The 72,089-nt window shown below is 33.3% G+C and overlaps 1 protein-coding gene and 1 non-coding gene across 2 annotated transcripts; one reads left to right on the top strand and one right to left on the bottom strand.

The window, feature by feature from the left end:
- Positions 1-24,731: 24,731 nt before the first annotated feature.
- Positions 24,732-25,271, bottom strand: LOC139841820 (uncharacterized). Its single transcript, XM_071832016.1, has one exon. The coding sequence runs from the start codon at positions 25,269-25,271 to the stop codon at positions 24,732-24,734; it is 540 nt and encodes a 179-aa protein (XP_071688117.1).
- A 1,211-nt stretch (positions 25,272-26,482) lies between these two features.
- Positions 26,483-26,589, top strand: LOC139845657 (small nucleolar RNA R71). Its single transcript, XR_011758422.1, has one exon. It is a non-coding gene; the product is annotated as a small nucleolar RNA R71 (small nucleolar RNA).
- The last annotated feature ends 45,500 nt before the right edge of the window (positions 26,590-72,089 follow it).

Here is a 72,089-nt window from a genome sequence, read left to right as displayed (position 1 = left end):
CCACACTTAGTTAGCTGTGGTGTCGAAATTGTGATTAACTTCGTTGTCGACTTCCATCGGACCATGTATGTAATGTTTAACTCTGTGACCATTAACTTTAAATTCAATCCCATTTGAATTTATCAATTCTATCGTTCCGTATGGGAAAACTCTTTTGACTATGAATGGTCCAGACCATCTTGATTTCAATTTTACAGGAAATAGCTTGAATCGTGAATTGAAAAGAAGAACTCTGTCTCCTTCTTTAAATTCTTTTGAACTTCTGATTCTTTTATCATGCCATTTCTTCGTTCTTTCTTTATAGATTAACGAATTTTCGTATGCTTCATGTCTTAATTCTTCTAATTCATTTAGTTGACTTAATCGTAGACGTCCGGCTTCATGTAAATCAAGATTACATGTCTTCAAAGCCCAAAATGCTTTGTGTTCAATTTCTACTGGAAGATGACATGCTTTTCCATAAACAAGTCTAAAAGGTGTGGTTCCAATTGGAGTTTTGTAGGCTGTTCTAAAAGCCCAGAGTGCATCCTCCAATTTAATGGACCATTCCTTTGGATTTGATCCTACAGTTTTCTCTAGAATACGTTTTAAAGCTCGGTTGGTATTTTCAACTTGTCCACTTGTTTGTGGATGATATGCGGTGGAGATTTTATGAGTTACTCCATATCTTTTAAGAACGTTCTCAAGTTGATTATTACAGAAATGAGTACCCTGATCACTTATTAAAGCTTTCGGTGTTCCAAACCTTGCAAAAAGATGTTTTAAAAAGTTGACTACAACTCGTGCATCGTTAGTTGGGAGAGCTTGTGCTTCCGCCCATTTAGATACATAATCAATGGCTACGAGTATATATAGATTATTATGAGATTTTGGAAATGGACCCATAAAGTCAATACCCCAAATGTCAAATACTTCACATACTTGGATGACATTTTGTGGCATTTCATCACGTTGACTTATTTTTCCGGCCCTTTGACATGCATCACAGGATTTGCAAAGAAGGTGTGCGTCTTTGTAAATTGTAGGCCAATAGAATCCAGCTTCATAAACTTTTCTTGCTGTTAGTTGAGGCCCATAATGCCCTCCTGTTGGTCCTGTGTGACAATGGTTTAAAATTTTACTAGCTTCATCTCCAAATACACATCGGCGTATTATTCCATCAGGACAACTTTTAAACAGATGTGGATCTTCCCAGAAATAGTGTTTTATATCACTGAAGAATTTCTTTCGTCTTTGGTACGATAATCCTTTTTCAAGGAATCCACAAACTAAGTAGTTTGCATAGTCTGCAAACCATGGGATTTCATTATAATCTATCTTCAATAGATATTCATCAGGAAAGTTGTCTTGTATGGCCGATTCATTTAGAACTTCTAATTCGGGATTTTCAAGACGAGAAAGATGATCAGCGGCGAGATTTTCTGCTCCTCGTTTATCTCGGATTTCAATATCAAACTCTTGTAAGAGTAAGATCCAACGGATTAATCTTGGTTTAGCATCTTGTTTTGAAAATAGGTATCTAAGAGCAGAATGGTCGGTATAGACCACCGTTTTTGCTAGAACGAGATATGATCAAAATTTGTCAAAAGCAAAGACAATAACAAGGAGTTCTTTTTCAGTAGTTGTATAGTTCGTTTGTGCTCCTTGTAACGTCTTACTAGCATAATATATAGGTTGAAATCGTTTTTTAATCCTTTGTCCTAAAACGGCTCCCATTGCAAAATCACTTGCATCGCACATTAGTTCAAATGGTAGATTCCAATTTGGTGTTATCATGATCGGTGCATTAGTGAGTTTTTCTTTAAGAATATTAAAAGATTTGATACATTCATCTGAAAAGATGAATGGCGCATCCTTTTCTAGGAGTTTATTCATAGGAGTGGCAATTTTAGAAAAATCTTTTATGAAACGTCGGTAAAAACCGGCATGCCCTAGAAAACTCCTAACTCCTCTAACATTGGTGGGATGTGGAAGTTTATCAATTACATCTACTTTAGCTCTATCCACTTCAATTCCTTCTTTTGAAATTTTATGTCCAAGAACGATGCCTTCTTTAACCATGAAATGGCATTTCTCCCAATTAAGTACTAGATTTGATTTTTCGCATCTAATTAGCATTCGTTCCAGATTAACTAGACATGATTTAAATGTATCACCGAAGACTGAAAAGTCATCCATGAAAACTTCCATGCATTCTTCTATCATGTCGTGAAAAATCGCCATCATACACCTTTGAAAGGTTGCAGGGGCGTTGCAAAGTCCAAATGGCATGCGTTTGTAAGCAAAAGTACCATAAGGGCACGTGAATGTGGTTTTATCTTGGTCCTCGGGTGCTATTGGAGTTTGAAAATATCCGGAAAATCCATCTAGAAAACAATAGTAACTATTTCCGGCTAATCTTCCCAACATTTGATCTATGAAAGGTAAGGGAAAGTGATCTTTTCTGGTGGCGTCATTTAATTTTCTATAATCAATACATACACGCCATCCTGTTACAGTCCTAGTAGGAATAAGCTCATTTTTCTCATTTGTAATGACAGTCTTGCCACCCTTCTTAGGTACGCATTGAACTGGGCTTACCCATGGACTATCAGAAATTGGATATATCAAACCTGCATCTAGCAGTTTAATAATCTCTTTCTTAACTACATCTTGCATATTAGGATTTAGTCTTCGTTGGCATTGCACATACGTTTTATGACCTTCTTCCATAAGGATTTTATGTGTGCAATACGAAGGACTTATTCCTTTAATATCATGAATCTTCCATGCAATGGCTGGTTTATGAGCTTTCAACACAGAAATGAGTTGTGATTTCTCATTTTCAGTAAGAGAAGACGATATTATTACAGGTAATTCAGATTCACCATGTAAATAAGCGTATTCCAAATGGTTTGGAAGTGGCTTTAACTCTAATTTCGGAGGTTCTTCTATCGATGATTTATATCGATATCTGTCTTCTTCTTTTAGCATTTGAATTTCTTCTGTTGTTAGTTCATATCCATTAGCTATAAGTGTAGCTAACATTTCAGCTTCATCAATTGGTTCATTACCTTCTCCTAAAGAACATTCTCCTGTTCCTTGTAATTCTGGAAATTCTTCTAATAATTCTGCATGTGCATCTATAGTTTGAATATAATAACATGTATCATCTGCAGATTGTGGTTGTTGCATTGCTCTATCAACTGAAAAGGTAACACTCTCATCCTCTATACTTAGGGTCAGTTTTTTACCGAACACGTCTATCATTGCTTTAGCCGTGTTTAAGAATGGTCTTCCTAATATGAGAGGAACTTGAGAATCTTCTTCCATGTCCAAAACAACAAAATCTACTGGAAATACTAAAGTACCAACTTTAACTAGCATGTTCTCCATTATCCCTCTAGGATATTTTATTGATCTATCGGCTAGTTGTATGCTTATTCTGGTTGGTTTCAATTCTCCAAGGTCTAGTTTAGCGTATAGTGAATACGGCATTAGATTTATACTAGCACCTAAGTCTGCCAATGCTTCTATTGAACTAAGACTACCCAGAAAACATGGAATTGTGAAACTTCCTGGATCAGATAGTTTTTCTGGTATCTTATTCAACAGCACTGCTGAACAATTAGCATTCATAGTAACAGCCGAGAGTTCTTCCATTTTCTTTCTATTTAAGATTAGATCTTTCAAGAATTTAGCATATCTTGGCATTCCTGAAATCACATCAATGAAAGAAAGATTTACATTTATCTGTTTAAACATATCCAAGAATTTGGATTGCTCGGCTTCAAGTTTTTCTTTCTTCATTTTACTCGGGTAAGGAAGTGGTGGTTGGTATGGTTTAACATAAGGTTTATCCTTAACTTTGTTATCTTCATTAACCTTCTCAACTACCGGTTCTTTTTTCTTATCATGATCAGGTTGTGGTTCTTGTGGAGTAGGAATAGTTTCATCAGAAGTTACAGGTATTTCAGGTGGTTTAAGTGTTGTACCACTTCTTGTGGTAATAGCTTTAGCTGTTTCATTCCTGGGGTTAGCATTTGTATCACTAGGTAGACTTCCCGGTTTTCTTTCACCTATTAACCTTGCTAGGTTACTTACTTCTTGTTCCAGATTTTGAATAGAAGCTTGTTGATTTCTAAATGCTTGAGCATTTTGTTCATTTGTTTGTTTTTGAGATGTGAAAAACTGTGTTTGAGTTTCAACTAGCTTCGTCATCATATCTTCTAAATTTGGTTTTTTATCATCGGTTTGTTGTGGTGGTTTGTTTTGAAAATTAGGTCTTTGCTGATTGTAAGTATTATTGGATACTTGTTGATTGCTAGGACCTTGTTGGTTGTTGTATGGAATATTTCGGTTATAATTCTGGTTTTGATTGTAAATCGGTCTTGGCGGTTGATAATTTTTCTGATAATTATTTCCAGGCCTTTGGTTTATGTATGAAATATTCTCTCTTTGTTCCATTGTTAATTCAATACTGAGACAATCTTTTGTCAAATGTGGTCCTCCACACTGCTCACAACTAATTCGTATTGAGTGAATATCCTTAGTCATCTTTTCCATTCGTCTCTCCACAGCATCTATCTTTGCGGAAATGGAATCTAAGTCATGGCTAGAATCGGCTCTAGCTGCTTTAGATGATCTAACGATATCTTTTTCTTGGTGCCACTCATGTGAGTGGGAAGCAGTATTATCAATAATTTTGTAAGCATCAGTTTCGGTTTTCTTCATAATAGAACCACCAGCTGCTATATCTATGTCTTTTCTTGTAGTGATGTCGCATCCTTGGTAGAATATTTGTACTATTTGACAGGTGTCTAAACCATGTTGTGGACATCCTCTTAACAACTTTCCATATCTAGTCCACGCCTCATATAGAGTTTCATTTGGTTTCTGTGTAAACGTAACAATTTCTGCTTGAAGTCTTACGGCTTTAGATGCAGGAAAGAATTGTTTAAGAAATTTGTCAACTAAAACATCCCATGTATCAATCGCCCCTTCAGGTAACGATTCCAACCAATCTTTGGCTTCTCCCTTTAAAGTCCAGGGAAATAACATGAGATATATCTGTTCATCCTCCACTTCTCGTATTTTAAATAGTGTGCAGATCCTATTAAAGGTACGTAGATGTTCATTTGGATCTTCCTTCGGCACACCACTAAATTGGCATTGATTAGTCACCATGTGTAAAATTTGTCCACCAATCATTCATAATCTGGCGCATTAATGTCTGGATGAGTAATTGCGTGACCTTGGCTAGTGCGTTTAGCTCTCATTCGGTCTTCCATACTTAAAGGTTCCAGATTCTCCATAATTGAATTTGTTGAATCGGTATCACTAGATGATTCTGATTTAATGGTTCGTTCCTCAACAATCTCTGTTTGAATGATTGGTGGCTCCGGAGGAAAGTTTAATGGTTCAGGATCTACGAACCGTTCCTGAATATTTTCCGGATTCTCAATTGTGAGGTCGGGTTCAAAAAATGGATTATCGGAAATTTGAACTGAAGTACTTGGTCGACTGGATGACGATTCTAAAGAAAAATCAACGGCGGTTATATTTGCTAAATGTCTTGATCTAGTTACAGGTGGTGAACGTACAAAAGGTGATGAACGTCTTGCTCGGTGCATTCACTGAATATCCTATTAGTTTTAAAAAGGGAAAAAAAATTATAATAAGTTATCCAATTAATAGACTTTTCTGATTTTGCCCACGTTTCGAATAGCCAAAAGATGCAGCAGAGGGGCAGGATTCATTTGGTCTGAATATAATTGAGGACTGTTTGGCTCCAATAACCCGGTCCACGTACAAATCCAACTATTACTACGAACTAGAAAATTTTGATGTCTATCAATTTAACCACTCAAAATAAATTTTCGTAATTTTAAGAAATTTAGATAAGAAGTAGAATAAAAATCTATGTCCTAAAACTAGAATAGCGAGAAATAAGAAAGAAAAAGAGTTCGTCGAAAAAGGTCGAAAAAGAAAAAAATGGTTGAAAAATAAAAGGTGACGGAAAAATAAAAGAAACTTATAAAAACTTAAAAATACTTGACTAACCTAACCTTATTACTACAACCAACTTAAAATTATAATCGCAAATTGAAATTACTAATTGGAATGATAATTGATACATAGTAAAAGGTCTAAAAATATTAAAGCTTACAAGGAAAAACTAAATCACAAATGGAAATAACTTAAAAAGAAACTAAAACTTAAAAAGGGGTCGCAAAATTCTAAAGCACCTAAATCTTAGTCTAAAGAAAACGCACTTAAGGAATTCTACGGCAAAGCCTAAAAATCTAGGAGTAAAAATAACTATAGCAAAAACTAAGTTTAAAATTAAATATGAGCTAAAAATACAAAAGTTATGCTACAACGATTAAAAAGGGACAAAATATAAAAATATACAAAAAGTTGTAAAAATTACAATTTTTATAAAAATATTATTTTTATATTATTTTTTTTTTTATAAAACTACTAATTTTACAATTTAATAAAACTAATTTAAACAAAATAAAACAAATTAAATAAAAAGTAAATCTTAAAATAAAACTAATAATAATAATAATAATAATTAGGGTAAAATAATAATAATAATTAATTAATACCCGTAATTAATGCTGAATTAGGGCTTCCTGTTCGCGTGTCAGAGAAGCTCCGCGACTTACGGTATTTAATGCTTCAAACCCCGCGAGTCGCGGGGTTCAAAAATTCAGATGACAGCTTTAAATTCGACGCGTTTTTTCTTTATTTTTTTTTATTTTCTGTTTTCTGTTTTTAAATAAATAAAAGATATTAAAATAAAACTTATATTTTTATAAACTAAAATAAAAATAAAGAAACTTATAAAACTTAAATATTTAACAAAATCTTAAAAATACTTATATTTTTGTTTTTCTTTTTATATTTTCGAATATTTAAAACGTATTTTTACAAAAATGACTTTTAATAAAAGTAAACAAAAAAAATCTTTTTTTTATATTAGCGTTGCGCTTCCGGCGTTTAAGAGCGATCCCCGGCAGCGGCGCCAAAAATACTTGATGTTATGCGAGGTGTATATAAAATAGTTATTAATTTTAGCAGAAAACACTATTAAATACGATACAATTTTACACAAGATATTTATTTATTTATAAAATGGATATACTTAAACCTTGCTACAACACTTATAGGCAGTGTACCTAATCGTACAGTAGTGTAGTTTTTAGTAAGTCCGGTTCGTTCCACAGGGAAATCTTTAAACAAAGCTCAACGCTATATTAGTTTACTTTTATAAAAATACAAATATATATATAAGTAATGTTATTATTATAAAGGGGGGTTTTTACCGTTTAATGACCGGTTTGTCGATTTTAAGACTTTAGTCGCAGTTAAAACCTATTGTAAAATATAAAATAAATACAAGACTTAAATTAAAGCGTAAAGTAAATAACGATAATGAAATTGCGAATAATAAAAGTGCGATAAAATAAAATTGCGATAATTAAAAAGTACGATAATTAAAAGTGCGATTAAATAACAATAAATAAAAGTGCGATAATTAGAGGTGCAATTAAATATAAAATAAAGGAAATTAAATATGAAATAAAAAAATTATGCTTATTTAAACTTCCGTAATCATGATGTTTGACGTGTTGATTTTAGTTTTATGCCCATGGGTTAATTGTCCTTTGTCCTGGATTATTTAATATGTCCGTCTGGTTTTTGTCCATAACAGTCCATCAGTCATAAATATAAAGTGCGAGTGTCCTCGTCAAATTATTATTATACCCGAAGTTAAATATTCCAACTAATTGGGGATTCGAATTGTAACAAGGTTTTAATACTTTGTTTAATGAATACACCAGGTTATCGACTGCGTGTAAACCAAGGTTTTACTACTTTGTTAACAATTACACCAATTACCCTTGAATGTAATTTCACCCCTGTTTTAATTATTCTAGTGGCTATTAATCCATTCCCATGTCCGGTTAAATGAACGATTATTCGTACATATAAATACCCCGCCCATCGTGTCCGATCGAGTGTATATGGTAATTTATAGGGACGCCCAATTGTAAATCTTTATATTAACATTAACAAACTATCATTTAGTTAAATAAATATAAAGCCCATTAATAGCCCATAGTCTAATTTTCACAAGTGTCGTTCTTTTGTCCAAACCCCAATTATGGTACAAAGCCCAATTACCCAATTTTAGTAATTAGCCCAACATCATGATTACTTCGTTTTAAATAAGCATAATAATAACTTAGCTACGAGACATTAATGTAAAAAGGTTGAACATAACTTACAATGATCAAAAATAGCGTAGCGTTACACTGACAGAATTTTGACTTACACCCTTACAAGATTCGCTAACATACCCTTATTATTAGAATTATAATTATAATTAAAATTAAAATATAAATTATATATATATATATATATATATATATATATATATATATATATATATATATATATATATATATATATATATCGTTTACATATGAGAGAAGAGAGAAAAAGATTATAAATTGTGATCAGAATTCGGTTGGCTTTATAGGGATTTTCGATTTTTGGGGCTCCGCGACTCGCGGCAAAATCCTCTTCAAACTCCGCGAGTCGCGGAGAATGAATTTACAGCTCAGTCCTTGGAGTCTTTCTCTGCCGACGGTTTTTATTTATAAATATAATATATATATAATTAATATAATTAATATAATTAATTATATATTATATTATATTTATATGCATAGTTAACTTGTAATTTTTAGTCCGTTGCGTCGAGCGTTAAGAGTTGACTCTGGTCCCGGTTCCGGATTTTCGAACGTCCTTGCGTACAATTTAATATCTTGTACTTTGCGTTTTGAATCTTGTACTCTTGTAATTTCGAGACGTTTCTTATCAATAATTGGAACCTTTTTGATTGTCTTTTGTACTTTTGAGCTTTTTGGTCGTTTGCGTCTTCAATTCGTCGAATCTGTCTTTTGTCTTCACCTTTTATTATTTAAACTAATATCACTTGTAAATAGAACAATTGCAACTAAAAGCTTGTCTTTCTTGAGGAATAATGCTATGAAATATATGTTCGTTTTCTATACGGCGGTATGAACAATGGTAGTAACGTTGTGGTTTACAGTCCCACATGACTATAAAAATTTAGATCCTTTAGGAAATTGGATCTTTATGAAAACATTTGATCTTTTAAAAAAAAAAAAAATTAAATCTAGCTTTTACCCTAGATAAGTTTTCCGGAATAACCCTTCACCGGTGTTTGCGAAATTGTTGTTGTGGGTTTGGTGGGTTTCAGATTTGAAAATTTTAGCTCAAAACTTGCGGTTTTGTGCACCCACTTGCTAACCTTGTATTGGGAAAGCAACACGTCCAGTATACTTGCTCCGTATATTACCTTTCGATAAACTACCGTCCGGTTGTAATGGAAAGCGTTGAACAAGCAACTGTTAAGGCAATGTCCCCTGACATGCTTTTAATTATGGTCTATAACGTGTCGGATGCAATTACTATCCTTGGTAGGAGCAATAGTAAAGCTCACCCTATAGTTTTTCGATCTGGTACAAGGTCCTGTCTTCTACCATGCTATGCAACCACCGTTCTTACGGTTGACACCCGATTTGGTTCAGGTGACCTAATGAATTCCAGGTGAATTCCTAGGATTTTACGTTCAATGGTAATGAACGCATTAAAAATGGATTTTTCAGAAAACAAATCGGTTTGTAATTTTGATCAACATATTTTCTCGTTCAAGCTCGAGTTTAGATATCATCGAATTCCATGAGTTTGTAATTCTCAATCTTTAAAGTCAATCTCAAAGATTGAGTAATATCAGGCTTAAAAGCTGATTTTTAATCTTTAAGGAGATTATCCTTTTCTGGGGGTCTAATTCATTAGTCTTATCAAGCTAATTTGCACGGCGTCCTCCTCATTTTACGAGACAGATCCTCTCATGGTTAGGATAAGTCTGACCACTTGGCGACCCTGTTTGATGCTGAGGTCCGTGGATTTCCTGCTGATTTTCGTGATGACTTTTCTAGATTTTTTTTATGTCAACCTACAGCTGGTCTGGATGACAACTTCCTGACCTAAATCAAGAAGCGCGTATCTTTTTCGGAAGACTTTACTTCCTTTTAATGATGGAATTGATTCATCGTGTAGATCCATCTTTCTTTCAAATATATTACAATTTACCGGGTAAAACGGTTAATTTTGTCCAAAACAAAAGTATCTTCAATTATTTGTACAAAAATATGTGATATATGTTTTTAAATAACTTGGTAAATTTTTCCCACACTTGACTTTATTTTCCTTTCTTTGCCTTTTTATTGTCCTCTATTCTATTTTAAATGAATTCTAACATTTTGGTTTGTTTCTCAATTTATGTCCTTTCCGAGGTAACAATAATTTCGGTGTTAACACCTAGTTTTATCGTTCATAAATATGTATAAACATGATTTTGAATTTATTTATTTGAAAATTTTGAAAAATTTTACTAGAATTGGGTAGTCAGTATATAAGACTAGGGCTGTTCTTTATTATCAGAGAGCACTAGATTCTAATACAACTACTGCGTTACTAGTATTTTTTTAATGGTAACCAAGTGTTTAAATTAAAAATTTTAAAAATCCGAAAGAATTTAACCTCTTCCCACACTTAAGATCTTGCAATGCCCTCATTTGCAAGAAATCAGTAACAATTTAAATTATTGAGGGTGATTAGTGTAGAAAAATGATTAAAAATACCGAGTTTGCAAACATACTGTTTTATATCACATTTGATATTTTACGTCTTATTGTTAAAATTAGTAGCTTTTGATGAACTTAATGTCAGTCTTTGAAAGTGCGCTGTTTTACCCTGTTTTGTACATAAGATAAACTACAAACATATATATACATATTTTTTTTATTTATAAAAACCTTAACTTAATAAAACAAATAATTGAGTAATTTAAAATTTTTTTTCCTTTTTATTTAGGAGGAGGTTGTTTCGGTACGTTTACCTAGTCCGTCCCTCGATAAAATTTTAAAATTTGTCATTTTAAAGCGATTGTTTTAAAAGCAAAGATTTTGGGTTTTTTTTTTTATGTTTTTGGTATACTTTAATTCAATAAGATTAAAAATAATGATAATAAAATTTCTCGTCCCTCCCTTGGGTAGAGCAATTTCGGTTCAACGACCTAATTTTCAACTCACGACGAATTTTAAAAATCAAATTTTAACTTAGTGAAATAAAGTAAATTTTTGTTTTTTAAATTCACACCAAACTTAAATTTAAAATGCATAAAATTAAAAATTCATATTTAATTTTAAAAATTCACACCAAACTAATATTATATTTTTGTTTTTATACATACAAACTTATATTAAAAATATTAATTTTTTAAATATTTACAAACTTAAATATATTGATTTTAAAAAGTTTATAATGATGATTTAATATTAATTTTAAAAACAAGTAAAAATAAAATTAAAAATCTTTTTGGTCTTTTATCCCACTTTAATCAATCAAATATTATCAAAAATATACGCCCCTCTTTTTCGGTAAAGTAATTTCGGCTATATTACCTAGTTTTACTCTTGACGAATTTTTGAAATATTTTGGGTTGATTGATTAAAGATATTTATACCTTAAGAATAAACGATAAATTTCGCAGTGATGTAATAAATTTTTGTATGATATCAATAATTTCGGTTGCAAAACCTAATTTTATTGAGTATCAATTTAATAATTTATAGCGAACAATCTAGCATTTATTATCAAAAGGTTAAAAGCAATAAAAATAAAAATAAAAACTGTACAAACTTACCTGTGAGATAGAATTCCCAGTGACCTGCTTTAGCCCACTCATAAGATAGTCGGATTAATTGGTTTTCCATAGCTACATAGGCATAACCTCGAGCATTCAACGATTTTTCTTCGAAACATATGAACGGTTCTTCTCTGCATAAAGTAACGAACTCGGTATTGGAATATGTTTGATTCGTCGAGCATTTTCCTTCGTGTGACCATTTTCCGCATTTGTGACATCTTTCAAGGTGTCGTGCTCTTCTTTTCGCTGCGGATTTTGATTTTTCTTTACCAAAATGTAACTTATTATGATCGTTCCTGAGTTCTTTTCTTACTCCATCCAATTTGGCTCTTATTACTGACACCAGGTCACTCGGGAGTGTGTCATTATTACGTTTAGTGATCAAAGCGTGTAGCATTAGACCATGGTTTAGTTCACAGGAATTCTTCATCTCGTAAAACCTAAAAAAAATAAAAATTCAGAATGGGGGGAGAAGACTAGTTCTTTAGGGTCTGCTAGGGAAAGACCATTCGGATTCCATTTTCGAGAACTACACGAAAATAGAATATCTAACTCTAACAGAAATACATAATACTCTTAAAAAGATTCAAATCTCCCCACACTGAGTTAGCTGTGGTGTTGAAATTATAATTAACTTCGTTGTCAACTTCCATCGGATCATGTACGTAATGTTTAACTCTGTTACCATTAACTTTAAATTCAATCCCATTTGAATTTATCAACTCTACTGTTCCATATGGAAAAACTCTTTTTACTAAGAATGGTCCAGACCATGTTGATTTCAATTTTCTAGGAAATAGCTTGAATTGTGAATTGAAAAGAAGAACTTTATCTCCTTCCTTAAATTCTTTTAAACTTCGAATTCTTTTATCATGCCATTTCTTTGTCTTTTCTTTATAGATTAACGAATTTTCATATGCTTCATGTCTTAACTCTTCTAATTCATTTAGCCAACTTAATCGTAGACGTCCGGCTTCATGTAAATCAAGATTACATCTCTTCAAAGCCCAAAATGCTTTGTGTTCAATTTCTACTGGAAGATGACATGCTTTTTCTTAAACGAGTTTAAAAGGTGAGGTTCCAATTGGAGTTTTGTAGGCTGTTCTAAAAGCCCAGAGTGCATCCTCTAATTTCATGGACCATTCCTTTTGATTTGATCCTACGGTTTTCTCTAGAATACGTTTTAATGCTCGGTTGGTATTTTCAACTTGTCCACTTGTTTGTGGATGATAAGCGGTAGAGATTTTATGAGTTACTCCATATCTTTTGAGAACTTTCTCAAGTTGATTATTACAAAAATGAGTACCCCGATCACTTATTAAAGCTTTCGGTGTTCCAAACCTAGCAAAAAGACGTTTTAAGAAGTTGACTACAACTCGTGCATCATTAGTCGGGAGAGCTTGTGCTTCCGCCCATTTAGATACATAATCAATGGCAACGAGAATGTAGAGATTATTATGTGATTTTGGAAATGGACCCATAAAGTCAATACCCCAAATGTCAAATACTTCACATACTTGAATGACATTTTGTGGCATTTCATCACGTTGACTTATTTTTCCGGTCCTTTGACAAACATCACATGATTTGCAAAGAAGGTGTGCGTCTTTGAAAATTGTAGGCCAATAGAATCCAGCATCGTAAACTTTTCTTGCTGTGAGCTGAGGCCCATAATGCCCTCCTGTTGGTCCTGTGTGACAATGGTTTAAGATTTGACTAGCTTCATCTCCGAATACATATCGGCGTATTATTCCATCGGGACAACTTTTAAACAAATGTGGATCTTCCCAGAAATAGTGTTTTAAATCACTAAAGAATTTCTTTCATTTTTGGTACGATAATCCTTTTTCAAGGAATCCACATACTAAGTAATTTGCATAGTATGCAAACCATGGAATTTCATTATAATCTATCTTCAATAGATATTCATCAGGAAAGTTGTCTTGTATGGCTGATTCATTTAGAACTTCTAATTCAGGATTTTCAAGACGAGAAAGATGATCAGCGGCGAGATTTTCTGCTCCCTTTTTATCTCGGATTTCAATATCGAACTCTTGTAAGAGTAAGATCCAACGGATTAATCGTGGTTTAGCATCTTGTTTCGAAAATAGGTATCTAAGAGCAGAATGGTCGGTATAGACCACCGTTTTAGCTAAAACGAGATATGAACGAAATTTGTCAAAAGCAAAGACAATAGCAAGGAGTTCTTTTTCAGTAGTCGTGTAATTCGTTTGTGCTCCTTGTAACGTCTTACTAGCATAATATATAGGTTGAAATCGTTTTTCAATCCTTTGTCCTAAAACGGCTCCCATTGCAAAATCACTTGCATCTCTATAAGTTCTAACGGTAGATTCCAATTTGGAGTTATCATGATCGGCGCATTAGTGAGTTTTTCTTTAAGAATATTAAAAGATTTGATACATTCATCTGAAAAGATGAATGGAGCATCCTTTTCTAGGAGTTTATTCATAGGAGTGGCAATTTTAGAAAAATCTTTTATGAAACGTCGGTAAAAACCGGCATGCCCTAGAAAACTCCTAACTCCTCTAACATTGGTGGGATGTGGAAATTTAGCAATTACATCTACTTTAGCTCTATCCACTTCAATTCCTTCCTTTGAAATTTTATGACCAAGAACGATGCCTTCTTTAACCATGAAATGGCATTTCTCCCAATTAAGTACTAGGTTTGATTGTTCACATCTAATAAGCATTCGTTCAAGATTAACTAGACATGATTCAAATGTATCACCGAAGACTGAAAAGTCATCCATGAAAACTTCCATGCATTCTTCTATCATGTCGTGAAAAATCGCCATCATGCACCTTTGAAAGGTTGCAGGGGCGTTGCAAAGTCCAAATGGCATGCGTTTGTAAGCAAAAGTACCATAAGGGCACGTGAATGTGGTTTTCTCTTGGTCCTCGGGTGCTATTGGAATTTGAAAATATCCGGCAAAACCGTCAAGAAAACAATAGTAACTATTTTCGGCTAATCTTTCCAACATTTGATCAATGAAAGGTAAGAGAAAGTGATCTTTTCTGGTGGCGTCATTTAATTTTCTATAATCAATACAAACACGCCATCCTGTTACAGTCCTAGTAGGAATAAGCTCATTTTTCTCATTTGTGATGACAGTCATGCCACCCTTCTTAGGTACGCATTGAACTGGGCTTACCCATGGACTATCAGAGATTGGATAAATTAAACCTGCATCTAGCAGTTTAATAATTTCTTTCTTAACAACATCTTGCATATTAGGATTTAGTCTTCGTTGGCGTTGCACATACATTTTATGACCTTCTTCCATAAGGATTTTATGTGTGCAATACGAAGGACTTATTCCTTTAATATCATGAATCTTCCATGCAATAGCTGGTTTATGAGCTTTTAGCACAGAAATGAGTTGAGATTTTTCATTTTCAGTAAGAGAAGACGATATTATTACAGGTAATTCAGATTCACCATGTAAATAAGCGTATTCCAAATGATTTGGAAGTGGCTTTAACTCTAATGTCGGTGGTTCTTCTATCGATGATTTATATCGATATCTGTCTTCCTCTTTTAGCATTTGAATTTCTTCTGTTGTTGGTTCATATCCATTAGCCATAAGTGTAGCTAACATTTCAGTTTCATCAATTGGTTCAGTTCCTTCTCCAAAAGAACATTCTCCTGTTCCTTGTAATTCTGTAAATTCTTCTAACAATTCTGCATGTGAATCTATAGTTTGAATATAATAACATGTATCATCTGTAGATTGCGGTTGTTGCATGGCTCTATCCACTGAAAAGGTAACACTCTCGTCCTCTATACTTAGAGTTAGTTTCTTACCAAACACGTCTATTATTGCTTTAACCGTGTTTAAGAATGGTCTTCCTAATATGAGAGGAACTCGAGAATCTTCTTCCATGTCCAAAATAACAAAATCTACTGGAAATACTAAAGTACCAATTTTAACTAGCATGTTCTCCATTATCCCTCTAGGATATTTTACTGATCGATCTGCTAGTTGTATGCTTATTCGTGTTGGTTTCAATTCTCCAAGGTCTAGTTTAGCGTATAGTGAATATGGCATTAAATTTATACTAGCACCTAAGTCTGCCAATGCTTCTATTGAACTAAGACTACCCAGAAAACATGGAATTATGAAAATTCCTGGATCTGAAAATTTTTCTGGTATCTTATTCAAAAGCACTGCAGAACAATTAGCATTCATAGTAACAGCCGAGAGTTCTTCCATTTTCTTTCTATTTGTGATTAGATCTTTCAGAAATTTAGCATATCTTGGCATTCCTGAAATCACATCAATGAAAGGAAGATTGACATTTATTTGTTTAAACATATCCAAGAATTTGGATTGCTCGGCTTCAAGTCTCTCTTTTCTCATTTTACTAGGGTAAGGAAGTGGTGGTTGGTATGGTTTAACATAAGGTTTAGCCTTAACTGTGTTATCTTCATTAACCTTTTCAACTACCGGTTCTTTTTCCTTATCTTGTTCAGGTTGTGGTTCTTGTGGAGTAGGAATAGCTTCATCAGAAATTACAGGTATTTCAGGTGGTTTAAGTGTAATACCACTTCTTGTGGTAATGGCTTTAGCTGTTTCATTCCGGGGGTTAGCATTTGTATCACTAGGTAAACTTTTCGGTTTTCTTTCACCTATTAACCTTGCTAGGTTGCTTACTTCTTGCTCCAGATTTTGAATAGAAGCTTGTTGATTTCTAAATGCTTGAGCATTTTGTTCATTGGTTTGTTTCTGAGATGTGAAAAACTGTGTTTGAGAATCAACTAGCTTTGACATCATATCTTCTAAATTTGGCTGTTTATCATCGGTTTGTGGTGGTTTATTTTGAAAAATAGGTCTTTGCTGATTGTAAGTATTGTTGGATACTTGTTGATTGCTTGGACCTTGTTGGTTGTTGTATGGAACATTTCGGTTATAGTTCTGGTTTTGATTGTAGATTGGTCTTGGCGGTTGATAATTATTCTGATAATTATTTCCAGGCCTTTGGTTCAGATATGAAACATTCTCTCTTTGTTCCATTGTTAGTTCAATACTGAGACAATCTTTTGTCAAATGTGGTCCTCCACACTGCTCACAACTAATTCGTATTGAGTGTATATCCTTAGTCATCTTTTCCATTCGTCTCTCGACAGCATCTATCTTTACAGAAATGGAATCGAAGTCATGGCTAGAATCGGCTCTAGCTGCTTTAGATGATCTAACGATATCTTTTTCTTGGTGCCACTCATGTGAGTGCGAAACAGTGTTATCAATAATTTTGTAAGCGTCAGTTGCGATTTTCTTCATAATGGAACCACCAGCTGCTATATCGATGTCTTTTCTTGTAGTGATGTGGCATCCTTGGTAGAATATTTATACTATTTGACAAGTGTCTAAACCATGTTGCGGACATCCTCTCAATAACTTTCCAAATCTTGTCCACGCTTCATATAAAGTTTCATTTGGCTTTTGCGTGAACGCAACAATTTCTCCTTGAAGTCTCACGGCTTTAGATGCCGGAAAGAATTGTTTAAGAAATTTTTCAACTAAAACGTCCCATGTATCAATCGCCCCTTCAGGTAACGATTCTAACCAATCTTTGGCTTCTCCCTTTAAAGTCCAGGGAAATAACATGAGATATATCTATTCATCCTCAACTTCTCGAATTTTAAATAGAGTACAGATCCTATTAAAGGTACGAAGATGTTCATTTGGATCTTCCTTCGGCGCACCACTAAATTGGCATTGATTAGTTACCATGTGTAGAATTTGTCCTTTAATTTCATAATCTGGCGCATTAATGTCTGGTTAAGTAATTGCGTGACCTTGGCCAGTGCGTTTAGCTCGCATTCGGTCTTCCATACTTAGAGGTTCCAGATTCTCCATAATTGAATTTGTTGAATCTGAATCACTAGAGGATTCTGATTTAATGGTTGGTTCCTCTACAATCTCTGTTTGAATGATTGGTGGTTCCGGAGGAAATATTAATGGTTCAGGATCTCTGAATTGTCCCTGAATATCCTCCGGATTCTCAAATGTGAGGTCAGGTTCAAAAAATGGATTATCGGAAATTTAAATTGGAGTACTTGCTCGACTGGATGGCGTTTCTAAAGAAAAATCAACGGCGACAATATTGGCTAGATGTCTTGATCGAGTTACAGGTGGTGAACGTACAAAAGGTGGTGAACGTTTTGCTCGGTGCATTCACTGAATATCCTATTAGTTATAAAAATAAAAATTATATAAGTTATCAAATTAATAGACTTTTCTACTTTTGCCCACGTTTCGAATAGCCAATAGATGCAGCAGGGAGCCAGAACCCTTTAAATCGGAAGCTCACAACTCAGCCACTAACAAATCCAACTATTACTACGAAACAGAAAATTTGGATGTCTATCAATTTAACTGCTTAAAATAATTTTTCGTTGAAATTTAAAGAAATTTTAGAGAAGAAATAGAAAATTCTATGTCCTAAAAACTAGAGCGGCGAAAAATAAGAAAGAAAAAAAAAAGCGCGTCGGAAAAACGTCAAAAACTAAAAGGTCGAAAAATAATAAAAAAACGTAACGCGTCGAAACTTAAAAGGAACTAAAAATTAAGAATTAAAAGTTGCGTCTAAAGATATTAAAGCTTAAAAGAAAAACTATATCCCAAATGGAAATAACTTAAAAAGGTACTAAAAACTTAAAACGGCGTCGCAAAATTCTAAATCACTTAAATCTTAGTCTAAAGAAAAATCACTTAAGGAATTTTACGGCAAAGCCTAAAAATCTAGAAATAAAAATAACTATGGCAAAAACTATGACTTAAAACTAATTACGAGCAAAAAATACAAAAATTACGCTAAAACAAATAAAAAGATACAAAATATAAAAATATACTTAAAGTTGTAAAAAGTACAATTTTTATAAAAATATTATTTTTATATTATTTATTTTATAAAAGTATTAATTTTATAATTTATAAAAACTAATTAAACTAAAAATACAAATTAAATAAAACTAAAACAAATTATTATTAAATATAACCCTAATTAGGGTTTTAAATATATAATAATAATAATAATAATAATTACGTAATTATTGTAGCAGGAAGTCAAATGTGGCGTGTCAGAAACGTTCATGCGGTCGCATGGATTTTTGCCGTCGGGTTCATGCGATCGCATGGGCTAGGGTTTTGGGCCAAAGTTGGGCTGCTATAGTACCGGGCCTCATGTTTTTACTTTTTTTTCTGTTTTCTGTTTTAGATTAAATAAAATATAAATAACTTAAATAAAAATTTAATTTTAAAAACTAAAATAAAAATACTTTTATAAATTTTTAACAACTCTTAACAACAAATATATAGATTTTTTTTATATATATAGCGTCGCGCTTTCGGCGTATTAGGCTCCCCGGCAGCAGCGCCAAAAATACTTGATGTGTGTGCGGCGTACTAGGAAATAGTTATATTTTTGCTACAAAATACTATTAAATACGATACAATTTTACACAAGATATTTATTTATTTATAGAATGGATATACCTAAACCTTGCTACAACACTTATAGGCAGTGTACCTAATCGTACAGTAGTGTAGTTTTTAGTAAGTCCGGTTCGTTCCACAGGGAACTTAGCCAAGTTTAACGCTATATTTTTAACTTATAATTGTAAAAATACAAAAATATATATAAGTAGTATTATTATTATAAAAGGGGGTTTTTACCGTTTAATGACTGGTTTGTCGATTTTAAAACTTTAGTCGCAGTTAAAACCTAATGTAAAATATTAAAAATAAATATAACTTAAATTAAAGCGTAAATTAAATAACGATAATGAAATTGCGATAAATAAAAGTGCGATAAATAAAAGTGCAATAATAAAAAAATACGATAATTAAAAGTGCAATTAAATACAATGACAATAAATAAAAGTGCGATAATTAAAAGTGTAATTAAATATGAAATAAAGGAATTATGCTTATTTAAACTTCTGTAATCATGATGTTCGACGCGTTGTTTTTAGTTTATTCTCATGGGTTAATTTTCCTTTGTCCTGGATTATTTGATATGTCCATACGGATTTATCCATAATAGTCCATCAGTCATAATCATAAAGTGCTGATTATTCTTATTCCCGAAGTCAAATATTCCAACTAATTGGGGATTCGAATTGTAACAAGGTCTTAATACTTTGTTTAATGAATACACCAGGTTATCGACTGCGTGTAAACCAAGGTTTTAATACTTTGTTAATAATTACACCAATTACCCTTGAATGTAATCCACCCCTATTTCAACAAGTCTATTAACTATTAATCCAGTTCCGTGTCCGGTAAAATGAACAATTATTGGTATTTATAGATATCCCGCCCACCGTTCCCAGTCAAGCGTATGTGGTTATATATAAATACGTCAAATTATAAGTCTATATATTAAATTAACGAGGTATCATTTAGTTAATATAAAGCCCATTAATAGCCCATAGTCTAATTTCCACAAGTGTCGTTCTTTTATCCAAACCCCAATTATGGTCCAAAGCCCAATTACCCAATTTTAATATTTTTAGCCCAACATCACGATTACTTCAATTTAAATAAGCATAATAATAATTTAGCTACGAGACATTAATTTAACAATAAAATTAAACATAACTTACAGTGGATATTAATAACGTAGTGGTACACGGACAGAGTTTCAACTTGCAAAACCTTAAGACATTCGACTAACCTAATCTTATTATTATCACTAACTTAAAATTAAAATTACAAATTGAGATTAATATTTGGAGTGATATTTGATACATAGGATAAGAGAAAAGAAAAAGATATATATATATATATATATATATATATATATATATATATATATATATATATATATATATATAACTCTGGCCGAATTCGTTGTAATTTATAGATGTGGCCAGTATTCTGGGCTCATGCGATCACATGAGAATCGTGCTTCCAGGCCATGCGATCGCATGGCCATCTGGGACAGCTCACATTGCTTTGTTTTCTTGCTTGTCGACGTTATTTTTAAATATATATAATATATAAATAATTTATATAATTATTTAAATATTATATTATATTCTTGTGCATAGTTGACTCATAATTTTTAGTCCGTTGCGTCGAGCGTTGAGAGTTGACTTTGGTCCCGGTTCCGAATTTTCGAACGTCCTTGCGTATAATTTAATATCTTGTACTTTGCGTTTTGCGTCTTGTACTCTTGTAATTTCGAGACGTTTCTCATCAATAATTTGAACCACTTTAATTGTACTTTGTACTTTTTAGCTTTTTGGTCGTTTGCATCTTCAATTCGTCGAATCTGTCTTTTGTCTTCACCTTTTATTATTTAAACGAATATCACTTGTAAATAGAACAATTGCAACTAAAAGCTTGTCTTTCTTGAGGGATAATGCTATGAAATATATGTTCGTTTTTAGCATTATCACCCATTAGTACTGAACCCATCCCTAGCAGTCAAGATAGAGCGTTTCCTGAACTGCCTGATATGTATATTGACAATTTTGGTAAAATAAGTAATGACCTTAGATCTTTTGCTAGTCAAATTAGTGGACTACAAAACGAGAACCATAGGTTAAAAGCTAAATTGAAAATCAAAGTGTCAAACAATGCATATCTGAACCTTCGGAAGGATCTAGCTGAAAAAGTAGCACAACTAAAGGAGCTAGAATCTAGTGTGAAACCTCTCCGCATAGAAAGAACGGACTTTAAGTTAAGAAATGAGGTTCTTGGTGAGAAAATTGACAACGCAGAGAAAGAAATTAATAAACTCACTGACTCTAAGAAAACTCTTCTTGATACCTTAGAGCAAAAGATAAGAGAACCCCTACATGACCTTGCTAAAAAAACCTCTGAATGTTCTAAACTAGCTGCAAATAACCTAGAACTTCAACCACGTCTAGGTAAATTTGAAGAAAAATTGTATAGAACCGAACAGTCTAAGATTGTATTAGCTGGTTACATCTCCAATCAAACCCTATTCATGAATCGACCAAATGACACCTTCTATGAGAACAAAGGATTAGGTTTGAAAATCCTCTCACCCTGACCAATATGGCTAAAGCTGAGCAATGTCCGTATGATAGTAGATACTTAAAGATTGGCCTACCCGCACGACTCACATTTGCATCTAATAGTGAGATTGAGGAGGCATTGGCTAAAAGATCAACCAAAATGAAACGAGAAATTACTCTAATCTATGATAAAATCAATGCTCTTTGTTTGAAAAAGAAAAATTCATTTTCACATGAGAGCATACTTGATATGTTCCATGAGAGTGAATATTCAGAAGGTCAAAAGCGTATTGTCTATTTACCAACATTGGTTTTATAAAAATACATCATTAGTTTAGAAAAGGAACTTGATGAAAACAAAATGAAATCTTTTGACAATGAACTTAAAATTTCAATTGATCATAAAAACCTTGCAACACTAAATCTCACTCAATGAGTCCACCAATGACCGTCTTGTATGCAATGCACATCAACTTGAAAAATAGATTGCAAATCAAGCGACTACTTTCTGTGAAATGATCTCAAAGGCCACAATCACACGAGAACCACAACCCTGTAAACTGAATGACTCCTTCCCTGAAAGGTCATCAAATGCCCTCATTGATTCACTAAGGGAAGAAATCGTTGAATTAAAACTTGAACTAAAAGGCTCTAGAAAACTTGTTAAACTAATTGAAAAGGACAACATTGATTTACAAGTGAAAGTTTTAATGAAACGTGACAATGAAATTGCTGAGAAAATGTTTGGTCCATCTGTCACACTTGGCTCTAAACAAAATTCTGTACTCCAAAAGGAAATTGCACCAATGAAAGAGAAATTTGTAGCATGGGTACCAACCTATTCTCAACGAGTTCTTCCCCCACATCACCAAGGTTCTCCTTACACTACTGTAGTGAACTCAAGGAAACCTATCATCCCGGCTGTCACCATACTAAAGAACCCTATCGCTGGCTCCCGTATAGAGATGATTGTTACAAAAAGGGGTGCTGATCCCAAACCACCACATTCCGCAACCTTATTGGGAAAGCTAAACAACCCTGTTCGAAGAATAATCCAAGAACAGAGTGGACATGATCACTCAGTAAGAAAATTTCAAAACCACCCTGCACCATCTATTCCAGGCAGGAAGGGTGGTTCAATGAGCACTTTTGTCTACAGAAACTCCAACCACTCTAACTCTACTCAGTGCAAAAGTGGTAGGCCATTAAAACACAACCCTAATATCATCAGAAACCCGCAAAGGATATCAGGTGGTTTAACTAAGACTCAAAAGCGAAATCGTCGCAAGCGAGCACAAAAGGCTAGACAATCATTACTTCACAACATGAATCGTTTTCAAACTGAGTCTAAATTTGGTGTTTTAAATTCCACAGGACCTAAACCAAAACAAAGCATTTTGAAAGCATGGAAACCCAAGACTAATATAGTCCAAGCATCGTCAAGTCTTGCATCTCAGTCAGGGTCATTAAAATGTATTAGATGTAATAGACGTCTGTATTTTGGTCACCAAAACCATGATTCGTGTGTTGTAATGAATGTTCAGACTATGTTGAATGAACCTTCTGATGAACTCAATGGTTTAGATGCTCTGAAACTCCTTGTAAATAACAAACCCGAGATAACTAGGGTACCTTAAACCTGTGCTTAACTCTGTTTTGCAGATTATCCGAGCATGTGTTTGGTATTTGGACTCTGGTTGCTCCAGACACATGACTGGCGATAAGTCCATGTTGACAAACTATGTCGACAAGTTCTTAGGTACCGTTCGTTTTGGAAATGATGAAATTGCTACAATCAAAGGATATGGAGATTATGTAATGAAAGGTGTAACCATCAAGCGTGTGTCATATGTGAGAGGTCTTGGATGCTGTCTTTTTAGCGTTAGTCAATTCTGCGACAGTGATCTCTGCATGATATTTGAAAGATCCATGTGCTATTTTCAAACCATAGAGGGCGACGATCTTTTTGTAGGAAAGCGTGCATCCACCCTTTATACTCTGGCCATGAAAAACATGTCATCAAATCCACAACCCCTTTGTCTGGTTCCAAAAGCTTCTTCCAAAACCTCATGGTTGTGGCATCTTCGGATGTCACACCTACATTCACAGAACCTCAACAAATTAGTCTCCAATAATCTTGTTGACGGTGTTCCTATTATCTCATTCGACATCACCCACGTCTATCCTGCCTGTGCCATGGGAAAGATTCACAAATCCTCTCACAAATCAAAATCCAAACATAACACCATCTGTCCATTGCATATGCTGCATATGGATCTCTGTCGACCAATGCATGTCTCCAGTCTTAGTGGCTGGAAGTACATTCTGGTAATTGTTTTTGATTACTCTCGTTACACTTGGGTCAAATTCTTGAAAAGTAAATCTAAAACTCCCAAAGTAATCATTGATTTATTGAAAAGAACCCAACTATCCACCAATAAGATTGTACGAATTCTCAGAACTGATAACGGCACAAAATTTCATAACTCAACGCTTAAGTCGTTCCTTGATCATGCCAGTATTACTCATCAAACCTCTGCCGCTCGTACTCCACAACAAAACGGCGTTACTGAAAGATGAAATCATACCCTGGTTAAAGCAGCAAGGACAATGCTTTTTTACTCCAAGCTACCTCCATCCCTTTGGGCTGAAGCTATCAACACCACGTGCTTCACTCAAAACCACTCCATCATCAATCGTCATTTTGACAAAACTCCATATGAACTTCTCTTTGATCTTCGACCCAATGTGAAGTACTTTCGCATTTTTAGATGTGCTCGCTATGTTCTAAATGATGAGGACAACCTTGGAAAGTTTGATGTTCGTAGTGATGAAGCCATCTTCATTGGCTATTCACAGGATCGTGTGGCGTACCGTGTCTATAACTGTCAAACTCGCATCATTAAAGAGAGCACAAATGTTAAGTGGTTTCAACACTAGCAACAACATTCAAAGAACCTATGGGTGTGGGTGGGAGGTTTGTGGTATGCCTAGTTTGAAAGCTCATATGCTTACCACATTCCTTAAAAGTCAATTTTCCAGCCTTAACATCAATCATAGCACTTGCAGTTGCAAGGAATGGTATAACTAAAGCATGTGGTATCACCTTATACTCTTCTAAATCAAAAACCACAAAATCTGCTAGAAATACCAACTCTCCTACCTTAAAAACTAAATTTTCAACACTTCCTACCAGTCGAAAAACAGACCTATCAATCAATCTAATACCAATAGTGGCTGGCTTAAGTTCACCTAAATTCAACAGTGAGTGTAAAGTATAGGGCATCAAATTAATACACGCACCTGAGTCAGATAAAGACCTCGTCATATCCAACTTGGGTGGCATCTCTCTCTTCTTCATAATTGCATCACATTCCGCTTTAAGGAACGTGGTAGATGCATGCTCGTGCTCGCCCTTCCTTGCTATGAGATCCTTCAAAAAATTCCCATAATTGGGCATACCTACAATAACATCTACCAAAGGAACATTGACACAAATATTATTATTATCAATTAAAAGACTTACAAACTGATTCCTCTAGTTTCTCAGATTGAACATGATGTAGGTGCAGAATAGGTGGCTTATACACCTTCAACTTAAGTGAGGGTTTCACCTCAACCTCCACCTTCTTCCCATCATTCTTCAACTTATCTCACAAAGCTTCCTTAGTTCTACCATCGGGAGACTCAGTAGTCTCCACCTTTACTTTCGCAAGAGAGTAAGGAATATAATCCGACATATCGGACAAATCTGAAAACACAAACTCGTCTTCATCTTCCTAACACCTGAGAGTATAAACAAGACGAAACTTCGGTGTACAGAAACTTATTTCATCCCCCTTGGAACTAGAAATGGCATTCACATACGAATAGTTGGAAAACTGGGGAATATTGTCCTTGGGTGCACTCTGAGTAGTACTAGCATTCACACTCTGGTTTCGGGACTTACCGTTGTTAGGATTAACTTAGGTACTAGATGGGAGAGTACCCGGTGCTCTCTCCGATAAAAGTTGGGACATTCTACCAAATCCCTCTATAAATTTTGAATTGAGACCAGTTGATTCCGTATTTGTTGCCTCAATAAATCCTCGTTCTTTAACAATTAACTATGCAACCTCTCACTAACTCCTCTAAGCTTGATTTATTTTTAGGTTGGATTGGTTGCGAGTATTGGTTTTGGTTAAAGGGTTGCTGGTAGTTTTGTTGCGGTTGATTTTGATTGTAGAACCCTAGTGGTCCATTTCTCTGATAACTCGAACTACCCCCTTTGATATTGATTTTGCGAGTAATTTACCTGCACAACCGAGCTCATAGGCCTATCATTTATATCACAATCCTTCATTAGATGTGGCCCTTCACACTTCTCACAACCCAATTGCATTGCTACCACTGTCTTATTTAGCTTTTCAAACTCTCTACCGAACTTTTTCATTTGATTTGACAAGGAAGCCAACGTCACACTACTAACATCATCCTCATCATCAATGCTAACCACGGTTTTTCTAAACGAAGCATCCCTTGATAGTGTCCATTCGAACGTGTGAATAGCCATATCCTTCAAAAGTTGATAAGCTTGATTTTGAGTCTTATGCATTAACACTCCTCCTGCTGAGGAGTCTAGAATATTCATCGATGCCCTGATAGAAAATCTAAACAATCGACCCTTTATCCAACCCGTGTTGTGGACAATTGCGCAACATTCTCTTCAATTTTTCCCATGCCTCGTATAGTGATTCATCATGCTTTTGCGCAAAGGAATTAATCTCAGCTTTAAGTCTCTTAACTTTAGCAGGCGGGAGGAATTTCGTGATAAATTTATCCCGAAGCTGATTAAGGGTTATGAAAGAATCGGGTTGAAGAGATTTCAACCAAGCCCTTGCATCCCCTGTCGGTGAATATGTTAAAGTTCTCATCTTGAAGATATCCGAACTAACACTCTGATTCTTGTATAGATCACACAACTCTTCAAACTGTTTAAAATGCTCATTCAGGTTGCTGTTAGTCTTTCCATCGAACATATTCTCTTTAAGCATATGAATAAATTGGGGCTTAACCTCACATGATGGATCTTCAATGGTTCTCTTAAGATGGGTGGCTGTAGAGCAGGTGGTGCTGTCTGTTGCGTGCTCCACATTGGTTGATCATTCGGATTGGCCATGTTTTCTTTCTCAACAACAAACTCAGAATTAAAAATATAAAAGGGTAATGCCTAAAAACCCTCAATGATTAACTGCTCCTCCTTAACCTTTCCGGGTCTATGACAAGCCCTCTCAGTTTCAGAAAATGGATTCACTAATTCTGAATTGTCAGAATGTAGTTTCATGCACTTCCACCTAACCTGCAATCACAACACAACAAACAAACGCATCTACGTAAACAAACAAAAATAAAATAAAAGCAAGTAACTTTTGTAAGAATGAAATTCCCACAAAAGGATCGATTAACTAAAAGTAGTTAAAATCCTTAACCACACCACTCTCCGGCAGCGGCGCCAAAAAATTGATATGGAAAAACCACACCTATTTTAATAGGACTAAACTAAGGCTTAATTCCACACAAATGAGCAAATGGTCTCAATCGTATGTAATTAGTAAGCTAGTCCAAATTCGTCCACATGGAGAAGTATGTTCAGAATTTAAATAACGATTAATTATTCTAAGAAAAAGGTTTGTAAAGTTGGATTTTGAAATTAAACTACGATACGATAAACAAAATAAATGATAACCAGATAGAAAAAGAAGTGTTCACTGAGATGATTCATAATTAACGTGGATTGTCTTTTACGATTAAAATCGATTAACTGTCTGATAGATGTATACTTCAGTCAATCAAATTTGATTAACTCACATTAACTATGTTTTGATTAAACAATTGAGATTCAATCTAGATTAAACTCACGTAAAATCTTAATTACAACGATCACTCGATGCAATAACATGACTGTGATGTTAAATTACCATTCAATTACCACATAGACACTTAATTCAGTCACTTGAAATCAAACACCTAAATGCCTAGATCACTTTACGTGTTGAAGCATGAACTAATTGTCACTAATTAACTCACATTAACTAGTTAGTAACTCATGTAATAAAATTAAAGCAACAAACAATCACAATAATGGTTCTTTTGATCAAACTCAACTAAAATTAATCATTCAGACAATATAATCCAAAAGATAAGATAATCCAACAATTAAAAGCTTCACATATGAGTAAACATAAAGGGTTCTGGCCAACCATGTTCATGAAAGAATCAAAAAGACAAATGGAACCAAAAGAATTCATAATAATATCACTAAAAAAAATGAAAACTAAGAGTACCAATAATTATCTATGATCCAATCTTCACTTTGATGTTTAGATCTCTTGAAATTGATGAAAATGGGTTTTGGAACCCTAAAATCACCGAAGAACACGTCTGGTACAAGATAAAACAAGATATGGACTAATAACTCTCGAAATTAGGTTTTAGAAAAATTCAGTTCTGCACGTCCCCTCCTCGCGTTCACGAGGGCTTTTGTGCCTACAAGCTTGCGTTCACGAGCTACCTGATCTGGGTGGTTCACATTCGTTTTTAATTTAGCTCGCGACTGGAGAGATTTGATCGATGTTAACCTCACAAACAGGATGTATATCTCGCCTTAGCTAGGCCCTAGAAACTCGTTTTTACCTTGTAAATATCTTGAATGTACATTATGATCCCCGACTCGAACAGGACCCAACCTTACTGACATTTAAATTTCAAAACACATATAAATCACGAAAAACACCTCAACTAACCTCTCAACACTAAGCTATCAATATTCAACAAATATAAACGAATTAGTCTTTAATAATGCAAGAAGAATGAAAACATGTATGATTGAGCAATATCAGTACACGTAAAACGCAAGTAAAAAAAGTAAAATGTAATCCATAAACATAAAACTTTAATGTAAAGCGTAAACTGTAAAACGTAAAATGTAAAATGTAAATGTAAAGCGTAAATCGTAAACATAAAACTTAAAACGGAAAATAAAATGTAAACGGAAAATATAACCGTAAAACGTAAAGGTAAACGTAGCACATAAACATAACGCGTAAACGTAAAACATAAACATAAACCGTGAAACATAAATGTAAAACCTAAAACATGAATCATATAATGTAACCGTAAAATGTAAAAGTAAAACGTAAATGTATAACATAGACCGTGAAATGTAAACATAAAACATAAATCGTAAAACGTAAACCTTAAAATATAAACCATAAAACGTAATCCGTAAAACGTAAACGACAATTGTAAATCGTATACGCAAATGTAAATGTAAACGTGAAGGATGAGAAAGATTTGATTATAAATTCCATACTCATATGTAGGGATGGCAATGGATCGGGTGATCCCATATCCATATCCATATCCATTTAATTTTGTAAATCTATATCCATATCCATTTAAATATAACTCATCCATCCATATCCATATCTATTGGATTAAGCGGTTAAGGAATATCCGTTTGATGTTTAGTTTTTTAAAATAATGCTATTATGAAATGAAATCATCAAAATATTTTCAAAAAAATATAAGATATATGAATTTAATTTTATACAATCTATAAAGATATGTAAATGTATATGCATATATATAAGAATTTAATTTGTACTTATATAACATAAGTACAAATAAATACAAACAAAAATTTATATTTTTAAGATGACTATATCAATTTTAGTGTTTTGGAACTCTAAACTCTAAACCCTAATTTATAAACCCTAGTTTCTAAATCCTAGTTTCTAAACCTTAATTTCTAACCCTTAAAAAACAAACTTTAATTAAAACATTAAATATGATGCATGCTATCATTTATTTCTTCGAACGTTTTTTTGCCAAAATAATAACATTTATCACAGAGTGTCTTTTTTGAATGTTCATATTTTCACGTGATCTTAGTGTTTAAAAAAAAAATCAAAAAAATGAAAACAAAATTACCCCCCCCCCACTTTCCTCAAAAAAGTGATTCCCTCTTTATTAAAACACTATATATATATATATATATATATATATATACATATATATATATATATATAGTAACAACCTCACATTGGGCCTAGTGGTAATTGTCCTAATTGCCCTTGTGTGTTATTATATGTTATTTTAATAACTATATGTATATAATTATTTAATTATATAGTTGAGACCAGTTTGTGACAAGGGTCACAGAACAGGTTTGTTTATTTAATTTGGACCTCGTTTAGACCACTTAATGTGGTGTTTCGTATTTCAGATAACTGGTAAATACCCGTGTGTATCACGGAAGAGATTTCCTCCCTATGAAGGAGACCCCTTTAGTTAAAACATCTGCTTCCTCACTTATTTCCATTTTTGGAAATTATTAACACACACATACGCTCCCAAATCCTCTCAAACCCTAATCCAAATTCATTTTTAGTTGTCCAAATAAATCATATTTTCAGAATCCTTGTGATTTCACGAATCTAACAAGGTAAACTAATCAGATTTTCATAGCCAAATCAGTTTGCAAAATGGGTTTTTGTTTAGGTTTTGGTAAAAGTGGGTTTTGAATCAAAAAGTGATTTTAATGTGTTGTTTATGTCAAATTGATGTTAGAAAATGTTTGTATATGAGTTATATATGTTTCCTAAGTGATTTGTAGTGTAAAAATAGTGCAAAAACGAGATTTGGGGTTAAAATGACGAAAACAGCGACCTGGTACTGATGAACAGCTCCCGTACGGTTGCAGGATGCATCCGTACGGTTACGGGGTGTATCCGGGACATTTTGGGTGCATCCGTGCGATTTCAGGGTGCATGCGTACGGTTACAGGTGTATCCGTACAGTTGCAGGGTGCAACCGCGCGGTTGCAGTCTGGCAGATTTTTGGAAAACTTGTTTTGGCCGTAACTTTCAAACTGTAACTCTGTTTTTGATGAATAAACTACCGTTGGAAACGTAATGAGGTGTAGTTTCTAATGGTGAAGTTTTGAAAGACTAAATCAAACTTTAATTTGGGTCAAAATGATGGGATAACGCGTATGCCTCGTTCTACACGCGTGGGATAGTTGCAATTGGATGGGAAACCATGTAAACTTGTCATATATGGTTATATTAGGCTATATGATGTTGTTTATAGTATGAATTGATGATATTATTGGTTAGATATGTACTAACTTGAGATATGGTATTCTCAGGTAATAAGGGAACGGAGAAGGCTCAGTAATATAAGACTTCTGAGTTCTTGCTGTTTATCAGGTGAGTGGGACTATCTTAACTGTTATATGTATGTAGTAGCGGGTTATGCTACTATTGTCCTGCCATGTTATACCTGATGAGTTAGCATATGATGTTTATGCTTATGTGATGATTATGTGCACTTGGGTATTATCGGCTATGATGTCTAGTCGGTAATCAGCTTTGGGTGTAAAGCTGAGCATAAGGTCAACCTTGCTGTCAAGTTGGGTTCAAGAGTTACTATTCATGTAGTATAGTTTGAATGACGCATCCCCTGCGTCCGAATTACTATGCGAGGGAGACAGCAACAGGAACTTTCAGTAAACTATAGCTCGATCAACTAGTAGTTAATGGCCCGTACAAGCCGCCGAGCCTAGTGTTACCATTCTGGTTTACCTTGTTGATGCTATGTCATTGTGCTTAACTTGATGCTAGATACCTATGACTATTAGGATAATTCCATTCACTTAGATTTATGCTAATCCCCCACAGTTTCTCCCTTGCAGGTTAAGTTTTGCATGCTATAGTTTTGGGAGCGGTTGCTTTTGGATATGTTTGACAGGCTACACTCTGATGTTTATATTTTGATACCCATATGTGTGAAAAAGATTTTTTGGTTAACGTAACACCTGGATGACTGTAATAACTATGGTTTAGTTAATTACTACGTATGGTTTGTAAACATCAACATATTATGTTTCCGTTGTGATTTTAAAAAAAACGCACGATGTTACAAGTTGGTATCAGAGCGTAGGTTTGGCAACGTGTACACATGGATGTCATGTTCCCAAACCTTGCTTATGTTGTGTCAAACATATCCATGGGGTAGAGTTAAGTGAATGTTGAAGTTGTATGTTAGTCTTAGGTACTAACAAGTTATCCACTAAGCTTTGGTGAGATGATGTGCAGTACAGGTTAAAGATGACTGACGGACAACAGAATGTTCATGCTCCCCCGACCCCTGGTATCTTCAAAGCTCCGACAGAGGGTGAAATCTCAGATGAAAATCAAGGAGAATACAGGAAACTCGAGAAAAGATTACAGAACTACAAAATACTCTTTCTGCACTTACCCTAGGGGCAAATGTAGAACCTCCACCTCCTGGTTTCCCATTCCCTCAGCGTGGGCCTGCACCTACTTGTAGTTCATCTCAGCAACAACAACAGTACCAATTTCCGTTACCTCCTCAATTCCAAACACCACAGCCTAATCAGATACCCCTCCAAACTGGAAATCAATATCCTAACCAGTTTATGTACACTTACCCATTGCAAATGATACCGCAACCAGTTGTTGAAACCCGAAAGAAATGTACATTTAAACAGTTCATGGATTGTAAACCCCCAGAGTATTCTGGAAGTACAAACCCGACAGACACCTTAGATTGGCTACGTGAAGTAGATCGAGCATTGGATGCTTGTCAATGCGAACCCGAATTGCATGTTACTTATGCAAGTAGACTTTTGAAAAAGAAAGCGATGGGCTGGTGGGATTCTCTAACCGCCCAAGTGCCCAAAGAACAATTAAACCAAGTGACGTGGGAACAATTTTCAGTAAAGGTGTGCAAACAGTACTGTACTCCTTACGAAATCTCCAAGATGAAGCGCAAGTTTATGAATTTATGAATGACTGAGCAGATGTCAATTGATGAAGTGATCGAAAAGTACACAGACAAACTCCGTTTTGTACAACAATGGCTTCCTGACGAACAATCCAGAATTGATCAGTTTGTTAAAATGATTCTGCCTGAGTACCGATCAATGGTGAGTCAATATGATATTAAACTTATTTAATTTTCGTTAGAACGAGAATATATAATCTCTAAAACATTAAAGATTACATATTCGCCATGTTGAACGAAGATAAATGATGCAGAACGTCATGTAGAACGATGATTATGCTCGGGGTACCGATTGTGATGTTGAGGCATGGGTTGTTGTGGTTCGTGTTGTTGCTGGTGGTACAGTTGATGTTGTTGAAGCTGGTACATTTTGCACCATATTTTTCCAAGGCTACAACTCGGGTGCGAAACTCTTTGATCTTATTACTCCAAGATGATTGTCGGTATAAACGAGCGAATGAATAAGGTTTTGAATCTGACTTGTGATATAGTCGTGGCGAGATACTCTGGAAATGAGAGAGAAAATGGTGTTACGAACAGGTTCGCCGGTAAATGCTTTAGGTTCTTCACCAAGAGTGCAGGTTGGTGAGTGGAAAGGATCGCCTTCTTCTCGTCTCCATTGATTTAGTCGACTACGAAACCATCAGATGAATTGGGGATGGCTGATTGGTTGATTCATTCTGGTGACACTGCTTTCGGAGCTCGAGTGAAACACTATGTCGAAATAGCTGTCGGAATAACTATCGGAATAGTTATCGGAATCTAAGGGACTCGAACTGGTTGAGGAACTCATCTCGTACGATCAGATGAAGGATTTTCGATAAGGAATAGAATATGATGTGATTAGTACCCTGCAATTCATAATTTATATATGCATATAGATACTAAAATCCCATAAGTTACGGAGGAATCTACAGAAGCTGTTAGGCAATGGTAACAATAACTGATAAGCTAAGATATGAATTAGCAGATACGCTAAGATATGAATTTCGTCTATACACTATTCATGCAGTCGATGCAGTAAAATGTGTCTAGACTAAGAATAATAAACAAGTGATTCCTTAAGAATGATAAGCAGAAGATTTCCGACAAAAATGATAAGCAAAACTTTTGACATTGCAGACACGGTCAAAGTCCAGACTCACTAATGCATCCTAACGACTACTAGTTAGACACACTGATGCATGACCTGGTTCGCTAAGACCACCGCTCTAATACCAACTGTAGAGACCCATCCTAATCCATCCGAACAAAGTTCATATCGATTATAAATGATTCACAACAGTTGATTACATCACGAGGTATTTGACCTCTATATGATACATTTTACAAACATTGCATTCAATTTTAAAAGACAATCTTTCTTTACAACGAAAATTAACGGCATGCATACCATTTCAGAATATATCCAACTATAATTGACTTAATAATAATCTTGATGAACTCGACGACTCGAATGCAACGTTTTTTGAAATATACCATGAATGACTCCAAGTAATGTTTCTAAAATGAGCAAATGCACAGCGGAAGATTTCTTTCGTACCTGAGAATAAACATGCTTTCAAGTGTCTACCAAAAAGGTTGGTGAGTTCATTAGTTTAACATAAATAAATATTTCCATTATTTTAATAGACCACAAGATTTTCATTTCTCATAAATATACGTCCCATGCATAGAGACAAAAATATCATTCATATGGATTGAACACCTGGTAACCGACATTAACAAGATGCATATATAAGAATATCCCCATCATTCCGGGATCCTCCTTCGGACATGATATAAATTTCGAAGTACTAAAGCATCCGGTACTTTGGATGGGGTTTGTTAGGCCCAATAGATCTATCTTTAGGATTCGCGTCAATTAGGGTGTCTGTTCCCTAATTCTTAGATTACCAGACTTAATAAAAAGGGCATATTCGATTTCGATAATTCAACCATATAATGTAGTTTTGATTACTTGTGTCTATTTCGTAAAACATTTATAACAATTGCGCATGTATTCTCAGCCCAAAAATATAAAGGGTAAAAAGGCAAATGAAACTCACCTAATGTATTTTGTAGTAAAAATACATATGACGACATTAAACAACTGAATAATGTAGGGTTGGCCTCGGATTCACGAACCTATATCATTTGTATAATCATTAATACCTATAATTGTAATCGAACCATTTCATATATTATAACTTTTATATACTAGTTATATGATTTGTATATTTATATTTAAAAACGGTTATTATTTATATAGTTTTATATATATATATATATATATATATATATATATATATATATATATATATATATATATATATATATATATTAAAATACTTAATTTGTTATATATAAATATTTATATAAAGATTGTTAATATAAATATTTCACAATTATAGGTAATGTTACTTTTAAGTATATTTTTTATACATGATAATATATAATATTAATAATAGTGAATAAAAGTTATATTTGATTATAATTATAATAACTTTCAATGTTAATAATAAGTCAAATATTGGTAATAACCATGATAATAATAATAATACTTGTAAAAATTAATTTTACTGTAATTGATGGTTATGATAATGATTTTAGTAACTACCTAATAATATAGATAACAATGAAAATAATAGTTTTAGTAATATCAAGATAATAATTTTATTAATTATAATACATATTATCATTTTAAGAACTTAAGGGTGTTATATCTATATTTACATATGTATAGTTATTTTGTTTACAATGCGCACGATCATAGTTATATCCTAATCAATGTCAATCTTACATTTATCTAAATACTTATCTTATTTCAGATCACAAGAGTTTCCATATTTTCCAAGTTTAGTTCATAAACGTATAATACTTATTAATAATCTTAATCATAATTGTACGGAATATAAAAATAACAATCATAATTGAAAATTTAATTTTTTATAAAAATAATAAGTAGCAACTAATACTTATATTTATAATACTAATAATAATTATAATAATAACAATAATAACACTAATAACAATAACACTAACACTAATAATAATAATAATAATAATAATAATACTTAAAACAATACAAATGATAATATTAATATTAATACTACTTAACAATAATACTAGTAATATTTATAATCATGGTAACAACATTAATAATAATAATAATAATAATAATAATAATAATAATAATAATAATAATAATAATAATAATAATAATAATAATAATAATAATAATAATATAAATAATAATAATAATAATAATAATAATAATAATAATAATAATAATAATAATAATAATAATAATAATAATAATAATAATAATAATAATAATAATAATAATAATACATAAATAAAAGAAGATAGGCTACCTTATCAAATAAGCTTTAAAAAAAACAACTGCTGCTGCCCGGGCTCGAACCCGAGACCCCTCGATCGCCCATAAACATACTCAACCATCCCTCCATTCGTTATTATCTGATTTATAACGCGTATAGATTTTATTTAACCAAATTTTCATGTTCTATCTTCATCATCATCATCATCAAATCAAATCTACCAATGAACCGATATAATTTTAATAACGAATCTATGGTTTTGTTAAAGACTCGTAAACAATTAGAATACTATAAAATGTGACCTTGATTAACAAAAAAAAATAAAAAAAAAAGATAGAACAGCCCCCTGCTGTTCGTGAAAATAAAAAGAAAAAAAAAACTTGATTTTTGATTTTTAAACGTTATTAGTTCATGATTCCTTCATAAAGTATTTTCCAAATCACTCCTAAAAAATTTTGGAATCGTTAATTTAACTTAAAACACAAACACGAACTCGAATTTGATTGAAGAACAATAGTTGACTTTTTATTTCAAAAACTTTGACTCACGAATTCGAATCCGATATTAAAAATTGAAACTTGAAACTTTGCAGATAGTTTAGAGACATGATTGCTAATCAAACTGCATTTTTAGATTTTGGAAAATGGCTCGATTTCGAAATATGGCCAAAAAGTATAAGAACAGAGGTTAGCGTGCAAACTCTTTATCTTTATTTCCTTATTCAGTGTTTTCCTCTCAAATTGTATTAATAAATGATTGTATAGAAGTTAAAAGATATTATTACAGCTATATTGACTGATTTCATTTGTTTTGTAGTTTGATCTTGTCGACACCATATATTCCCAACAGGTACAAAAAATTAATAAAGAAAATAAAGAAGAATTTGACTCATAACAGAATTTTGTTTGTGTTAGGGATTGAGATTTATTCAGTACATATTTACAGACAGGATTTTCAATTAAGAATAGGTTGATCGATACATATAACAAGAATCGTACAATTTGATTGCTTTTTATGATTTTATATAATAAATACTAATAATTAATAAATCTATTATTAATAATAACAATAAATTTTAATGATACATTAATTATAATTATATTGTTACTGGTAATAATAATAATAGATTATATTAATTTCTAATAAAATACTATAATAATCATAATTATACAACATTAATATTTAATATTAATTTTTAATAGTAAAAATGGAACTAATAATAATAATAATAGAAATAATAATACTGATAATAACATCAATAATAATAAAATAAAATGTTAATTTTTGACAATTTTAATAATAATAATTATAATAAAAATGATAACAATAATATTATTAATAATACTATTAATAACACTACTTATAATTATATTAGTGTTGTTAATGATAATAATAATACGAAAGGTAATGAATCATATCACTAGTATAACATCTATACTTTAACTTATAAATGCATATAATATACTAATCTTATATTTCACTATTTATCTACCACCTATTTTATATAATACCATATTTGAATATTTATTAATAACAATCATATATATATATATATATATATATATATATATATATATATATATATATATATATATATATATATATATATATATCCAAACTACTATATATATAATTATGTTTTAAATATCAAGTCCTTATTGTATATCATAAATTATTTTACGTTTTTACTTCTAGAAACTAAATCGTATAATATTTCATTAATGTGTTTTAAGTTATCATATATATATCTCTACACATATATTCATATACATATATCTATTTATAAATGATTGTTCGTGAATCGTTGGAAAACAGTCAAGGGTTTAAATGTATACATGAACACATGTTCAAAGTTTTTGAGACTCAACCTTACAGACTTTGCTTATCGTGTCGGAAACATTTAAAGATTAAGTTTAAATTTGGTCAGAAATTCCTGGGTCACTACAGATCTCATGGTAACCAACAAAGAGGTAGGATTACTCAAAGCAGTGGTAGTAACTTAAGTCCGAAAATGTGGTGCAATGTGTGTAGGTCAACACATGTTGGTCCCTGTACAGAGTCGACAAAAAGGTGTATAAGGTGTGGAGCGATGGGTCATGATGTTCAAGTTTGTTCATTTCGAGAAAATGTTTGTTGGAATTACAAAAAATTGGGTCATCGATCAGCTGATTGTCCTTCTGCAAGGCGAGCGAGCTCTAGGGTAGGGGCCAGAGCAAGAACAATGTCAGTTGGAGCATCATCTGCTTCTTCAACGGGATAGAAGCGAAAGAATCCTCCACCACCTGAAGCAAGAGCCTTTCAAATGTCGGTTGATATAGCTACTGAAACCGACGATGCGATTACCGGTATGTTTCTGATAAATTCTTCGCCGGCTCGTATGTTATTTGATTGTGGAGCAAATCGCTCCTCTATGTCTGTTACATTATGTGATAAGTTGAAATTTCCTATCAACGTATTATCTGAACCCTTAAGAATAGAAGTGGGTGATGGTAGAACGGTTCCAGTCACAACCTTTGTGTCTGGAGTAACCATTGAAATATATGGGAATGAATTCTCTATGACTTGTCTTATTATGCCTATACCGAGCTTTGATGTCGTATTAGGTATGGATTGGTTAAGCCGCCATAAGGCAAGTATAAAATGTCATAACAAAATAATTTATTTTCCTTTGACCGATGGGACACGTACTGTGGCCCGAGGTGAATGGGGCGGGTTTAATTTTCCATTAATTTCGATGATGAAAGCTAAGAAATCGTTAGCCAAGGGGTGTGATTCGTTTCTAGCATATGTGATAGACGCAAAAAAAGAGAAGAAATTCGTGTCCGATATCCCGATAGTGTCCGAATTCCCAGAAGTCTTCCCAGATGAATTGTCGGGTTTACCGCCAGTTAGGGAAGTAGAATATAAAATCAAGTTGTTACCAAGATCCACACCAGTTGCTAAAGTTCCGTATCGATTAGCACCATCCGAGATTCGTGATATGATGTCGCAAATTCAGGAGTTGCTAGATCGTGGGTTTATTCGGCCAAGTTCTTCACCATGGGGTGCACCAGTGTTGTTTGTAAAGAAGAAAGATGGAACTCTCCGTATGTGCATTGATTACAGAGAACTAAATAAAAGGACGGTGAAGAACAAGTACCCGTTGCTGAGAATTGATGATCTGTTTGATCAGCTACAAGGGGCATCATACTTTTCTAAAATTGATCTAAGATCAAGTTATCACCAGGTTCGTGTAGCCGAGGAAGATATTCCAAAGATAGCTTTTCGTATAAGATACGGTCATTACGAGTTTTTAGTTATGCCGTTCGGGTTGACAAATACGCCTGCAATATTCATGGATTTAATGAATCGGGTGTGCAGACAGTTTCTCGAAAAATTCATGATAGTATTTATCGATGATATTTTGATTTATTCAAAGACAGAATCAGAACATGCTACACATCTGAGACAAGTATTAGAACTGTTGAAACGGGAAAAGTTGTACGCCAAGTTTTCTAAATGTGAGTTTTGGTTAAGAGAAGTGCAGTTTTTGGGTCACGTTATATGCCAAGAGGGTATCAAGGTCGATCCATCTAAGATAGAAGCGGTAATGAATTGGGATTCACCGAAGACTCTGACAGAGATTAAGAGTTTTCTGGGTTTAGCTAGTTATTACCGAAGGTTTATTAAAGATTTCTCAAAGATCGCGGGTCCATTGACCAAGTTAACCAGGAAAGATGTAACTTTTTGATGGAGCGATGAACAAGAAAATGCCTTCCAGACACTAAAACAGTTGTTGTGCCAAGCTCCAATTTTAGCGTTACCTAAGGGTACAGAAGATTTCGTTGTGTATTGTGATGCGTCATTAGCCGAATTGGGTTGTGTGTTAATGCAGAGAGAGAAAGTTATTACCTATGCCTTGAGACAGTTGAAAACTCATGAGAATAATTATCCGACACATGATCTAGAGTTGGCTGCAGTTGTATTTGCGTTGAAATTATGGAGGCATTATCTTTACGACACTCATTGTGTGATTTGTACCGACCACAAGAGTCTTCAGCATATATTTTCGTAGAAAAATTAAACATGCGTCAGAGACGGTGGCAAGAGCTAATCAAGGATTATGATTGTGAAATTCGTTATCATCCAGGAAAGGCAAATGTAGTTGCAAATGCTTTGAGTCGAAAGAAATCCACTGACAATGTAAAATTCATGCGAATTGAGATTGTGTCAGATTTGATTGATCGGTTAAAGATAGCACAATTAGAAGCCTTGAAGGATGAACATTTTAAATCTGAGATATTAGTAAAGCGAAAAATGGATTGAATTGACGATTCTCGTGGATTAAAGACTTTGAGTAACAGAATTTGGGTTCCTTTGCTCGGAGGATTGAGGGATTTAATCTAGAATGAAGCGCACAAATTGAGATTGTCTATCCATCCTGGAAGCACGAAGATGTATCATGATCTGAAACCTTTATATTGGTGGCCAACAATGAAGAAAGATATCGCGCATTACTTGAAAAAGTGTCATATATGCGCTCAAGTAAAAGCTGAACATCAGAAACCTTACGGGTCATTAAGTCAACTTGAGATTACTGAGTGGAAGTGGGAGCACATAATGATGGATTTTGAAACAAAGTTACCCCGAACCCAGAAAGGTCATGACATGATTTGGGTGATAGTTGACAGATTGACTAAGAGCGCGCATTTTCTGGCCACAACTGAGATAGCTTCACTCAGCAAGTTAGCCCAACTATATGTGAATGAGATTATAGTTCGACCTGAAATACCATTATCTATTGTATCAGATAGGGATTCGAGGTTCGTGTGTAATTTTTGGCAGAGTTTACAGAAGAATTTGGGTACTCGAGTTAATCTCAGCATAGCGTATCATCCTCAAACAGACAGTCAAAGTGAACATACTATTCAGACGTTAGAGGATATGTTAAGAGCTTGTATATTAGAGTATGGAGGATCGTGGGATTCTCATCTACCTTTGATTGAATTCGTTTACAACAACTCGTATCACTCTAGTATAGGCATGCCGCCCTATGAAATGCTCTATGGTCGTCGCTGTAGAATGTCGACTTGTTGGTTAGAAGCTGGAGAGAAACAGTTCGCGGGTCCAGATATTATACAGTTAACTGCAGAGAAAGTGGCAATTGCATGCGAGAAATTGAAAGCCGCAAGAGATAGACAAAAGATGTACGCCGATCCGCGCAGACGGCCAGTTATTTTCACTGTAGGTGAGCAGGTATACTTGAAAGTGTCGCCCTGGAAAGGAGTCATTCGTTTTGGGTAAAGAGGCAAGTTAGCTGCGAGGTACATTGGGCCGTTTATAATACAACAGGTGTTGAATGATCAGAAGTAGTATTAGATCTTCCTGCTGAGTTAGCTGGTATTCATAACACATTCAATGTGTGTTATCTTCGTAAGTGCAATATATATATATATATATATATAGGTATATGTGTGTGTGTGTGTGTATATATATATATATACACACATATATATATATATAAACACACACACACACACACACACACACACACACATATATATATATATATATATATATATATATATATATATATATATATATATATATATATATATATATATATATTAAGTGGTCTAAACGAGGTCCAAATTAAATAAACAAACATATTCTGTGACCCTTGTCACAAACTGGTCTCAACTATATAATTAAATAATTATATACATATAGTTATTAAAATAACAAATAATAAAACACAAGGGCAATTAGGACAATTACCACTAGGCCCAATGTGAGGTTGTTACATATCTACCCCCCTTAAAGGAGATTTCGTCCTCGGAATCTGGTCAAGGTCAAACAAACGAGGGTAACGAGTTCTCATCAACTCTTCTGTCTCCCATGTCATGTTTGAACCTAAGCTGTGCTTCCACTCAACTAATACCATTGGTATTTGCTTATGCCGTAACTTAGTAATCTTCTTATCTACTATTCTTACAGGATCTTCCACTAACTTCTTATTCATATCAACTTTCAAATCTTACAGTGGTAAATAAGCGTGTGTATCACGGAAGAGATTACCTTCCTATGAAGGAAACCCCTTTAGTTAAAACATCTGCTTCCTCACTTATTTCCATTTTTGGAAATTATTAACACACACATACGCTCCCAAATCCTCTCAAACCCTAATCCAAATTCATTTTTGGTTGTCCAAATAAATCATATTTTCAGAATCCTTGTGATTTCACGAATCTAACAAGGTAAACTATTCAGATTTTCATAGCCAAATCAGTTTGTAAAATGAGTTTTTGTTTAGGTTTTGGTAAAAGTGGGTTTTGAATCAAAAAGTGATTTGAATGTGTTGTTTATGTCAAATTAATGTTAGAAAATGTTTGTATATGAGTTATATATGTTTTCTAAGTGATTTGTAGTGTAAAAATAGTGCAAAACGAGATTTTGGGTTAAAAATGACAAAAACAGTAACCTGGTACCGATGAACAGCTCCCGTACGGTTGCAGGATGCATCCGTACGGTTACGGGTTATATCCGGGACATTTTGGGTGCATCGGTGCTGTTGCAGGGTGCATCCGTATGGTTGCAGTTGCATCCGTACGGTTGCAGGGTGCAACTGCGCGGTTGTAGTCTGGCAGATTCTTGAAAAACTTGTTTTGGCCGTAACTTTCAAACCGTAACTCTGTTTTTGATGAATAAACTACCGTTGGAAACATAATGAGGTATAGTTTCTAATGGTGAAGTTTTGAAACACTAAATCAAACTTTAATTTGGGTCAAAATGATGGGATAGCGCGTATGCCTCATTCTACATGGGTGGGATAGTTGCTATTGGATGTGAAACCATGTAAACTTGTCATATATGGTTATATTAGGCTATATGATATTGTTTATAGTATGAATTGATTATATTATTGGTTAGATATGTACTAAATTGAGATATGGTATTCTCAGGTAATAAGGGAACGAAGAAGGCTCAGTAATATAAGACTTCTGAGTTCGTGCTGTTTATCATGTGAGTGGGACTATCTTAACTGTTATATGTATGTATTAGCGGGTTATGCTACTGTTTTCCTACCATGTTATACCTGATGAGTTAGCATATGATGTTTATGCTTATGTGATGATTATTTGCACTTGGGTATTATCGGCTATGATGTCTAGTCGGTAATCAGCTTTGGTTATAAAGCTGAGCATAAGGTCAACCTTGCTGTCAGGTTGGGTTCAAGAGTTACTATTTGTGTAGTATAGTTTGAATGACACATCCCCTGCGTCCGGATTGCTATGCGAGGGAGACAGTAACAGGAACTTTCGGTAAACTCTAGCTCGATCAACTAGTAGTTAATGGCCCGTACAAGCCGCCGAGCCTAGTGTTACCATTCTGGTTTACCTTGTTGATGCTATGTCATTATGCTTAGCTTGATGCAAGATACCTATAACTGTTAGGATAATTCCATTCACTTAGCTTTATGCTAATCCCTCACAGTTTCTCCCTTGCAGGTTAAGTTTTGCATGCTATAGTTTTGGGAGCGGTTGCTTTTGGATATGTTTGACAGGCTACACTCTGATGTTTATATTTTGATACCCATATGTATGAAAAAGCTTTTTTGGTTAACGTAACACCTGGATGACTGTAATAACTATGGTTTAGTTAATTACTACGTATGGTTTGTAAACATCAATATATTATGTTTCCGCTGTGATTTAAAAAAAACGTACGGTGTTACATATATTTATATATATATATATAGTAAAGGGATCAAATGAGAACTTTTTTGGAGTGAGAACTGTGAGAACTCCTTATATTTTAACAAATTTTCTGGCGGGCGAACAAAAAAAACAACTATTCGAATAATTTTTTTGGCGGGCGAACAATTTTATTTTTGGGCGTGCGAACAATTTTCCCGAAGCTCGAACCATTTTGGCTAGATGCAAGTGCTATTTTTGTTCTACATTTTATGTAGAACATGATGTAGAACAGCATGTGGAACATGCTGTTCTACACATGTTCTGTAGTGACCCGAACTTTTCCATGTTTATATATATTAAATGAAATTGATATTTACATGATTAAGTGCTTTCAACATATTAAGTAATCAAACTTGTTAAGACTTGATTATTTGAAATATTTCATATAGACAATTGACCACCCAAGTTGATCGGTGATTCACGAACGTTAAAACTTGTAAAAACTATATGTTGATATATATATGGACATATATATAGTTAACATGATTTTACGATAGGTAAGTATCTCACAAGGTATATTAACAATGAGTTATATACATAAAATGAGACTATTGATTTAAGAAACTCGAAACGATATATATAACGATTATCGTTATGACAACATCTTACTAAGTACATATGTATCATATTAAGATATTGTTACACTATATTTAACATGATAAAATGATAATTAATTATATCATTAAGTATGTTAACAATGAACTACATATGTAAAACAAGACTACTAACTTAAGGATTTCAAAATGAGTCATATATATAACGATTATCGTTGTAACGACACTTTAATGTATATATAGCATATTAAGATATATTTATACATCATAATATCATGATAATGTAATAATTTAACATCTCATTAGATATAATAAATAATGGGTTAACAATATTAAATGAGATTGTTAACTTAAAGGTTTCAAAACAACACTTACATGTAACGACTAACGATGACTTAACGACTCAGTTAAAATGTATATACATGTAGTGTTTCAATATGTATTCATACACTTTTGAAAGACTTCAAGACACTTATCAAAGTACTTCTACCTAACAAAAAGCTTACAATTACATCCTCATTCATTTTCATCAACAATTCTACTCGTATGCACTCGTATTTGTACTCGTACAATACCCAGCTTCTAAATGTATTTACTATTGGTATATACACTTCAATGATCAGCTCTTAGCAGCCCTTGTGAGTCACCTAATATATGTGGGAACCATAATTTGATAACTAGCATGAAATATCTAACAAAACAACAAAGTAATGGAGCCTATATAGACTCCATTTTCACGCCTCATTTCACCAACCACAAACACACTTTGATTTTCATTTTTATGCATAAAATTACTCTCTCTCTCAATTACTCTCTTAGTGTTATAAGTGTTCTTCATCATTTACTTCATAATCTAGCTCAATCTAGGTAACCTAGATCAACATACAAAACAACTACTCAAGAAAACATCAAGAACACTTTCAAGTTTGCTAGCTTACTTTCAATCTTGCAAATTCATTTTAAATCCAACCTCAAGAAATCTTTCTTATTTACAGTAAGATATCTCTCTAATTCAAGGTAATACTCATACTCAAACTTTGATTCAATTTCTATAACTATAACAATCTTATTTCAAGTGGAAATCTTACTTGAACTTGTTTTCGTGTCATGATTCTACTTCAAGAACTTTCAAGCCATCCAAGGATCCTTTGAAGCTAGATCTATTTTTATCATTTCCAGTAGGTTTATTCACAAAACTTGAGGTAGTAATGATGTTCATAACATCATTCAAATCATATATATAAAACTATCTTATTCGAAGGTTTGAACTTGTAATTACTAGAACATAGTTTAGTTAATTCTAAACTTGTTCGCAAACAAAAGTTAATCCTTCTAACTTGACTTTTAAAATCAACTAGAAACATGTTCTATATCTATATGATATGCTAACTTAATGATTTAAAACCTGAAAACACAAAAAAAATACCGTAAAACCGGACATACACAGTCGTAGTAACACCGCGGGCTGTTTTGGGTTAGTTAATTAAAAAGTATGATAAACTTTGATTTAAAATTTGTTCTTCTGGGAAAATGATTTTTCTTATGAACATGAAACTATATCCAAAAATCATGGTTAAACTCAAAGTGAAAGTATGTTTTTCAAAGTGGTCATCAAGACGTCGTTCTTTAGACTGAAATGACTACCTCTTACAATATTGACTTGTAACCTGTATTTCAGACTATAAACTTATACTTTTTCTATTTAGTTTCATAAATTTCAGTTCATTATGAAACCATAGCAACTTGAATCACTCAAAACGGATTTAAAACGAAGAAATTATGGGTAAAACAAGATTGGAAAATCTTTGCTTGTTGTAGCTACGTGAAATTTGTAACAAATCTATATAAATCATAACTTATATTGTATTATACATGTATTCTAACATATATTATGTAATATTGGGATACCATAGACACGAATACAATGTTTTGATATATCATATCGACCCATCTATATATATATATATTTCGGAACAACCATAGACACTCTATATGCAGTAATGATTGTGTTAGCTATACAGAGTTGAGGTTGATTCCAAAATAATATATATACTTTGAGTTGTAATCGAGTCTGAGACTTGTAGACACTGGGTCGTGGATTGATCCGAGATATTATATATTGCTTTATTTCTGTATATCTAACTGTGGACAACTAGTTGTAGGTTACTAACGAGGACTGCTGACTTAACAAACTCAAATCAATAAAATGTAATAAAAATGTTGTAAATATATTTTGAACATACTTTGATATATATGTACATATTTGTTATAGGTTCGTGAATCGACCCGTGGCCAAGTCTTACCTCCCAACGAAGTAAAAAATCTGTAAAAGTGAGTTATAGTCCCACTTTTAAAAATTTAATATTTTTGGGATGAGAATACATGCAGTTTTATAAATGCTTTACGAAATAGACACAAGAAATCAAAACTACATTATATGAGTGAATGAACGAAGCCGAATATGCCGCATTTTACTTGGTAGCCTAATAATTAGGGAACATCACTAATTTTGAGAATTAGTGCACCCCTAATTGACGCGAATCCTAAAGATAGATCTATTGAGCCTAACAAACCCCATCCAAAGTACCGGATGCTTTAGTACTTCGAGTTTTTATATCATGTCCGATGGATGTCCCGGAATGATGGGGATATTCTTATATGCATCTTGTTAATGTCGGTTACCAGGTGTTCACCATATGAATGATTTTTATCTCTATGTATGGGATGATGTTTATGAAAAATGAAAATATGAAATCTTGTGGTCTATTATTACGATTGATAAATATATAGGTTAAACCTATAATTCACCAACATTTTTGTTGACGTTTTAAGCATGTTTATTCTCAGATAATTGTTAAGAGCTTCCGCTGTTGCATACTAAATTAAGGACAAGATTTGGAGTCCATGCTTGTTTAATATTGTTTGAAAACTGCATTCGAAGACATATATTGTTGTGTAATATTATTGTAAACCATTATGTAATGGTCGTGTGAAAACGCCATATTTTTTATTATCATTTTAAACCTTTATCGATAAAATAGAAATTAGGGTTTGTTTTAAAATCGAATGCAGTCTTTGAAAAACGTCCCATATAGAGGTCAAAACCTCTCAACGAAATCAATTAATATGGAACGTTTATAATCAATATGAACGGGACATTTCAGTTGGTATCTGAGCGTTGGTCTTAGAGAACTAGAATATTGCATTAGTGTGTATTACCGAGTTTGTTAGGATGTATTAGTGAGTCTGGACTTCGATCGTGTTTTCTTTAAAAACGATTGCTTAACATTTTTTTTAGAAACTATATATTATTAACATGTAAATATTATGTGATATATTAATCTCTTAACGTGTTTGATATTGTGTGATAGATGTCTACCTCTAGTACAAATCCCATCGACTCACCTAATAATAATGAAGAGTCGAATATATTTTGAGAAGATTTGCAAATTCTCGAGGAAGAACCGGAAGAGGAAGAACCGGAAGAGGAGGAACCGGAAGAAGAAGAGGTTTCGGAGGATGAAATATTAATACCTACAGTAAAACGATTAAATAAAAGAAAATCCTCAACCAATGGACCAAAGTTAAAAATGGTCAATGGTGTTTCCGCCAAGGAAGCAAAATATTGGGAAAATTACCAATTTTCTGATGAATCGGATCCCGACGAGGATTTCGATGATGTTATAGAAATTACCCCAACTCAATTTAATAAGGCAAAAGAGAATAATAAGGGAAAGAGCATCAAAATAGAGAAACCTGATTCCGACCCCGATGAACTTTATGTGTATCGTAAAAGCCCGTATTTCTTAGATTTTAACAATAATCCAGGAACATCTAGGCCACCAGGTTTTTCTAAACCATTTGTGAAAATCTCGTATTAGAGGATCACCATGTATCCTTAGAAAATTAGCCAAACGAACTAAGTCCGAAGAAGAAGAAACGAGTGAGTCGGAATAAAGAGTTGTAATCATGCTGTGTAATATATGTATTGTTGTGTGCTTTTACTTTTAAGATCTATGTAAAAATTGCTTGTATCATTTGTTAATTATCTTTTACGAATCTAATCCTTGTTTATTTTACAGTATAAAAACAAAAATGGACGTTAAGGATAGACAACCAAAAATTTTAGAAGACCTACCAGGGGATATGATTGATGAAATCTTGTCTAGAGTCGGGCAGAATTCATCAGCACAATTATTTACAGCAAAATTAGTTTGTCGAACATTTGAAAGACATTCTAGGCATGCCTTAGTTTATAAAAGGCTTTCCTTTGAAAGATGGGGCATATCACATTGGGGAGACCTTAAGTTACGCCAAGTTTTCTTTAAGGCATTTAGTGCGAGAAACCTAGATGCAATTTTACGCTACGGGTTACAAACCAATTTTGACTCAACATATCCCAACATAAAACTCAGATCTTTAGAAAGAGCTTCTAACATGCAACATAAAGAAGCATGTTATTCTTACGGGCTAATAATGTTCGCTTCTCATCAAATTGAGAAAAAGAACATTGGGTTATAACTTTTAAATAAAACCTTCCCACAAGTAATGGACTCGGTAGTTGAGGTGAGAAACAAGGTTTTTAGATTGTTACGGGACTGTTAGGCATTACGTAACCCTCGTCCTTTTGACGACATTACAACATGCTGCCTAGCCAACAGTCACAACGGTTATTTTCCACAAGATCAAGGATGGAAAATAATACTAGTAAAACCCGAATGCATGACTTGTTTCTGGACTTATGAATTACGTGTCTTTATTTCGTTTGCTGAACGACTTGCGTATTAACTAGAATTGCCTTTATAGCTACCGAGTAGCAAAGTTATTATGTGCTATATTTCATCATATATGTATAATAGTGGTATTGTATGTTTGTAGAATATTGTATATAAGTTTGAACGCGAAATATTATTGTAATAAGTTTTTCATATAGAAGCGTAGTAGTTAAATTGTATAGTAGCTACTAAGTATGAACTTAACGGGTAGGTACTACCCGAATTAAAACTATAAAATGCTAAAATGAAGAAAAAGCTTTTATAAATAAGTTCATATTATGCTACGAAATACTATTGACTACTCTTAAATTCTATATGATTAACTTAATTCTTTTGGCTATTTTTGAAGGAAATGGCACCGACGACTCGTCAGAACTTGAACATGAGCGAGGAAGATTTCTGTGTTTTCCTTGCAGGAAACATAGCCGCAGTACAGGCTGCGATGCAAAATAACAATAACTCTGGATCTAGCAGTGAAACTAATTCCACAAGAAATCTTGTAGGATGCTCCTACAAAGAATTCACTGCCTGCAAACCTCTGGAATTCGATGGAACCGAGGGTCCAATTGGATTAAAACGGTAGACCGAGAAGGTCGAATCGGTGTTTGCCATAAGTAAGTGTACTGAAGAGGACAAGGTTAAGTACGCCACGCATACCTTCACAGGTACTGCGTTAATGTGGTGGAACACCTATCTTGAACAGGTAGGACAAAATGCTGCTTACGCACTACCGTGGTCAGCATTCAAGCACTTGATGAACGAGCAGTACCGTCCTAGAAACGAGGTCAATAAGCTCAAGGCAGAGCTTAGAGAGTTACGAACACAAGGGTTCGACATTACCACGTATGAACGACGATTCACAGAGTTGTGCCTATTGTGTCCGGGAACGTTCGAAGATGAAGAAGAGAAGATCGACGCGTTTGTAAAAGGATTACCAGAAAGGATTCAAGAAAATGAGAGTTCACAAGAGCCCGCTTCCATACAAAAGGCAAGTCGAATGGCTCATAAACTCATAAATCAGATTGAGGGAAGAATTAAAGAGCAGGCGGCCGAAGAAGCCAACACGAAACAACTCAAGAGGAAGTGGGAGGAAAACAGTGAAAAGAGTCACCAGTACAACAACAACAACAACAATTACAACCACAATCGCAACAACTATCCCAACAACCGCAACATAAATCGCAACAACAACAATCGCAATCCCAACAACAACAACTACAACAAACGTCCCAACAACAACAATTACAATAATCATCCAAATAACAATAACAACTGCAACAACAACAATAATCAGAAACAGCCATGCCAAAGGTGTGAAGAGTATCACCCGGAGTTCTGCACAACATTTTGCAACAGGTGTAAAAGAAATGGTCATAGCGCGACAAAGTGTGAGGTCTACGGACCAATGTATAACAGAACTAAAGGAACAAATAATGTCAGAACGAGTAATGTCGGAACAAGTAGTGTCGGAGTAAGTAATGCCAACGTAGTCTGTTATAAATGTGAAAAATCGGGCCACATTATTAAAAATTGCCCGAATCAGGGGAATACTAATGGGCAGGGCCGCGGAAGAGTTTTCAATATTAATACGACAGAAGCACAGGAAGACCCAGAGCTTGTTAGGGTACATTTCTTATTGACAATAAATCTGCTTATGTTTTATTTGATTCGGGTGCTGATAGAAGTTATATGAGTAGAGATTTTTGTGCTAAATTAAGTTGTCCATTGACGCCTTTGGATAATAAATTTTTACTCGAATTAGCAAACGGCAAATTAATTTCGGCAGATAATATATGTCGGGATTGAGAAATTAAACTGGTTAGCGAAACATTTAAGATTGATTTGATACCAGTAGAGTTAGGGAGTTTTGATGTGATAATCGGTATGGACTGGTTGAAAGAAGTGAAAGCAGAGATCGTTTGTTACAAAAATGCAATTCGCATTATACGAGAAAAAGGAAAACCCATAATGGTGTACGGAGAAAAGAGCAACGCGAAGTTAAATCTTATTAGTAACCTGAAGGCGCAAAAACTAATAAGAAAAGGTTGCTATGCTGTGCTAGCACACGTCGAGAAAGTCAATTCCGAAGAAAAGTACATCAATGATGTTCCCGTCGCAAAAGAATTTCCCGATATATTTCCGAAAGAATTATCGGGACTACCTCCACACTGATCTGTTGAATTTCAAATAGACCTTGTACCGGGAGCTGCACCAATAGCTCGTGCTCCATACAGACTCGCACCCAGCGAAATGAAGGAACTTCAGAGTCAATTACAAGAACTTTTAGAGCGTGGTTTCATTCGACCATGCACATCACCGTGGGGAGCTCCTGTTTTGTTTGTCAAGAAGAAGGATGGTACATTTAGGTTGTGTATCGACTACCGAGAGTTAAACAAACTTACCATCAAGAACCGCTACCCACTACCGAGAATCGGCGACTTATTTGATCAACTACAAGGCTCGTCGGTTTATTCGAAGATTGATTTACGTTCTGGGTATCATCAAATGCGGGTGAAGGAGGATGATATTCCAAAGACTGCTTTTAGGATGCGTTACGGTCATTACGAGTTTATGGTTATGCCATTTGGGTTGACTAACACACCAGCTGTGTTCATGCACCTCATGAACCGAGTGTGTGGACCATACCTTAATAAGTTTGTCATTGTTTTCATCGATGACATACTTATTTACTCAAAGAATGACCAAGAGCACGAAGAACATTTGAGAAAAGTACTAGAATTATTAAGGAAAGAAAAACTGTATGCTAAGTTTTCAAAGTGTGCATTTTGGTTGAAAGAAGTTCAATTCCTCGGACACATAGTGAACAAAGAAGGTATTCAGGTGGATCCAGCAAAGATTGAAACTGTTGAAAAGTGGGAAACCCCAAAAACTCCGAAGCATAAACGTCAATTTTTAGGACTGGCTGGTTACTACAGAAGGTTCATCCAAGATTTTTCCAAAATAGCAAAACCCTTGACTGCATTAATGCATAAAGGGAAGAAATTTGAATGGAAGGATGAGCAGGAGAAAGCGTTTCAATTGTTGAAGAAAAAGTTAACTACGACACATATATTGTCATTGCCTGAAGGGAATGATGATTTTGTGATATATTGTGACGCCTCAAAGCAAGGCCTCGGCTGTGTATTAACGCAACGAATGAAAGTGATTGCTTATGCGTCCAGACAATTGAAGATTCACGAGCAAAATTATACGACTCACGATTTGGAATTGGGCGCTGTTGTTTTTGCATTAAAGACTTGGAGGCACTACTTATATGGGGTCAAAAGTATTATATATATCGACCACAAAAGTATCCAACATATATTTAATCAGAAACAACTGAACATGAGACAGTGTAGGTGGATTGAACTGTTGAATGATTACGATTTTGAGATTCGTTACCACCCGGGGAAAGCAAATGTGGTAGCCGACGCCTTGAGCATAAAGGATAGAGAACCTATACGAGTAAAAGCTATGAATATAATTATTCATACTAACCTTACTACTTAAATAAAGGAGGTGCAACAATGAGTTTTAAAAGAGGGAAATTTGAAGAATGAAATACCCAAATGATCGGAGAAACATCTTAATATTCGGGAAGACGGAACCCGGTATAGGGCTGAAAGAATTTGGGTACCAAAGTTTGGAGATGTGAGAGAAATGGTACTTAAGGAAGCTGATGATGTAGCGTGAGGGTACGAAATAGTATTATTTTTACTAGGAAATACTACAAAATATGACACAAGTTTTATTAATTTACGGATGGGATATACCTAAACCTTGCTACAACACTATAGGCAGTGTACCTAATCGTAGAGTAGTGTAGTTTTTAGTAAGTCCGGTTCGTTCCACAGGGAGCTAGTGATTACGTACTATATTTTTATAAAACTATATTTATATAAATATATATATATATATAAGTAGTAATATTATTATAAAAGGGGGGTTTTTTACCGTTTAATGACCGGTTTGTCGATTTTATATTTTTAAGCGTAAAGATAAATGACAATAATTAAAGTGCGTAAAATAAATAAATGACGATAAATAAAATAACAATAAATAAAATTGCGATAGAATATGAAATAAAAGGATTATGCTTATTTAAACTTTCGTAATCATGATGTTTGACGTTTTGATTTTAATTAATTGTTACTCGGGTTAATTGTCCTTTGTCCTGGTTTATTTGATACCTATCTGGTTTTTGTCCATAATAGTCCATCGGTCATAAATATAAAGTGCGAGTGTCCTCGTAAAATTACCCTTATACCCGAAGTCAAATATTCCAACTAATTAAGGATTTAAACTGTGACGCAGTTATCACTTCTGTCAACAATTACACCAGTTATCACTGTATGTAATCCACCCCTGTTTTGATTAGATATGAATATTAATTTACCCACTTGATCAGTTTGAATAATCAATTACCCAACCCGAATAATTAATTAAATGATTATAATAGATTCCATATGAACGTCACTAAATAGGACAACCATAATCATTATTAATTATTAGGATAATTAATTTGAAGATAGGTTCGACAGACTCCAATGAGTTGTCACTCAATTAGACAATACCCCCCATCTATTAATAGTCAATAGTCCAATTTCCACAAGTGTCGGTCTTTTGCCCAAACCTTAATTATGGTACAAAATCCAATAACCCCGTCTTAATATTTAGTCAAACATCACGATTACTTCGGCTTAAATAAGCATAATAATAACTTAGTTACGAGACATTAATTTAAAAAGGAAGAACATAACTTACAGTGATTATTAATCGTGTAGCGTTACACGGACAGATTTTCGACTTTAAAACCCGTAAAACATTCCTTACAATAACCCAATTATTATTAAACTTAAACTAAAATTAAAATTATAATTATAAATATATATATTACATGTAAAGAGAAAGAAAGAAGAAAAGGTGTTCATAAATCGATCAAATGAATTGCCTTTTATAGGCAAATATTGAATTGAAATTTTCACTTATGACCCCTTAACTATGCTCAATTAACAACTTTTTATTATTTATTATTATTCTTATTATGAATTATTTAAATATTATATTATATTCTTGTGTATAGTTAACTTGTACTTTCAGCTCCGTTGCGTCGAGCGTTGATAGTTGGCTCAGGTACGGGTTCCGGATTTTCGAACGTCCTTTCGTATAATTTAATATCTTGTACTTTGCGTTTTGTAACTTGTACACTTGTCATTTTTAGACGTTTCTCATCAATAAATTGAACCTTTTGAATTGTATCTTGTACATTTGAGCTTTTTGGACGTTTGTGTCTTCAAATCTTCGTTTTCGCCTTTTGTCTTCGCACTTATTTATTTAAACAATTACAATGAAAATATAATACAATTACATATGAAAACCTATTATTTAGAAGGGATATTGCTATGAAATATATGTTCCTTTTTAGCCTTATCAAATATCCCCACACTTGAGCGTTGCTTGTCCTCAAGCAATACAGAACTTGAAATAAAAACATACATGAATCACTTTTTTATTCATCACACTTTGTACATTAGTGATTTTGATATGGTGGTATAAACAATGATAGTAACGATAGAACCATGGTTAAAGGTGGGTGTGTCATCCACAGTTGCCTCGGGTTTAGGTCAACGACACTTGCAATCAAATAGCCGATTTACTTTCGGTTTCCAAAGCAAAGTGCACATTTGAAAGGTGGTTTACAGTCCCACATGACTATGAAAATGTAGATCCTTAAGGAAATTGGATCTTTATGAAAACATTTGATCTTTTTGAAAATTTAATCTAGATTTTACCCTAGATAAGTTTTCCGGAATAACCCTTCACCGGTGTTTGCAAAATATTTTTGTGGGTTATGTGGGTTTCAGATTTGAAAATTTTAGCTCAACACTTGTGATTTTGTGTTACCCACTTGCTAACCTTGTATTGGGAAAGCAACACATCCAGTTTACTTGTTCCGTATATTACCTTTCGGTAAACTACCGTCCGGTTGTAAAGGAAAGCGATGAACAAGAAACTGTTAAGGCAATGTCTAATGACATGCATATGATTATGGTCTTAAAACGTGTCGGATGCTAGTACTATCCTTTGTAGGAGCAATAGTAAAGATCATCCTATGATTTTTCGGTCTGGCACAAGGTCCTGTCTCCGACCATGCTATGCAACCACCGTTTCTTACGGTTGACACCCGATTTGGTTCAGGTGACCTAATGAATTATGATGAATTCTTGGGATTTTACGTTCAATGGTAATGAACGCATTGAAAATAGGTTTTCAGAAAACAAATCGGTTTTATTTTTGATCAAAATATTTTCTCGTTCAAGCTCGAGTTTAGATATCATTGAATTCCATGAGTTTGTAATTCTCAATCTTTAAGGTCAATCTCTAGGATTGAGTAATATCAGTCTTAAAAGCTGATTTTTGATCTTTAAGGAGATTATCCTTTCTGGAGATTTGATTCATTAGTCTTATCAAGCTAATTTGCACGGTGCCCCCCATTATGCGAGATAAATCCTTCTCATGGCTAGGATAAATCTGACCACATGGCGACCCTGTTTGATGCTGAGGTCCGTGGATTTCCTACTGATTTTAGAGATGACTTTTCTAGATTTTTCGTCAACCTACAGCTGGTCTGGACGACAACTTCATGACCTAAATCAAGAAGCGCGTTTCTTTTTCGGAAGACTTTACTTCCTTTTAATGATGGAATTGATTCATCGTGTAGATCCATCTTTCTTACAGTAAATCGGGTAAACCAGTTAATTTAGTCCAAAGTAAAAGCACCTGCAATAACTTTACAAAAACATGTGATAGATAGTTTTTAATTGAATAACTTGGTACATTCTCCCCACACTTGGCTTTTTTCATGCGTCTTTTTATATCTTAATAAATAAATTCAAGCGTTTTAGTTGTTTCTCAATTTATGTCCTTTTCGAGGTAATAATAATTTCGGCATTAACACCTAGTTTTATCGTTCATAAATATGTATAAACATGATTTTCAATTCATTTAGTTAAAAAAATTTAAAATTTTCATAATATTTAGAAAATAAGCCAAGTATAAACCCGAGAGAATTTATAACCCTTCCCCACACTTGAGATCATGCAATGCCCTCATTTGCATGAAATCAGACTATAATTATAAATTCATGAGGGTGATTAGTGTAGGAAAGTGATTAAAAATACCCAGTTTGTAATTACAAAGCTCGTCGAATGATAGATGGCGCGCCTCATCGTTCATTCCTTCATTTATTATATCACATTTGTTGTTTTGCATCTTGTCGTCAAAATTAGTAGCTTTTGTTGAACTTAATGTTAGTCTTTGAAAGTGCGTTGTTTTACCCTGTTGTTTACATGATAAAATACAAACATATATACATATTTTTAAAGTTGGGTATATTACCCCACGTTCAAAAATTTATAAAATCAACTATTTTTTTTTTTTTTTGCATACTTTAAATCAATAAAATTAAAAATAATGATGACAAAATTTTTCGCCCCGCCCTCGGGTAAAGTAATTTCGGCTCAACGACCTAGTCTTCAACTCACGACGAATTTTAGAAATCATTTTTTTCAACTTAATGAAATAAAGTAAATTTTTGTTTTTAAATTCACACAACACTTAAAAAGAAAACATATTAATTTCATATAAAACCTAAAAAACAAAAAAATTCAGAATGGGGGGAGAAAACTAGTTCTTTAGTGTCTGCTAGTGGAAAAGACCAATCGGATTCCATTCTCAGAACTACACGAGAACAGAACAACTAACTCCAAACAGCATTTTCTTTTTAGAATATTTGAATCTCCTCACACTTAGGTAGATGTGGTGTCGAAATTGTGATTAACTTCATCGTCAATTTCTCTTGGACCATAATCAACTTGCATATCTGTGACTTTTGCTTTAAGCCAGTGACCAGCTTTTTCCGTAATATCCACAAATTCAACTAGCTTCGCCTTTTCTTTAGGCGACAGATTGGATACTAACCGGTTATATAACTTAAAGTTCCCCTTACTTTTAGCATCAATAACCCGTTTAAAAAGTTTCTTCATTGAACTGTTAATAACGGGGTCATTTAATTTCGTATTAACTATGGGGTTCTTTATTATCAAGTCATCATTAGGTGTTACTTCATTTTCCCCACACTTAGGCGTTCTATTATTGTTAAGCATTACCGTTGGAGTTGGTAAAACAACATGGTTCTTACCAATCGTTTTTGTCGGTTCAACGGTTTTGGTTTGTGGATATTTAGACTTTTGAATCATAAAGGTGATCGATTTCTCATCATTACTAAGTGTCATTCTACCCTTTCTTACATCAAATAACGCCCCGGTGGACGCTAAGAATGGTCGACCTAAAATTAGAGGAACGTTTGAGTCCTCTTCTATGTCAATGACAATGAATTCGACTAGAAAGGTTAAATTACCTACTTGAACGGGTAGGTTGTCAGCAATTCCAACTGGGTGCTTAATGGTTTGATCAAGGAGTCGAACACTCATATCCGTTGGAGTTAACTCACCTACACCTAATCTCTTATATAATGAAAGAGGCATAACACTCACACTTGAACCTAAATCTGCTAGTGCATCATACATGACACAGTCACTAAGTAGACAAGGAATAATAAATTCACCCGGATCACCTACCCTAGGTGGAGGATTTGGTGGAACTGTCTTCACCGGGTTTACTTCTACTGTTTTTGTTTCTTGCACTTTTTTATTCTTCTCCTTCTTCTTTCCAGAGGCATCACAAACTTTATTACCTATTACTTGCTCATACTCAACTCCTTTTCTTGGAAACGGGATGGGTGGTCTGTATGGTGCCACCACTGGCTTTACATACTTGGGTGGTGGTGGTGGTGTAACTTCTTCATTGTTACTTACATCTAAAACCTCCCCATCTTCTGATGCTGGTTTTTCAGAATTTGTTGAAACCATATTAATATTTTCATTCCGAGGATTTACTTCAGTATTACTCGGTAGCTTTCCTTGTTTCCTTTCACTCATCAATCTAACAAGAGTACCTACTTGTTTTTCTAGATTCAAAATAGAAGCTTGTTGAGTTCTAAATGATTGATCAAGCCTCTCATTCGTTTGAGTTTAAGTTTCAATAAATTGTGTTTGAGATTCAACTAGCTTAAATACCACTTCTTCCAGATTTGACTTTTTCTCTTCGGTTTGTTGTGGTGGTTTATACAAGCCAGGTCTTTGTTGATTGAAAGTGTTGTTTTGAGTTGGTTGGTTATTCGGACCTTGTTGGTTATACGAGTTATTGTCGGGTCCTTTTGGATTGTAAAGAATGTTTTGATTTCGATTGAAGTTTGGCCTTGGCGGTTGATAATTATTCTGATAACTATTTTCCAGCCTTTGGTTCATGTAGACAACATTCTCACGTTGTTCCATCGTTTGTTCAATGTGACATTCTTTCATTAAGTGTGGTCCACCGCATTGCTCACAACTGATTCGTATTGCGTGAATATCTTTATTCATCTTTTCCATTCGTCTCTCGAAAGCATCTATTTTTGCGGAAACGAAATCAAAGTTATGGCTAGAATCGGCTCTAGCCGCTTTAGATGAACGATATATATCTTTCTCTTGGTGCCACTCATGAGAGTGGGAGGTTGTGTTATCAATAATTTTGTAAGCTTCAGTTGCGGTTTTCTTCATAATGGAACCACCAGCTGTTATGTCGATGTCTTTTCGTGTAGCAACGTTGACACCTTGGTAGAATATTTGTACCATTTGATAAGTGTCTAAACCGTGTTGAGGACATCCTCTCAACAACTTTCCAAATCTTGTCCACGCCTCATATAGAGTTTCATTTAACTTTTGTGTGAACGTAACAATTTCTCCTTGAAGTCTCACGGCTTTAGATGCCGGAAAGAATCTTTTAAGAAATTTCTCAACTAAAACATCTCATGTGTCAATCGCCCCTTCAGGTAACGATTCTAACCAATCTTTGGCTTCTCCCTTTAAAGTCCAGGGAAACAACATGAGATAGATCTGTTCATCATCAACTTCTCGGATTTTGAATAGTGTACAGATCCTATTAAACGTACGAAGATGTTCGTTTGGATCTTCCTTCGGCGCACCACTATATTGGCACTGATTAGTTACCATGTGTAGGATTTGTCCTTTGATTTCATAATCTGGCGCATTAATGTCTGGCTTAATAATGGCGTGACCTTGGCCCGTGCGTGTGGCTCTCATTCGGTCTTCCATACTTAGAGGTTCCAGATTTTCCATAATTGAATTTGTTGAATACGAATCACTAGAAGATTCTGATTTAATGGTTTGTGGTTCAGGAGGAATGATTAGTGGTTCTGGATCTTGGAATTGTCCCTGAATATTCTCCGGATTCTTAATTGTGAGGTCGGGTTCAAAAGATGGATTATCGGAAATTTGAGTTGGAGTTCTTGGTCGACTAGATGATGATTCTAAAGAAAAATCAACGGCGACAATATTGGCTAGATGTCTTGATCGAGTTATAGGTGGTGAACGTTTTACTCGGTGCATTCACTGAATATCCTATTAGTTTTTAAAAGGAAAGAAAAATTATTAAGTTATCCAATTAATTGACTTTTCTGATTTTGCCCACGTTTCGAATAGCCAAAAGATGCAGCAGAGGGGCAGGATTCGTTTGGTCTCAATATAATTGAGGACTGTTTGGCTCCAATAACCCGGTCCACGTACAAATCCAACTATTACTACGAACCAGAAAATTTTGATGTCTATCAATTTAACCACTTAAAATAAATTTTTGTAATTTTAAGAAATTTAGATAAGAAGTAGAATAAAAATCTATGTCCTAAAACTAGAATAGCGAGAAATAAGAAAGAAAAAGATTGCGCGTCGAAAAAGGTCGAAAAATAAAAGGTCGAAAAATAGGCGTCGAAAAATAAAAATAAGAAAGTAGCGCGAAAAACGGCGTCGCAAAATTCTAAAGCACATAAATCTTAGTCTAAGGAATAAGCACTTAAGGGATTTTACGGCAAACCTAAAAATTCTAGAAATAAAAATAACTATGGCAAAACTAAACTTAATACTAAAAATTGTAACTAGAGTCTAAATATCTAAAGGTAATAAAAAAAAACTTTTTTTTAATATTTTTTTATATTTCGTTTTTTAAGGATTTTAAAATTTTTTTTTTAAAAATTTTTTTTTTTATATTTTTTTTTTTTAAACTTTTTTTTTCAAAAAAAATTTTCTTTAAAAAAAATGATTTTTTTTACAATTTTTTTTAAAACGAATTTTTTTTTTATTAAAAAAAAGATTTTTTTACACAATTTTTTTTAAAGGAATTAATAATTTTTTTATTATTATTATTTTTTTTCAAAACTTTTTTTTTAACTCATTTACTATTCATGAATAGTAAATGAAAAGAAATTAATTAATTTACTATTCACATGAAAGCGACATGATAGAAATTATTAATTGCAAGTTACATAATATACCCCTGAAATATTTAATAAATACGACTTTTTAAAACTTTTACGATTCAAAATAGTAAAGAAAAGAAATTAATTAATTTACTATTCACATGAAAGCGACATTATAGAAATTATTAATTATAAGTTACATAATATACCCCTGAAATATTTAATAAATACGACTTTTTAAAACTTTTACGTATCAAATTTGATTCTAAAATATTATTATATTATTATATTTTATTTCAATATTATTATATTATTATATTTATTAAATTATTATATTTAAATTAATATATCTTTAATCAATCAAAAACTAAAAAAAAAAACTTAAATACCCCGTGAAAACACAAAAAGTGTCCCCGAAATTACTTTTTTTTTATAACTATATTTTTACAGATATAAATTAAAAATATAGCGTTTTAGCGCTCCCCGGCAGCGGCGCCAAAAACTTGATGATGTAGCGTGAGGGTACGAAATAGTATTATTTTTACTAGGAAATACTACAAAATATGACACAAGTTTTATTAATTTACGGATGGGATATACCTAAACCTTGCTACAACACTATAGGCAGTGTACCTAATCGTAGAGTAGTGTAGTTTTTAGTAAGTCCGGTTCGTTCCACAGGGAGCTAGTGATTACGTACTATATTTTTATAAAACTATATTTATATAAATATATATATATAAGTAGTAATATTATTATAAAAGGGGGGTTTTTACCGTTTAATGACCGGTTTGTCGATTTTATATTTTTAAGCATAAAGATAAATGACAATAATTAAAGTGCGTAAAATAAATAAATGACGATAAATAAAATAACAATAAATAAAATTGCGATAGAATATGAAATAAAAGGATTATGCTTATTTAAACTTTCGTAATCATGATGTTTGACGTTTTGATTTTAATTAATTGTTACTCGGGTTAATTGTCCTTTGTCCTGGTTTATTTGATACCTATCTGGTTTTTGTCCATAATAGTCCATCGGTCATAAATATAAAGTGCGAGTGTCCTCGTCAAATTACCCTTATACCCGAAGTCAAATATTCCAACTAATTAAGGATTTAAACTGTGACGCAGTTATCACTTCAGTCAACAATTACACCAGTTATCACTGTATGTAATCCACCCCTGTTTTGATTATATATGAATATTAATTTACCCACTTGATCAGTTTGAATAATCAATTACCCAACCCGAATAATTAATTAAATGATTATAATAGATTCCATATGAACGTCACTAAATAGGACAACCATAATCATTATTAATTATTAGGATAATTAATTTGAAGATAGGTTCGACAGACTCCAATGAGTTGTCACTCAATTAGACAATACCCCCCATCTATTAATAGTCAATAGTCCAATTTCCACAAGTGTCGATCTTTTGCCCAAACCTTAATTATGGTACAAAATCCAATAACCCCGTCTTAATATTTAGTCAAACATCACGATTACTTCGGCTTAAATAAGCATAATAATAACTTAGTTACGAGACATTAATTTAAAAAGGAAGAACATAACTTACAGTGATTATTAATCGTGTAGCGTTACACGGACAGAGTTTCAACTTTAAAACCCGTAAAACATTCCTTACAATAACCCAATTATTATTAAACTTAAACTAAAATTAAAATTATAATTATAAATATATATATTACATGTAAAGAGAAAGAAAGAAGAAAAGGTGTTCATAAATTGATCAAATGAATTGCCTTTTATAGGCAAATATTGAATTGAAATTTTCACTTATGACCCCTTAACTATGCTCAATTAACAACTTTTTATTATTTATTATTATTCTTATTATGAATTATTTAAATATTATATTATATTCTTGTGTATATTTGACTTGTACTTTCAGCTCCGTTGCGTCGAGCGTTGATAGTTGGCTCAGGTACGGGTTCCGGATTTTCGAACGTCCTTTCGTATAATTTAATATCTTGTACTTTGCGTTTTGTAACTTGTACACTTGTCATTTTTAGACGTTTCTCATCAATAAATTGAACCTTTTGAATTGTATCTTGTACATTTGAGCTTTTTGGACGTTTGTGTCTTCAAATCTTCGTTTTTGCCTTTTGTCTTCGCACTTATTTATTTAAACAATTACAATGAAAATATAATACAATTACATATGAAAACCTATTATTTAGAAGGGATATTGCTATGAAATATATGTTCCTTTTTAGCCTTATCAGAAGCACATAAAACCAGATACTCAATACATCCCGGAGTGGGAAAGATGTACAAAGATCTCAAGAAGCACTTTTGGTGGCCGGGTATGAAAGCCGATATTGCAAGATATGTAGGAGAATGCTTGACGTGTTCTAAGGTCAAAGCTGAACATCAGAAACCATCAGGTTTACTTCAACAACCTGAAATCCTGGAATGAAAATTGGAAAACATTACCATGGATTTCATTACTAAATTGCCAAGGACTGCAAGTGGTTATGATACTATTTAGGTAATAGTCGATCGTCTCACCAAATTAGCACACTTTCTGCCAATGAGAGAAGATGATAAAATGGAGAAGTTGGTGCGATTATATTTGAAGGAAGTTGTCTCCAGACATGGAATATCAATCTCTATTATCTCTGATTGGGATGGCAGATTTGTTTCAAGATTTTGGCAGACATTACAGCAAGCATTGGGAACTCGTTTAGACATGAGTACTGCCTATCATCCACAAACTGATGGGCAGAGCAAAAGGACGATACAGACGCTTAAAGACATACTACGAGCATGTGTTATTGATTTTGGAAACAGTTGGGATCGACATCTACCGTTAGCAGAATTTTTCTACAACAACAGTTACCATTCAAGTATTAAGATGGCGCCCTTTGAAGCACTTTATGGTAGAAAGTGCAGGTCTCCGATTTGTTGGAGTGAAGTGGGGGATAGACAGATTACGGGTCCGGAGATAATACAAGAAACTACCGAGAAGATCATTCAAATTCAACAACGGTTGAAAACCGCCCAAAGTCGACAAAAGAGCTACGCTGACATTAAAAGAAAAGATAGAATTTGAAATTGGAGAGATGGTCATGCTTAAAGTTGCACCTTGGAAAGGCGTTGTTCGATTTGGTAAACAAGGGAAATTAAATCCATGGTATATTGGACCATTCAAGATTATTGATCGTGTCGGACCAGTAGCTTACCGACTTGAGTTACATCAACAACTCGCGGCTGTACATAACACTTTCCATGTCTCGAATTTGAAGAAATGTTTTGCTAAAGAAGATCTCACTATTCCATTAGACGAAATCCAAATCAACGAAAAACTTCAATTCATCGAAGAACCCGTCGAAATAATGGATCGTGAGGTTAAAAGACTTAAGCAAAACAAAATACCAATTGTTAAGGTTCGATGGAATGCTCGTAGAGGACCTGAATTCACCTGGGAGAGTGAAGATCAGATGATGAAGAAATACCCGCACCTATTTCCAGAAGATTCGTCAACACCTTCAACAGCATAAAATTTCGGGACGAAATTTATTTAACGGGTAGGTACTATAGTGACCCGAACTTTTCCATGTTTATATATATTAAATGAAATTGATATTTACATGATTAAGTGTTTTCAACATGTTAAGCAATCAAACTTGTTAAGACTTGATTATTTGAAATATTTCATGTAGACAATTGACCACCCAAGTTGACCGGTGATTCACGAACGTTGAAACTTGTAAAAACTATATGTTGATATATATATGGACATATATATAGTTAACATGATTTTACGATAGGTAAATATCTCACTAGGTATATTAACAATGAGTTATATACATAAAATGAGACTATTGATTTAAGAAACTCGAAACGATATATATAACGATTATCGTTATGACAACATCTTACTAAGTACATATGTATCATATTAAGATATTGTTACACTATATTTAACATGATAAAATGATAATTAATTGTATCATTAAGTATATTAACAATGAACTACATATGTAAAACAAGACTACTAACTTAAGGATTTCAAAACGAGTCATATATATAACGATTATCGTTGTAACGACACTTTAATGTATATATAGCATATTAAGATATATTCATACATCATAATATCATTATAATGTAATAATTTAACATCTCATTAGATATTTTAAACAATAGGTTAACAATATTAAATGAGATCGTTAACTTAAAGGTTTCAAAACAACACTTACATGTAACGACTAACGATGACTTAACGACTCAGTTAAAATGTATATACATGTAGTGTTTCAATATGTATTCATACACTTTTGAAAGACTTCAAGACACTTATCAAAGTACTTCTACCTAACAAAATGCTTACAATTACATCCTCATTCATTTTCATCAACAATTATACTCGTATGCACTCGTATTTGTACTCGTACAATACCCAGCTTCTAAATGTATTTACTATTGGTATATACACTTCAATGATCAGCTCTTAGCAGCCCTTGTGAGTCACCTAATACATGTGGGAACTATAATTTGACAACTAGCATGAAATATCTAACAAAACAACAAAGTAATGGAGCCTATATGGACTCCATTTTCACGCCTCATTTCACCAACCACAAACACACTTTGATTTTCATTTTTATGCATCAAATTACTCTCTCTATCAATTACTCTCTTAGTGTTATAAGTGTTCTTCATCATTTACTTCATAATCTAGCTCAATCTAGGTAACCTAGATCAACATACAAAACAACTACTCAAGAAAACATCAAGAACACTTTCAAGTTTGCTAGCTTACTTTCAATCTTGCAAATTCATTTTAAATCCAACCTCAAGAAATCTTTCTTATTTACAGTAAGATATCTCTATAATTCAAGGTAATACTCATACTCAAACTTTGATTCAATTTCTATAACTATAACAATCTTATTTCAAGTGGAAATCTTACGTGAACTTGTTTTCGTGTCATGATTCTACTTCAAGAACTTTCAAGCCATCCAAGGATTCTTTGAAGCTAGATCTATTTTTCTCATTTCCAGTAGGTTTATCCACAAAACTTGAGGTAGTAATGATGTTCATAACATCATTCAAATCATATATATATAAAACTATCTTATTCGAATGTTTGAACTTGTAATCACTAGAACATAGTTTAGTTAATTCTAAACTTGTTTGCAAACAAAAGTTAATCCTTCTAACTTGACTTTTAAAATCACCTATACACATGTTCTATATCTATATGATATGCTAACTTAATGATTTAAAACCTGAAAACACGAAAAAACACCGTAAAACTGGACATACGCCGTCGTAGTAACACCACGGGCTGTTTTGGGTTAGTTAATTAAAAAGTATGATAAACTTTGATTTAAAAGTTTTTGTTCTGGGAAAATGATTTTTCTTATGAACATGAAACTATATCCAAAAATCATGGTTAAACTCAAAGTGGAAGTATGTTTTTCAAAGTGGTCATCAAGACGTCGTTCTTTCGACTGAAATGACTACCTCTTACAATATTGACTTGTAACCTGTATTTCAAACTATAAACTTATACTTTTTCTGTTTAGTTTCATAAATTTCAGTTCATTATGAAACCATATCAACTTGAATCACTCAAAACGGATTTAAAATGAAGAAATTATGGGTAAAACAAGATTGAAAAATTTTTGCTTGTTGTAGCTACGTGAAATTTGTAACAAATATATATAAATCATAACTTAACTAACTTATATTGTATTATACATGTATTCTAATATATATTATGTAATCTTGGGATACCATAGACACGAATACAATGTTTTGACATATCATATCTACCCATCTATATATATATATATATATATATATATATATATATATATATATATATATATATATATATATATTTCGGAACAACCATAGACACTCTATATGCAGTAATGATTGAGTTAGCTATATAGGGTTGAGGTTGATTCCAAAATAATATATATACTTTGAGTTGTGATCGAGTCTGAGACTTGTAGACACTGGGTCGTGGATTGATTCGAGATATTATATATTGCTTTATTTATGTATATCTAACTGTGGACAACTAGTTGTAGGTTACTAACGAGGACTGCTGACTTAACAAACTCAAATCAATAAAATGTAATAAAAATGTTGTAAATATATTTTGAACATACTTTGATATATATGTACATATTTGTTATAGATTCGTGAATCGACCCGTGGCCAAGTCTTACCTCCCGACGAAGTAAAAAATATGTAAAAGTGAGTTATAGTCCCACTTTTAAAAATTTAATATTTTTGGGATGAGAATACATGCAGTTTTATAAATGCTTTACGAAATAGACACAAGAAACCAAAATTACATTATATGGGTGAATGATCGAAGCCGAATATGCCCCTTTTTGCTTGGTAGCCTAAGAATTAGGGAACATCACTAATTTTGAGAATTAGTGCACCCCCAATTGACGCGAATCCTAAAGATAGATCTATTGGGCCTAACAAACCCCATCCAAAGTACCGGATGCTTTAGTACTTCGAGTTTTTATATCATGTCCGATGGATGTCCCGGAATGATGGGGATATTCTTATATGCATCTTGTTAATGTCGGTTACCAGGTGTTCACCATATGAATGATTTTTATCTCTATGTATGGGATGATGTTTATGAAAAATGAAAATATGAAATCTTGTGGTCTATTATTACGATTGATAAATATATAGGTTAAACCTATAACTCACTAACATTTTTATTGACGTTTTAAGCATGTTTATTCTCAGGTAATTGTTAAGAGCTTCCGCTGTTGCATACTAAATTAAGGACAAGATTGGGAGTCCATGCTTATTTAATATTGTTTGAAAACTGCATTCGAAGACATATATTGTTGTGTAATATTATTGTAAACCATTATGTAATGGTCGTGTGAAAACGCTATATTTTTTATTATCATTTTAACCTTTATCGATAAAATAGAAATTATGGTTTGTTTTAAAATCGAATGTAGTCTTTGAAAAACGTCTCATATAGAGGTCAAAACCTCGCAACAAAATCAATTAATATGGAACGTTTATAATCAATATGAACGGGACATTTCATGTTCTACATCAATTTTCATCAAATTAAGTTTAGGGTTTACACTTAGGGTTTAGATTTAGGGTTTGAGGGTTTACTCCGTAAAACCTCAACCCTAAACCCTAAACCCTAAACTCTAAATCGGGCTAAATCAAGAAGAAGAAAAAAAAGTTGATTTTCAATAGAGTAATTCGAACAAAAAGTTGATTTTGAACATAACAAGCCAAATTCGAACAAAAAATGAGTAATTCGAACAAAAATGCCCTAATTCGAACTAATTTTCGTTCTACAATTTTGTAGAACCGAACCAACTTGTAGAACCAAACAGAATTGTAGAACATGTGATTTTCATGCATATAAAAATTTTGTTCGACTAAACACAAAATTGTTCGCCCGCCAAATGTTTTTGTTCGATTTAGAGTTCTCAGGTTCTCACACTTAGTGAGTTCTCAGGGGATCCTTCCCCTATATATATATATATATATATATATATATATATATATATATATATATATATATATATATATATATATATATATATATATATATATATATATATATATATATAGGGTGAGGATTCATGGAGAACCAAAGGTAGTAGAGAACTTATGGAACCATCGACTAACCTTTCATACTTGCGTGCAGATTGACTTTTCTTTGCAAATTTTTTTTTTTTGCATATTGACTTTTTTTCTGTGCAGATTGAATTTTTTTTTTTTTTTTTTTGTGCAGATTGAGTCAATCTGCGTGCAATTTAACTTTTTTAGTAGTTTTTTTTTTTTTTTTTTGCAGATTGACTTTTTTCTGTGCAGATTGATTTTTTTGTGCAGATTGACTTTTTCAGTTTTTTTTTGCAGATTGACTTTTTTCCTGTGCAGATTGAGTCAATCTGCGTGCAGATTGACTTTTTTTTGCATTTTTTTTTGCAGATTGACTTTTTTCTGTGCAGATTGACTGTTTTTTTCAGATTTTTTTTGTGCAGATTGACTTTTTTTGTGTGCAGATCGACTGTTTTTTTTTTGCAATTTTTTTTTTTTTTTGCAGATTGAATTTTTTTTTTCACAAACTAAAACTCAATCTGCTCATAGATTAAAGCTCAATCTCCACATAAATTGAAGTTCAATCTATGGGTTCTCTACATACTTTAGTTCTCTATGGATCCTTTCAATATATATATATATATATATATATATATATATATATATAACCGTTAGATTAGGACGATCAAGGAATTAAATAAAAGAGAACTTTTAGTGTAATTTGTTTTGGAATAATATACTGAATGGGCATAATCGTCTGAACACTTATTTCCATTATCTTCTACAACCTAAAAATTTGGCTTGTAAACCGCCACTTTCATCTTAAAGATACTTATAAAATATTTTGTTGAATAATAGATACCTACCATATATTTGTTCCGGCCAGTAATTAAGAATCATCATCAATTTACATTTACATACATTGTAAAATTGATACGAGTAAATCTTAAAAGTGATACATAACACATTATTCATTATACTTCAAATTTTGATGAGCATATGCTCAAAATGATGCATAAACAATAATAATTTGATAGATATAGAATTTTGATACACTTGTTAGAAAAACGATGCAATAATGATCATAAATTGCCCACCATTTTGATATTGAACAATTTTTTATTTTTTTTTTGGAAAGGCAAGCTTGCATTAGTCCGGACCGAAGCCTAGTCATCATTTGCACACACACACGCGCTTTCGGGCTGAAAAAACCCGAACCACACTCTGAGGATCCGACCCTTTAACCATCCCGAGGGGCAGGCTGGCCGGATCTTAGTCCCGGAGCGGGTCGGTAAAACCTTCCCTTTGGGCCACTTTCAAGGAATATATTTCAATTCCTAGAGCGGGTGACGAGACTCGAACCCGAGACCTCTAGCCCTGCGAGTACACAAGTGTAACCGCGGTACCATTGAAGCAATGCTTCGTTGGTGATATTGAACAATTTTTTTATGCTTTGAATTTTTAAAAATATCCATATGATCTAAACTTGATACGTGAACGATGGAAATTGATGCACAACAACGATCATCAGTTTTCTTATTCAAGATATAATCGACTTAAGAATGTATCGACGATGCTGGTATCTTAAGAAGTATTCGATGACACAGGGATCTATTCGCAAACATTGATGCAACAATGCTTAATTACACGAGATTTTCTTTTTCACATGGCAGTCGATTATACGCATCATAAGTCGAAGTGGGGCTGACAGGTGAGGATTGTTCTCTTGAGGATAGGTTGCACAATTTCTAAGAATAAGTGATACATGAAGATTTTATTGATACATGATGAGTCTTCATGCGTAGTTCTAGTGACTACTAATATCACAAGTCTCTTAAATTGGTGCTCTATGTTTCGTGATGTATGTGAGAGTATTTTTTATGAACAAAAAATAAATGATTATACACTTACTTTTTTTTTTTTTACCTGGGTATCCAAACGGTCAACTTGACTAATCCCATGGCGACTACTCACTACGCGAGCAGACCGGAGTCATTGCAGGCGAACCTCCGTGGCCATAAGTGGATAACTGTGGGTTCCTGGAATCGAACACATGACCTCCACTATGGAAGGTCAGGGTCATAACCATTCAACCACCACACTCATAGTTGATTATACACTTATTTGATGGACATGTAATAAAGATATTTTAAACCTTAATAATACACTATAACATAGCATTATAGTGATGTAGAAACCAACCACACGATTGATGAATGTTAACAAAATTGTTAAAGATAAACTAATACACAGAACTTACGTATAATGCTGAAGAGTACCTTATTTTATTTAACTTAGGTATATTCGTGTTCTAATGTGGTTATAGTCACAAAAATGACTACATTCATAGATTCCATATGACTAATTAATGTTGAGTAATAAATCTAATTTGCTTTTTTTTTTAAAGAAAAAATAAAACATAGAAACTTTCTGTTAAAAAATCCTTCCGAATGATGTCAACGTACGTTTTTATTCTGGCGAAAAAAGAGTTTATGAGTTTAGTGGATTATTTGTAGATGTTTTTAAAAATAAATGTTATTTAATTCTAAAAAATAAACAAGCAGATAAAACAAATAACATGGCTACCTAAGAGAAAAAGGATTTGTACCAAACTACCCTTGAATCTTGAAGAATAAAATGAACATGTGTCAATACATTATTGCTTCCTACCTAATGTATTTTAACATTCTATATACATGAACTAATCCCTATATATATATATATATATATATATATATATATATATATATATATATATATATATATATAGTGGTAGGATCAAGAGGGAAGTAACCATTAGGGGGAAGCGGGGGGAAGCAAAAAAAAAATTCGTTTTTTGAAAAAACTTTGTTCACGAACATTATAGATGAGATGAAAATATGAACATTTAGTAGAAACACTTTGTGATAAATGTTTTTATTTTGGCGGGAAAACGCTCGAAGAAGTAATATATATAACAATTATCGTGTTTTTCGAGCGTATTTTTAGGGTTTAGATATTAGGGTTTAGATATTAGGGTTTAGAAATTTAGGGTTTAGGGTTTAGATTTAGGATTTAGATTGAGTTTTTAACATGAACGGTTTAGAGTTTAGGGTTTAGGGTTTGGTGTTTTGGGTTTATGGAATAAACCCAAAATGAAATGTCCCGTTCATATCGATTATAAACGTTTCATATTAATTGATCTCTTTGCGAGGTTTTGACCTCTATATGAGACGTTTTTCAAAGACTGCATTCGTTTTTTAAAAACAAACCATAACCTTTATTTTATCGACAAGATTAAAAGGACACTACCTAGATTATCAAGAAATGATAATCTAAAAATGTCACACTTACACACTACCAATACATATTTGTTTACAATATTAATATGTTACAACAAAGTAAATCTCGAATGCAGTTTTAAACAATATTATACAAGCATGCTGACACCGAATCTTGTCCATATTTTAGCATGCAACAGCGGAAGCTCTTAATAATCACCTGAGAATAAACATGCTTTAAACGTCAACAAAAAATGTTGGTGAGTTATAGGTTTAACCTATATATTTATTAAATCGTAATAATAGACCACAAGATTTCCATTTCCATTTTTCAATAACATGCGAACTGCATAAAAACCATTCATATGTTGAACACCTGGTAACCGACAATAACAAAATGCATATAGAATATCCCCAAAACAGAAATCCATCTGTATTAATAACTCGAAGTACTAAAGCAAACCATTTTCCAGTATGGGGGGAGTTAGTGCCCGTAGATCTACTTTTAGGATTCGCGTCAATTAGGGTGTCTGTTCTCTAATTCTTAGGCTACCAAGCTAAAAGGGTGATATTCGGTATTCATAATCCAACATAGAATATAATTTCAAGTACTTGTGTCTATTTTGTAAAACCTTTATAAAACTGCATGTATTCTCATCCCAAAAATATTAGATTTAAAAGTGGGACTATAACTCACTTTCACAGATTTTTTCTTCGTCGAAAAATAAGACTTGGCCACTGGTCGATTCACGAACCTATAAAAATATGAACATATACATCAAAGTATGATCGAAATATATTTACAACATTT

Source organism: Rutidosis leptorrhynchoides, chromosome 4 (assembly GCF_046630445.1).
Source record: "Rutidosis leptorrhynchoides isolate AG116_Rl617_1_P2 chromosome 4, CSIRO_AGI_Rlap_v1, whole genome shotgun sequence".
Taxonomy (NCBI): Eukaryota; Viridiplantae; Streptophyta; class Magnoliopsida; order Asterales; family Asteraceae; genus Rutidosis; species Rutidosis leptorrhynchoides.
The sequence above is the reverse complement of the archived record's forward strand: the minus strand, read 5'-3'. Positions and strand labels throughout refer to the sequence as shown.

Excerpts from the sequence above, each read along its gene's own strand:
- LOC139841820 (XM_071832016.1), bottom strand. The coding sequence starts at position 25,271 with ATGCCCAATTATGGGAATTTTTTGAAGGATCTCATAGCAAGGAAGGGC.